Source organism: Lygodium microphyllum, chromosome 9 (genome assembly GCF_053477565.2).
Source record: "Lygodium microphyllum isolate KBCC chromosome 9, Lygodium_microphyllum_v1.1.10, whole genome shotgun sequence".
NCBI lineage: Eukaryota > Viridiplantae > Streptophyta > Polypodiopsida > Schizaeales > Lygodiaceae > Lygodium > Lygodium microphyllum.
In genome coordinates, this window is record NC_141143.1 from 18113699 (window position 1) to 18185787 (window position 72089).

Consider the following 72089-nt stretch of genomic DNA (forward strand, 5'->3'; position numbering starts at 1 on the left):
GCAATGTCTACATCTGGCAAAGTGACACTACTCAACTGCACTTGAATATTGAAATCCAGACCGTGCAAAAAAATTGTAGTTGGGCAAATACTAGGATAGAAATAGAGGCTTGCAATTTGCAAAATACCTCTTTTAACTTCTTGGTATATGCTTGGCTATCCTCATGTGGCTCTTGACGTGTCAGATTTAGCACATGTAGCCAATATTGACCACCCCTTTCACAGGAAAAATCCCTTCGAAAGGCCGCAAAGAATAAATCGATTGTGGTTATGGTTCCAACCTCTAGGCCATGATACCATATGGCATCTCTTCCTTTGAGAGTCATGTTAAAGAACATCATTAAATTTCCTTCATCCTAGATACGACAGTTAAATATCAACTTCTATAATTCGCTAATGTGCGGTTCCGCATCCTCTTCTGCTAACCCATTAAAGACGGGTAAAGGGAATCCCAATGCTAGAAAATCTACCGTTCCAACAAGTATAGCAATAGGTTGTGCTACCATGGTAACAATCGGATTTGCTACAGGGGTTTGAACAACCGGGACTATGGCTCCACTCAAAGTGGAGGGACTGATTGGAGGGGGGGAAGAACTAGAGCTTCCTTCCCCTAATGGACTGTGTGCCGAGCTAGGGTTATTAAAACCTTGCCCTTGCAAAGATATCAAGCCACTCCTTTGAGGAGAATATCTTCTGTTTATCTCGGCCCACCATCTAGCTCATTCATCCTTTTCTTGCTTTTGGAGCTCCACTTGACAGTCTTGTAATTCTAGCTCAATAATTTCTGGCATACACTAGAGAATAGGTCACAATCCACTAGGGCATGGAAACTACCACTTGTAGGCAACTCCCAACAAACGCACCACCTGTCGCGACCTAAAACGGACCTAACACTAGCTATAGGCACTAGCCGGGCCTCTATAACTCTCACAAGACAACCTCACATGGCCTCACAACCAGGAGCGTCCAAGGGACACAATGCTCTAATCGCTATTGTAGATATTGCATTTGTAGTAGAACATATTGCAATCGTTGGACTATGTTCTACTAGGAGGCAACCACGTAACACAAACATAGGAGGCAACCACCCCGACTGATTGTCGTGGCCCCACTGGAGCTCTTCTACACTGAGAGGATTAGCCCCTCAATGTGCTGCTCTAACATAAAGCACATATGAATAGTCTCTATTGTTATATATTTTGAACGATCTAGGAGATTTGATCTTTCCTTACCAAGCTCACCCTAAGAAATCATTCACCTACCCTACAGCTCAGGTTTCCTTTCGCACTCCACGTAGGTCAATGTTTAGAAAACAATTGCAATGCGTCCAGGTTTGATACCATGTTATGCTCAATGAAAATATAGATGACCATTGTGCTCAAGCATTTTATCATTAGAAGCCAGCTAGGTGAAGTGCAAAAACGACCCTTCAATGATTTTCCAACTAATCGTACTTGCGGCGTTAATAGAGACTAGCACTGAATTTCTTCATACTACTAGTCTCCTTAATTCAAATGATAATCCGTCCTATATGTTATGCATAGCCAAATAGATCAAAATTTGAATCATTTTCAGCAACTAACCACTTTCACAAACCCTCTTCCCTCCTACCATATTTAGGTTTTGCTTTCATTGGGTAGGTGTAGGGTTCATTTCTATGCAATTTTTCATATTAAAATCGATAAAAACATACTATAACATCGAAAAAAGTCTTGACTGAGACTTAATCTTTGTGCTTCCGCCTTGCTATACACTCACGAACATTAAAGGTAAAATTTTCTAATTTTTTAGGCGTAAAAACCAAAATTTCCCTATTTTTCCCATTTATTTCTTCATAAAATGTGATATTTCAGAATTATAAGTTCTTATTAATCAAGTTCACTCAGATCATTTCCATATTCATTTTCATCCCATATGACCACAAAACACTCAACAAAAACTCCAAATTCCATTATTTTTATCAAAACCGCAACTTGTGGGTTTTGCGTGTTTTGCAAGAAATTATTATATCATCATATTTTTTGGCTTTCTTTCATATTTCAAAGATAATGCAACATAGAAAATAAAGAACAAACAAAATTAATCGCTTTCTTCAACCATTTTCTATAAAACAAAAGAACTGCTCACTCACGTATAGAACCTGCGATTTCAAGGCTCGTACCTCATAGACGGGAGGCCGCTGATGCTTCTTCTTTGCCGCTGATGCTCTCGCTCAACCTGATCTATGTCCTCCATTGCTCCAGCATCATCATTTGCCCTGGATTCTTCATCACAACCCTCCCCCTTCTCTCTTGAATTGATGCATATGAACAGCCGCAAAGAGGAGAGAGGACAGAGAAAAGCTAGAAAATCAAATTTCTTAATCCAGCATGAAAACAGGCAAGATTATAGCCAACTCCTTACTCTCTTTGCCCTAATCAAGAATATATATATCTCTCTCTAGAATATTGAGGAATCAAGCGGCATCGGGCAGACAAAGAGGGTTGCGCCCCCCCCCCCCCCACCCTATTTGTCAAATTTTTCATTAGTTTGAGGCTTCTTATTAAGCCTAAGGTTATTAAACTTTAAAATAATTGGTTCATCTTTTTGTGTTCACAATATCCTGAAAGTGGATATTTCGGTTTTGGGTGGGCAAACGGACTCCGATTTGAGATCCGTCTGGACAAATGGATCCATGGCATCGAAATCTTTTAAGTTGGCATTTGTCATGCACTTTTTGGCTCCGGAATCTAGTAGCTATTTTATAACGTCAAACCTTGCAAGGATTAAATGGGAGGTCAAACGACCTTCGATAGACAAACCGAGACTTGTGATGGATTCCTGACGTCAAAATGCATCTAGGTAAACTCCACCTCAACCATTCGCCACCGTTTGATTTTCCATGAAAATTTGGTCTTTGGCACTTCTCGGGTACTTTCTACTCCAAAAATGGCCTCAAATGCTTCAAGCATGGCTCAAAAGCGGCTCCTAAAATCCAGCTCCCAAAAGTCTTCCTATGTTTGAAAATGCTACCCAATTTTCCTCATATATCTCAACCATTTGTATGCATAAGATCATATCATTTTCTTTTTAGTTTTTCTTTTTCCATTGGAGACATGAATACTTGAGTCATGGGGTTGATTTAAAGTCTTCCCATGTTTGAAAATTCAAGCCAATTTTCCTCATATATCTCCACCAAGTGTGTGTATAAACATCTAGGTACTGTAAGACTCCATAACATATATTTGCTTCATCTTATGTGGTTAGAGGGTAAAGTATATTTCCAGCTTATTGATCCATTCTTCTAATTCTATTGGTGAGGGGCTATCTCCTTTGGGATGAGGTATACTAGTTTTTTCCTTATATTCTTTGTCATAGTGATAATGTTGTCCATTATTGTTGGGTAAACCAATTGACTGTTGTTTATGAGAATAATTGCCAAATGTTTGTTGTTAAAATAATTTTGTCCATTTTTGTTGTTGCCAAAGGAATGATGACCAAGTGAAATAATCCCATGTGGCTGATGATTTTCGTTGGGCTATCCATGTGGCATCATGTCACCAAGGTCTTCATCATACTAAAATCTATAATATCTCTTCGGTTCCTAATGAAGGTGTTGATCTTGGCTATTCCTTACATTAAGGGATAAATTTTTTTGTAGGAGGCACATCCATGTATGCCATCATCTCTATGTACATGCAAAAAATTCTATTACCATCCATGATTCTTTAAAAAATTATAATTGGGTATTCATATATTTCATAAATTGAAAGGAAGCTAAATTGTTTCTTAAATTGACTCTTGAAGGACTACCATGCTCATAGGTCAAATGTACAAATTGATTGGCTATTGTAGTCTTTGCATTGTCATTTGGGAGTAGCACTCCATTGTCATTAGAAAGTGGATTACTTTGCCATTGACTACCCAAGTTGTTAAGTATAGCAATCATTTGATCAAACTTTGCACCCAACATATTATTGTCCTGTCTAAATTTTAAAATAGGTAATCATTTATTCAAACTTATCATATATCGTATGATTTAGTTGGATTGCCTTCATTCATGATATTAATCCTTTGTGAGAGTTGTTGATACTCATTTGAATCATGGGATACATTAGCTTCAGCCATAGGTTCTAAAACGTGAGGGTCTCTTGGCCAATGTGTCTCCTCATTCATATTGCTATTTTTCATAGCATTTTGCCTTGGTTGATTGCCCTCATGATTGAATTAATCTCAACATGTTACTTAGCCAATTCTTCATTCATCTTCTCAAGCACTTGCTCCTTCATCTTATTTCTTACTATTTGGATATGTGTAGTAGTAAATGACTACTTATCAGTAAATGGTTAATAATTTGAGTTGTAATCCTCCAATACCTTTGGTTATTGGCTCTAAAAGAAGCTTATAATAGGGGAGTAAGGAAAATTTACTAAAATACAAATTTGGCAAGAAGTAGGGGTAGATCCAAGTTAAAATAGTAAACCTTTCCTTTCTCTCTAGAGACTGTCTATTTTGATTAATTGTCAATGAAATGCCCTTAACTTGGGGCCCACATGTCCATTTGCCAAGCGTTTTGGCTAGGATCAAAGCTAACTTCATCCTCTTCAAATATAGTACAAGAAATCTTTGTTAAAACAATATGTCTATTTCTATAATTAATTGTTTTTAATTGTTTAGAATGATTTTATACACATATAATAGCACTATTTAAGCCGTATTTTACCAAATATGACCATAGGTCTTCATAATATACATATGGTTACTAAAAATCAACCTTTATACTATCAAGTACTATCCAATCACCTATGTATGACCTATAAACCTATAGATTCTTGTAATTCTTTATGCTCACTACCCTAGTTTGCCTTTTTTTAGTGCTAAATTGTAACATATCGAACATTACAAGTCACGCGTGAACCCCCCTTTTATAAGTAGTGGGGATAATAATATTGCATTTTGATAATTTAGTAGGATAATGGAAAAATTTTTTTCCTTATCCCCCCCAGCCGATTGTCGTGCTGGAGGGGGAGGGGAATAGAATGTACGTAAAAGCTCCTCAGTGGAGCTTGCTGGCGACAAGTCGCCATGGCGCGGCCACGCAGGGGAGGGGGGATTCCCTCCCCCTTACCTATATAAACTGGGGGGGTTGCAAGAAGGGGGAGGACGAAAGGCATTGCGCAGAGAGTGAAGCTCTGAGAGGAAAGAGAGGGCCGCCATGAAGCTGAATGCCATTCTGAATGCGTGAGGGAGAGGAGAGAGGTCCCGCTGCCGTGAAAGGGAGAGGTGGAGTGGAGGTGCTGATCACCGCCACCTGAAGGCCAGCGCCAGCGCCATTTCGACAACCGACGGGCGACTGTCTGCCCCCCACATGAAGAAGCCCACTGAAGCTTCTAGAAGCTTCTAAGGGGGCTTCATAAGCCCCCTTTCCCCCCAAAAGAAGTCTGACCTTAAAGGTCTTATTCTCCCCCCCGTGTCTTAAAACCCTCCTTAGGCCCCTTCCTGTGGCCTCTTGAAACCCCCCCCTTTAAGATTCCTCTCTAAGGCTCCCTTAGGGCCTTTCCCCCCCATAAAAGGTTACCCCAAAGGGCCTTTTCCTCCCCTGTGTTTTGAATCCCCCTTAGGCCCTTTCCTATAGCCTTAAGATTGCCCCCCCCTCTAAATTCCCTCCTAAGACCTCCCTAAGCCCTTTTTCTCCCACCCCCTCAAAATCCCTCCCTAAGGGTTCCCTTAGGCCTTTCATGTCTTTTTTTTCTTTTCCCTCCTAGCCGTGGTTCGTGAGGGATTGTCAAAACACCCCCTAGCCCCCCCCCCCCCCCCCCCCCCCCCCCCCCGGGGAATTTCAAAGCCTTCATGTGCCCTTGCATATAACACCCCATCCACGAAATTTCCTCCCCAAGGACCCTTATACTCCCTTTTGTTTTACAACCTTTTCGTGTGAGTCTTTATAAGGCCATTAAGCCTTTTCCATGGCTTTGGCCTTATTCGTGAAAGATTTTGAAACACCCCCTCTTTGAAATCCCTACTTCAAGGAGGAAGCCTTCTAAAACTGCTTTCGATGGATGGTACAAGTTATCGCAAAAGGGAGCCACTGTGGAATTTCAAAAAGGAGTTGTAAAGTTGCATCCACGCGACGGAAAGACTGCATTTGCGATGCCTCCTAAGAAAGCCCAAGGCGCAGCCCGCAGGAGGGTCGTCTCCTAGCATCCACGTGGACATCTCACCCCAAGTCCAGGTTTTCCTTCCTCATTTTTATTTGGTATTGTTATAACTCAATCGTGCAAAGGATAATTGTTGGAAATAGGATGCATTTTTTGTCTTAAATGCTTTAGAAAAATTAGCTCACGACGGAGGAATTTAGTCATTAGTATTTTCAAAAAAATAAGTAAAATAAAGGGAGCATAAATGCATTTCTAGTAAATAGCTTTATGCAGTGCAATGAATTAAAAATTAGATTAATGTCCATTGTTATAGAACAGAATTAAGATAGTATACCTCGTTTAAACATGAAAGTATAAACTGCATATCACATTATTAACCCATATCCTCTTTGCAATGAATCATCATGGAAAGTGCTAGGAATCCTTAGGAAAGTGCAAGGCATGAAATGATTCTTACAATGCATAACTCTAGGCAATTATCGTTTGTCAACTACATAAATTATCAAGTAAAAGGTTGCTTGTTTAGCATGAATTTTGTTCGCAAAGTTATAGGAAGATTAGTTGGAATTAACCTAACCTATGCCTGACCTTAAATCGATAAGTTAGGGTTGAAAAATCAATTTACACGTAGACAACGAGTCATGTCTTTATGAAATGATAACGTAACTATCTTCAAGAGTTAAACAAATTGGAATAAACCTAAACACCTCAACCCTGGAGTACTCGTTTAGAATGAGTTAAATTCCAAGAAATTCACTAGGAATTAATACGTGACCTAATCGTACGTATTGCTAAAACTGAAACTCCTATACCTTAAATACTTGTCCACATTCACCGAATGTCGGGACAGTAAAACATATTTGGAAAGTGAACTAGGGTTTTTGTCCCTAAGAATCTTACGAGATGGAACTTGGAACCTTAGGACTGACGATGTCAGCCTAATGTAATCAGGAACAGATTGTTTTGTGACTCCATTCGATGAGTAGAATAGTCTCATAGTTCGATGCGACACTTGCGTAACAAGTGCGGAGTCATGTGATCTTGTGATTGGATCACAAGGGAATGGCCAATTCTCGCAATGAGGTTGGTAGGTCCTTACGCAAGTTATCTTGCAAGAGGATGAATAATCATCCTAAAATAAGATCTTTCTTGAGTAAAGAAAAATTGCTTGGAAGCAAAAGACCAGCCGATAAATTGGAATAATTTATGAACTTAAGGTTTGACCAAGTCGGATTAATAGGGTATGCCCTAACCCAGGATATAGGGGATCTTGCCAAGTCACAAGTTATCCCGGATCGAGTGCTGGACACATTCGAAAGGAAGGACTCATTCCTTAGTAGTTTGCCAACAAAAACTACCAATGGAAATGTTTGTGCTTGTTACAGACTTAAGAGCACTGTTTGGTTTTGTTTGATCAATGAATATCTAATACTTCAGGTTGAAGGCATGAAGGGAAAGGCAGTTTCAGTTACCCCCGATTGCCTGCCTGACCCTAACCAAGGGGGTTGTTAACCGCGCCGGGAAAGTGGACCGAACCCACCGCGAGAGGTCTCTCCATTGAGCGCTACTTGGAGAAGGAGGACGCTTGGGTGCCAAGGGGAGCTCTGGCCGTAAATCGCCTTCGGGGCCCTGCACAAGAAGCTAACATGACTTGGGATTGAATCTCGAGGCCCGCATACTAGTCTACGGGCGAAAACTTGGATTAGTGATCCCTATGGATTACTGGATAGTCTTTAGGCGGATTGTGGATAAGCCTACAGGCTGGACCTTCTGTATTTCAAAGATAAATATGATAACCTGTTAATAAGGAACTTGTTTGACATTGTTTTTCTATGTCAAGTGATATGATTACGTGAAAGAACCAGTGCCTAATGGGCTAATTAAAGAAGTTGATTGATACATGTCCAACTAATGTGTTAGGTAATTAAATAACTAAAACAACCCGAGGAAAGTGCAAAGGATGGGCCATAGGTCCGTCCTAGGGATGGGTGGTCCCGGTTGGCCGGAAACTTTTCTCAAATCATGATGGGCAGCCAGAAGATTGTCAACAAACACAAACAACAAGAGCATTGACCTAGAATTATGATTGATCCGGATTTACGTTGTTTTAGGGGAACGGAATGGGACTATGCCTTATGGCAAATAGGTTGAGCTTTGCATCCCTCTCGTTTCCCATTCTCCTTAAACCAAGTGCAGAGTGAATCCGCTTCGGATCTAGCGTTTCTGCGTAAAGTAGTTCGCTTGGGTCCGACGCTAGTTGCCGTTAGAAAATGACCAATAAGAAAAACCCTAATTCAGGTCAATCCTAAGTGGGAACGGCTGGAATACTTCCGCTACGTGGTAGACACGAAAAGCCCTAGATCGCAAACCTTGTAACATTCCATGGGAGTGCTGTGTGGAGCTTGTTAGACATCCTTTTCGATGGACTGCTAAGACGTGTCCTGAAGATACAAGTGGACACGTTACAGTTGGTATTAGAGCCAATCAACAAGGAATTTTTAAAATGAGATCTTAATAAGATAAAGTAAAGCAAATGTTGCTGTTCCAAACATTTCCTTACTTTCAATGCTGTCTTGCAGAATTCTGAAGTATGGAACAAGCTCTTAGTGTTCCGAGTCATGTTTATGATTGTGATGCATTCCCCTAATTACCGACAAAGGGTTGAGATGATGAACATCCTAGAGCAAATCTATAATCCATCGCCTTTGTACATGGAACGAAGATGGACGGGTACCTCAGGAATCTACTATATAGCCACCCACTGGTTTGCTTACCTACAGACCAACCTAAAGAGGATCAAGTGGTTGGAAGACTTGAAAGTCGTGAAGCTGTTCATTTTTGTGGAAGCTCACGTAAACTCAACTTTACATATTCAAGGTCGAAGGGTTGAGATGAACTCATATGTATATGAGGAAGTAACCCGTGTGATCCCCACCGATAGGATTAAAGTATTGGGGCGCCATGAGAAGAATGGGTTCCAAAGGAAAGGATACCCTGAACTTCCAATGACTTACCGATTCCTGAAGATCCATGACCCGAAACCATACTATTATACAGTTCCTGTAGATAAATGTAATACAACGTTGTTCTCCCCAAACTAAATATAGTAGTTGGCTTATCATCTCAAGAAATGTTGTATTCCGAAAGGGTTATGCCCATATAAATACAAATAAGACTTCTTTTTATCAATGTCTGATTGTGCATGAGAATTGATAAAAAGTTAAGTGGTTAGATTGCTTGGGTGATAGCAGAATTGAAGATGTAATATAAATCAATAACAGTTATCGTATAATAACGTTAAGAAACCTTTATCTAGGCACAACCCCAGGTACAAGTTCCTAGTTCGCCTCCTACATCAAGTACTACTGTAATCCAGGAGAAGAAGTTTCTTCTCAAGCAGATTAAGCAGCCTAAGTTTGACAGGAGAGGTAGGTCCGTCCAATCAGATGCTGAAATTTGGATTGAATCCATGGAGGATTACTTCGAAGTAGCTGGTAGTGCACCCACCAATCAAGCTATGCTCGCCAAGCTGAAGCTCACCGGTGAAGCCAGGCTTTGGTGGAAACAATGGTGCAGGGATCAAGGGATCGTGGAAGGATCCGTTACCTGGGAAAAGCTGAAGAAAGCCGTGTAGGGAAGATACTTACCACTTGCGTATCGCATGCAGAAAATGAATGAGTTATACGAGCTAAAACAGTTGGGACTCACCCTTGACGCATACTATTCTAAATGCATCTCACTTCTAAAGTATGCACCGCAGATGGACAGCAGGTGTCCAAATTTTGTGCTAGTTTAAGCCCACCAGTAAATGCCCGTCTTGAATCTATGCGTCCATTAGATCTTCAGGATGCTCTCATTCAAGTTGCGCCTATAATTCAGGAGGTGCAGGCTAGACCAATGGGTAACAAAGCTTGGTCTTATAATGACCCGAACAGAGGAGCATTCAGGCCTCAGATGAAGAGAGTTCAAGGTCATAATCAGGGACAAAGAAAGAGAGCAAGGACTAATAACGTCAACAACTTTGTTCCTACTCAAAGCAATGGCCGAAACCTCCGTTGTTTCCACTGCAACGAGCCCGGTCACTTCAAGAGGCAATGTCCCAAATTTGGAGGAGGACATTGCCAAGAACCTTTCCAAGGAACATGCCGTGGTCAAGGAGCCGCTACTCAAGGCACAGGAAGAACCGCTTGTGTTGCCAATAGGCAAATGTGCAAAGAAGAAGAAGAAGAAGATCCGACCATGGAAGCAAAGTTTGAACGGGCGACAGTCCATGTCGCTCTACACAAGAAAGGCCCGAATTGCCAGTTCTCGGTGATTCAGACACCGTCGGACTATCAAGGTAAAAGTTTCAAGACCTTAATTGATTGTGGCAGTACACATTCCTTTATTTCACCAGCTTGTGCAAAAAGATTAGGAATAGCCACAGTAGAAGCACCTACCTTGCTTGTGGAATTGGCAAATGGTCGTGAGGTTACTTGTACCAGGCAAACTGCTAAGGTGAAATTCTTTCTGGGAAGTAAGACGACTTCGGCCAAATTCAGAATCATGAATTTAGGTATCCATGAGTGCCTACTCGGAATGGATTGGCTTAAGCCTAGTTGTTGAACATTAATAAGAATTTGTCAATACAAATTCTAAAGTCTAAACAAACTTGGAAAAGCATTTGAAATCCTGTTAAGCACGGGCTAAGACAAGGCAGCGCATGAATTGCTTACCATAGATATAGATGCCCATGTTATCTTTTAAGATGAAAATACTAAATTTTTTATAAGAATAAAATATACTTTAGATTCAAAAAATAAATTGCGGATCTCAAAAAAGAGTTGCAAAGTAGGAAGAAAAAGCCTAAGGATAAGATGGGACCTTAAAAGAGAAACCCTAGATTTGGGTAGGCTACTTCCTATGCTAAAAACACTTCCTCTACTATTTCTTTTTTATTTGTGCATGCATTGATGGTTGCACAGGAAAGATTGATTGTGCTTGCAGTAATTACATCTAATTGTAAATATATAATCATGATAATAAGAGGAAAGATTGCATTATGCGTCCCCAACGGCTAGACGCGGAACCCTACTCTAAGACGGATTGTTTTGTACCGCCATAAGGAGCTTTGGACCAACCCCGACGGTGAGAGGTCGCTCGGTGAGAAATCCATTAGGTAGGAGGAGACATGAGTGCCATGGGGGGATCTTGTCATAAATCTCTCGATCGATCCTAGAAACTGCCTGACCCTCACATGAATCAGGATAGGATACTTGAGTCCCCAATACTAGTAAAGGGATGGAAATCTTGGAGGGTTTCTTTTCTTCTACGTAGACAGAAGGGATTTTTCGGTGAACGGAGGTTTATCTTCTGCATAGGCAGAAGAAGGAAAAGATCATTGTAAATAACTTTGTGAAATAATAAATAAATGTATTTTTCCAAAAGGCTGTTTTCTTTGTCTTTGTGTTGTGCCATAAAATTATGCGAAGGAATCTGTGATAACACATTAATTAACAAAGCTACTTTCATATGCCATAACTTAATATGATAGGTAATTAGAAAACTAAAGAAAACCATTTGTGGGAAGCGGGAGGGCGAGATCCCTGACGGATCTGTCCTACCGATGGGTAGTCTGGGTAAGCTAGGAGCTTCTCTTAAGAGATTGAATGAAATGTTAATTAGGAAAAATTAGGTAGAGCCGAGCATTGACTTAGCTAGGGTCAGGTCTTAAAACCTTGATCAGTAATTATCTTAGGGGAAAGTTGTGGTGGCTGTGCGAGAACTCCGTTAAGGTTCCCTGAATCCTAACCAGTTGTTGCTGAAAAAAAGCGTTGCACTCCATGAACCAAGGATAACTACGGTCGATCCAGTCAGATGAGAAGCCCTTGTGGGACACCTCCGATGGAGCTAGCTGATGTATCGAGACCTCTGTTGTCAAATTAGGACCTCGATCTTGCAGGTTGATCCTCGTGGGGATGACCAGTACCTTCCATTATAGGGTGGGCTCTAGGAAATCTAGGCGATAGACCCTGTGCATTCTCGCGAGCGTTGGGCGAAGCCGTCTAGGATAGTTCCTCAATGGACCACTAAAACATGCTACTAGGGAATTGTTAGGGTGGCACGTGACAACGTACTTGAGCTTTTGGGCACTCGGATCTCTAGTGTCCTTTCTATATACAAAACAAACAATTTTTAGAGAATGGCTCAGCCTCTTCCTCCTCTACCGCACATATAACATATGTCGTCGGGTTGCTAGTACTTGACTTGTGTAAGTAACTACGAGTGTTTGAGCTTGATTGGCTAGAATGGTGGGTCCATTGGTCCGATGGGATGCTCTAGTACCTTGCCATCCTCCTGGATAGGCCATTTGGTACCAACCATTGTACTAACACTACTCGATGTTATGAGTGGTCATATTACAAATACTATACCATCTCGAATTTAGACTACATTCAACCTAAACGTGGTTGGGATTATTGCATTGTGTGTATCATAGGTATATCATCTCATTTTTTCTAGTGCTTTTTGAGGTTTTCTAGCTCTTGTTTCATACTCTTGTTGGGCTTTTTCTTTTCCTTCTCCCTAGAGTTATTTTTCTCACTACTAGATTGTGCCTCCATATTAGAATCAAAATCATGTTCAAGATGTAGAGGGAGAGAGAGACACATGAAGTAAGGAAATCTCACAAAGTAGACAACTCTGTATCTTGTTTATTATTCATTGTATCTCATGTAGCAACCTAAAATGAGCAAACTTATCTCTACCAAGTGATTTGGTAGAGATGTCCACTACTTGGTCTTCTATCTTCACATGGATAAGATCAATCTTGCCTCCAAGTACCATTTCCTTGATGAAATGGTAATGCACTTCTATGTGCTTTGATCTTGCATGATAAACATGATTACTTGCAAAAAGCACACTGTTCATGTTGTCATAGTATAGCTTGACTAGTTTATCCACACATATGCCCAAGTCATCCAACATTTTAACTAGCCAAAAATCTTTTCTACACCTTTGTATTCTACTTCAATACTCGAGAGAGCCACAGTGCATTGATTTTTATTACTACTCCAGCTAATCATGCTATTGCCAAGACAAAATGCATATCCACTTGTCAATCTTCTATCGTAGGCACATCCAGCCCAATCTGCATCACTATAACCTGTCAGCTCAAGAGTCTTACCATACTCATAGAATAGTCCATAGTGTAATGTAGCCTTCACATACCTCATAATCCTTCTCAGTATGCCTAAATGAGATTTCCTTGGTTGTTGCATGAATTCACTGATCCACCAAACCAAATAACCAAGATCCGATCTAGCTATGGCAAGATAAATCAATCTTCCAACCATCTATCTGTACATGGTCACATTCTCAATCTCATTTCTTGTATCAACTATCAACTTGACATTCTGTTCCAATAGAGTACCCATGGACTTGCACTCTAGTGTACCATAATTCTCTAGCATATTATGTGAAAGCTTCTATTGTAACATCCAGATTCCTTGTGGTGTGTGTATGACTTCAATTCCAGGAAATACTTTAGCTTTCCTAGATCTTTGATTTGAAAATGTTTCTACAACAAAGACTTGATCTCATCAATCCCCTATGAATCATCACCTACAATGACCAAGTCATCTACACACAATATCAAAATCACATAGCCTTTCTCTATCTTCTTGGTAAACAAGCTATGATCTACTTTGCCAACTTGAAATCCAAGACTCTTTAAGTACAAACTAATTTTTGCATTCCATGCCCATGATGCCTATTTCAATCCATATAATGCTTTCTTTAATCTACAAACATAAGGCAGATATTCATGATGTACATATCTGTCTAGCTAATCCATGTAGACTTCTTTCATCAAATCATCATTTAAAAAAGCATTCTTTATGTCCATTTGATATAAGTTCCAACCGTTGGATGCAGCTAATGCAATGACAGAATGTACAGTTGCTATCTTTGCAATAGGAAAAAAAGTCTCTTCATAGTCCAACCCATATTGTTGAGCATAACCCTTCACAACTAACTTGGCTTTGTATCTCTCAAGTGAGCCATCTTAATTGCATTTGACTTTATAAACCCACTTGCACCCAATAGACATCTTCTCTTTAGGCAGTTGTGAACCAAATATCAACTTCAATTTTCCATCAAAGCATACTCTTCATCCATGGCTTTACATTAATTCTCATCTTTGATTGCTTCTGCAAATGATGTGGGCTCTTTGTAGCTCATAAGTTTTGTCATGTATGCATAGTGCATAGCTAAGTATCTACTATAAGTAAATCAAATGGTTTTCTTTCTCTCTATGTTCTTTGTAGATATCGTGTGCTATGTGATTCTACTCTCTCATGAGGCAATACATACCTCTAGTTAACACGATGTGTAATAAATGCAAGTATGCCAAGCTCACTATCCAAGTTATCAGTGGAATCATATCTTGATGTCAACTAACCTGTAACATCATCCAATGCCTTCTCTTTTCCTCTATCCACATCCAATCTCCCCTCACTGATGTATCCATGTTAGTGGATTGAGATCCATCACTGTGTAGTCTACTTGTCCAAGGACTCAGACTAGCAAATACATCATGCATAGGTCCACTAGTAGCAGTAGTAGTATCCTACATTCCATTTTCAGCATATGTACTTTGTGAAGAGTCATCATGAACTATTACTTTCTTGGCACCATACTAGGATGCTAGCTCATCAAATACCACATCACAACTGATCAAAGTCTCATGAGTAGATGGAACATAGCACTTGTAAGCCTTTTGTTCCTATGAGCAACCAATAAAAATAGCCTTCATTGCTTTTGGATCAGACTTCTTCCATTGCTCATCAAGTACATGGACATATGCAATGCTACCAAATACTTTCAAGTGTCTAATGTCAAGCTTGTATCCATAAATATACTCATATGGTGTCTTCTCATGTGTACCAAATGTGGGTGTCTGATTCATGACATAAATAGTATTAAGAATTACTCCAGCAACCCAATAGGCAAGAGACAATTCTTTCTCAATGAGCATTGTTGTGGGTGCTCCCATAATGACCCTATTTTTCCATTCAGCCACTTTTTTTTATTGTGGAGTATAACTACATGCCAACTATCTCCTAATCCCATGCTTAGTCAACACACATATTCACCACCACCATTAGACCGTGAGCATGATACATAACAATTGAACTCTGTCTTGGCATGACATTTGAAATCCATTAAGCTATCCAATACTTCATCTTTATGCTTCAAAATGTATACCCAAGTGTACTTGCTGAAACCATCCAAAATGTCACATAATACAAAGACCCTCCAAGAGACACATTATGTGTGAGCCCCCATACATCCAAATGAATAAGCTGCAAGGGTCTACTACTATTCTATGTATGTCTAATAAATTTATTTGTCCCAATTCATCATATTTAAACTTTGGCAACCCTGAAGCTGCATATTTTTTAGCCTCTAAATATTTATGTGTCCAATTGTAATATCCCCATTACTTAGTTTATTTTAATAAACAATGTGCATATACATTCCAAAGAAAATTGATTTATGTTGCACATTTTTTTATGAAACTGACTCTCATTATGAAGATAATTGTTATTATTAATGAGATATTATATGCCAGTTCATGGAAGGAAGACTTGGGAGACCCTCCCAAGACTAGCTTATTAAAACTATGTTTGTAGTATAGAACAACAAAAGGAACTAGCCTAGTGGATAGTCACTTAGCAGTTAAGTGCACTTGGGTGATGACACTATCGGGATGGGTGACCTCTCGAGAGGATTTTTCTACAAGCTAGTGGGAGCTTCTTATGTGTAGCCAATGGCGCCAACGAAGCCTTCGTAGCCCACTGCCAAGTATGCCAAGGTCTATGCCTTAGTTTTCACCTTGGAGTGACGCACAGCCATGTGGCGCACAGTGCATCCTCGCCCATATATTCATCAATTTTTATCTTCGTACTGCAAAAATGGAGCCCTTACTTAACATCATCAATGATGTCATCAAAATCCTGAAAAAAAGTGTTCTCTCTTTGTCATCGATGATGTCATCAAAAGTGCTAAAAAGTAGGCACCCTCTCTTTATCCCCTCCCCCCTCATTACTATATAAACAGGGGTAGAGTGTGACGTCAAGGACACACAACGATCCATGAAGAAGTCTCTCTGCTGCTATTGACATGACGAAGCTCTGCTATAATTAGCTAAGCTTCTCTTTCTCTCTCTCTCTCTCTCTCCACTTTTACGCAAAAGCACTGACCAAACCCATCAAGCTTCTTCCATGGCTCCTAAGAGACATCGAGATGCTGAGCGAGGTCATGCTCAGAGAACTCCCCAATGTGAAGAAGTACTCGCTGTGCTGAAGCGCAAGCAGAAGCTAACCCTAAATTTGTTTAACCTAAAGGACCGATTATCTGACAACAAACCAAGGTTGCGGCTATAAACCATAATCATGATGGATGGCCAAATGGAGATAATCATGTTAGTACATAAGAAAAGGATCACGATTAGTTAGAACTTACTTAAACTTGTAAAGGTATGTTAGTATTATCAAATGATTTTTAGGAAGGAGCATAGAAATTGATGAAGGGGATAGATTCTATGCATTGTATACATTGACAACTGTGTTAAAAATGTTTTATGGTCCGCTTTTGGATTTGTGAATGATGAGTTATGGCTCTTATGATTTTGGGCTTGCACAACCGGCAGACAAGTTGTGGATTGTGGTGGTTCGGGACATTGAGGTCTCCAACCCAATGCTCCCTAAACACTCAGCGGAGTGTGGAAAAACTCACCTGAGGGTGGGGGTCCTACACTCCCGAGGGAGGTAGGTCTTTTTTGAAAAACTCACCTGCAGGTCCTATGCTCTTGAGGGAGATAGGTGTTTTTGATATTTGATCACTCGAGCACATGAGAGGGCAAAGGGTCGAGTGATAAGTATCTCTGTTATGTAGGATGGCTCAGGGAAGCTTAGAGGGGCTCTTAGCCAGTAAATTCTATGTTGAATGTAGATGGAATGTGATCACATAAAGCCCAATTTTGAGGGATTGGAAGGTCCTATCCTAGGTTGGACGTTGTGTTTCTGTGGAAATGCCATTTTGTACCACTTTGTGGAGTGATGGTAAAATAAAGTATCTGATTTCTGAATTGTTTGTATGTGCTAAAGATTGAGTTTAACGAACCCAGTTTAATGAAGTGATAAAAGAAAGCTGATTTTATATGTCCAAACAGTATAGTAGTACGCTTTGCTAATTAGAGAAAACCCCATCGAGGAAAGTGGGAGGCTTAGATCTCCTGATGATTGGATATCTATGGCTGGGTGGACCCGATAAGTCGTGTAACTTTCCAATACTAGATAGAGTTGATTAAATTGTGACCCTCCCAATATTGGTTAGATTAGTTACCAAGTTTAACACCGTTTTAGGGGGACAAAGCTGAGATTTTACCTTATGGGCAGGGGGATCGAGTTACACTCTCCCCCGTCTCTCACTCTCTTTGAGCCAAGTGCAGTGTTAACCTCACTCCTGCCTTTGATTGATTACAAAGTAGTCTTTCTTAGGTGGGCATTAGATTGCTGTTAGGGGTGACTTGTCCACGCTTCCCCTGTAAAGTAGAACTGAGATTCCCATGTTCAACTAAGTCCAAGGTTTCCCATGGGGAGATGGGATGGTGATGTGCATGGATATGAATTCCAATCAACTACTAGAGGGCTCCTCCAAGTCTGTTGGAGGAGGCACCTCTCACCAATGCATTTATGCTAGATATATATGTCTTTGTTGACAGGACACTTGCATCATCATGAGCCAACATTACATATTTCAACTCAGGGATATTTTCATCCAATGTAAACATTCTTCCATATCTTTTGCCCTTTGAAATCAACTTGCAACCTCTTTCATATTCCTTAATAAAATAGCTATATTTGTTAAATCATACGTATAGGTTTTGTTCAACCATTTAGCCAATTGATAAATGATTTTTTTAATGGATGGAACATGCAAAATATCATACAATTTCTTTTATTTCCATCAAGCATAGCCAATAGAACAACTCATGTATGAGTTATGCCATGCTAGGTGTCATCTCTAGTGCATACATAACCATTTTTTCTTACTTTCATTTCATCAAACCACTCACCATGTGGTGTCATATGATTTGATGCTCTTGAATCAATATAAACTATGCCATTTGATTTTTCTTGCACAATAGTAGCCTTGTTTTATACATATTTCATAGCAAATAACCTGGCACCATTCTCATGCCTTGCATGACTGGATAAGGCATAGTATATTTGCTACTTGCCTCTTTGATTCACTTGCTTCTTCCAACACTCTTTAGCAATGTGGCTATATTTCCCATAGTAGTGATAGTCATTGTCTTTGTTGGTATTATCATGCATAGTTTGCAATTTCTAAGATCCTTTTTCTCTGGAATTAGATCTTCTCCTCACTCAGGAGTATTTGCCAACAAGTCTCTAACATGATGTTTGCTGATTTTTCATATTTTAAGATGCATGTTGATGAGTCCATCTACCATGGAAGGACCCTCTACCATGGCTGCCACCGCCTCTCTAATTTGAGTAAAACACTACATCACTGCCTTTCATGCTACTAGAGCTAGTAGCTAAACCAAGTTTCACTTCTTCATGAATAAGCAATGGAATTAGCTCATTAAAGTCGAGCATTTCAGATCTCACTGATATAGATGTGTCAAATGACTTGTATTCAGGTCCAAGTCCATTCAAGGTCACTAACTGCAACCAAATCATCATCCTCTACTTTGGTTCTAATAGATTTCAACTAATCTATAAGGGTATTTATCTCCATTACATAATCTTGTGTATGGACCGATCCTTTCCTCTCCATGGTATTGAACTTCTACCTTAGTTGAATTTTGAGTGCACTAGTGGTAGTGCCATAGTACCTCATCAAGATTTTTCAAGTATCCTTAGGAGACTTGCAATTCATTATTTATATAACCATTGCAACCATAATGCATAATGAGAGCTAGTGCAAGACTCTACAAGCATGTTCAAGCTAGGCATGATGTTCCTATTTCTATTTAGGAGTTGGATATTTGTCTAGAAGCTTAGGTCCAGCTTCATCCCTTGTCACAAGATCCCAGTAGCCTTTTCTAATGAGATAGTTTATCCATACGGAATTTCTATATAGCATAATTGTTATTGTCCAGCTTTTCACCCACTATCTCAGTGATATTATCAGTCTTTTTAGCATTTTCCATGATTACAACTCTATGTATTACTACAGCCCTTAACTGTCAGTACCTGGCTCCTTGGAAGCCAAGTTGATCTCATATGATATCCAAGCAACATAGACATATTTCTAGCTATTTTAGCTCAATCCTAATCAATCCATATATGTAACAAACATTCGTTCTCAAATGAGAATCGCAAAACCTTTAGTTAAGTTGAGAGTTGACCTTTAGGAGCCAAATTTAAAGCACAAAAGTTGCCTGAGATCTGTAAAAGATGTATTTTTGGCAAAAAATGAAACGATCACAGATCAAGGAGCTGGAGCTTTCCTAGATGCATTTTGACGCCAGGAATGCAATAGAAGTGTCTGTGTTTGTCGATCAAAGTCCATTTTGACCTCCCATTCAATGGTTGTAAGGTTTGGTGTTATGAAGTAGCTACCTAATCCGAAATCCAAAAAACAAGTGATGAAGGCCAAGATAATAGATTTCAATGCTAGAAAGCTAGCTGTCTAGTCAGATTGTGAATCTGAGGTCATATGGGCTCAATTCGCTAAAACCACTTGTGAAACAGTGTAAACATGCAAGTTTGAACTAGTTAGTTTTTAATGGTTAAGTGTTTAAACATGATTAAAAGAGCTTAAAGCTCTCAAAAATTGCTATGAGAGAGGAGGGGGTGAAAAAAAATTTGCACCCTCTTATTTAATAAAAAAATGGAGTGTTGCACCTAATGGAATCATGCCTTCTTCGAGGGTTGTAATTCAAAATTTCCATGCTTTGAATCACTAGAAACACCAAGATATTTGATGCAATAAATGAAAAGATAGAAATTTAGTATTTCTCTCTCCTCTTTGTTCTTTGTTCACATGGTTGCATATGAGAGAGAGAATGGGGGTTGAGGTGAAGGGTTCGTGGACGTGTGATGGATTTGATGCATAGGGGGACGTAGATCGAAGGATGTGGAGATGTCAATAGCTTTCCATTTTTCAAAATACGATGTGTGCATATGCAAATTATAGCATAAACATATTTTATTAATTTTTTATGATGAATCTTTCATTCTTATGATGAAAAATGATTGAAAATATTGAATATGCTTGAATATGTTTAAAATTATAGAATAATTAGTAGTTTCCAGCAATTCATGTAACAAGAATCAAAACTTTAAAATCTGTAATATAGAATTTAATAGAAAACTGATACTTTCACAATCCACAAAAGCTTCATGGATCTAGAAATTAGAGAAATGAATAATTAATATTAAAATTCATAAATAAAAATTATAAAAATGATTTTCTTGATTGGAAAATTTAGTTTAAGAGTGGAAAAAAGTATTGAAATTAGGAGAAGGTTTGTGAGTGTATAATGGCTATAGACGTGAGGTTTCTCTCAATCAACATCCATTTGTGTGTTAAAGTGGTCGTTTAGAGGGTATTTTTATAGTAAAAATATCATAAAACATAAAAACAACCCTACATAATAAATGAACATAAAGAAGTGAAAATAGTAAGAGTTTTATATCAAAATATAAGTGTTTGTGCATTGAAATGAAGCATATGGGATTTGTTTAATATTTTTAAAGAAACAATAGCATGGATTAGTTTAATGTTGTTTCCAAGCAGCAAAGAAGCAATGCGTTAGAAAGAAAGTCATTGAAAGTTTATATTCACATGACGCATTGGTTGATTTGTGGTCAATTTGTTTGAGCACTATATGACATTATACATTGCCTCTACATTTTAACATGATATTAAGAGAAAATCTCCTAGATGCATGGCACTTGATTGCTAAAACTATTTACGAATGATGAGAGTGTGAGGAAACCTGAGCTATAGGATAAAACGATTGTCTTTAGGGACTCTTACGTGAGGAAATAAAAATTATCTCCTAGAATACTTTATCAAAAGTGTAGAAAATGTCATGATTGTGTTCTATGTTTAGACACGACGCATCCTGGGACCAATCCTTGGGGTGTAGGAGAGCCCTAAAAGCCACAACGATCAACTAGGATGTGCTCTATATATATGTGCAATGAGATATTGATCACATGTATGTATGGGATACCCTCTCTATTGGAGTTAGGATGGAAATTTTTATTGAACTACAAATCGATACAAATGTGCCATTTATTTAGAGTAGTGTGTAGCCTCTAGATGCTTCTAACCACAAGGCTATGAGGGTAGTCTAGTGAGCATATGAGGTCTAGTTAGATCCCTAGAGCCAGTATTGGGCCCATTTTGGGTCTCGACAAAAGCCCCGGAAGCAACTGACAAGTGGAAGTTTTTTAGTCTTGGTTAATAGGAACCAGTTGTTCAGCGTATGCTAAAGAGCATTGAAATAGATCAATTATTACTTGATAGACAATGTCAATCGAGGTCCAATGTCAAGAAAGAGACAAAAGGGCTATAGGGAAAGTTGAGATCCTTAGGAGATACTCTCCTAAGCATAGTAGTTCAATATCCTTGAGAAAGAGAGGACTTGTTGACCTTATTATCTTAGCCAATCCATTATGGGAAGGGGAAATCTCTAGCATACCTCTTATCTTGACAAGTTAGCCAACTTTGAGTGGGGGTGTAAACCCACTGACACAGACCACCCCTGTCATGAATATAGGGATCATTATGGCACAACCTATTATAATACCTATAGGAACGATGGATTTGACAGCCCTAGGTTTCCCTCTACCATCTTTAATGGGGTATCAATGTGTTTCAGAAATTAATGTTTAATTTTTGAATTTAGGATGAAGGATATCTTATGATGTACTTTAATATGACTTTGAAAGGAAGACCTACAATGTGGTATCATGGCTTGGAGGTTGAAACCATAACCACAATCGATTTATTCTTTGTAGCCTTTCTGAAGAGAGTTTGCCCCTAAGAGAGGTGGTCAGTATTGGCTGCACGTTGTTCTGAATGTGACACGTCAAGAGCCCCATGAGAATACTTGAGTGTATGCCAGGAAATTGAAAGAGGTGTTTTGCAAATTGCAAACTTCTATTCCTATCCCACATGCTGTTCAACTACAGCATTTTTTACATGGATTAGACTTCAATATCCAAGTGCAATTGAGTAGTGTTGCATTTTTTATATAGACAATCCTATTACAAGAGCAAAGGAGGTAAAGTCGTGCTTACAGGTGGCCTACACATCTAGGGGTAACCTAAAGTTGAGTCTAGGAGTCCTGGAAATAATTTGGTATTGCTTAATGGAAGTCAAGGTGTGTCTCTAGTACACCTATGACTAAATCAAATGGAAGAGAAAGCATAATGCAGAATGTGCCCATGTTGTCGACTCCTCCTAATATTGCTATGCCAATAGCTATCCAAATGGTTCTAGTAATGAAAAACCCTAATGTCATGCCAACTAATCAGTGGCTGATCCTCCCTAATCATGTGGTTATGATCCCTAATCAAATGGTTAGGCTAGCTAGATGGCAAGTGGATGATCATGTGCGTCAAATATTCTTGGCACACTTGACAGGAAGTCGACGTCCTAATAAGAGGGAAGTCCATCAAAATTTAGCTATAAGTGGTGTGGTGGTTAGCATTTTTTATGAGAAACTATCCTAATGTCAAATGTGACATAGATAGAAAGTCCAATCATCTAGCTAGTACTTACTAGAGTAAGATTGTCTCTCTTTAGCAAAGGGAGTAAGCAGGCAAGTTTGATTAATCATCGAGCACAAGGAAATAACTTTCAACAAGATGAGGGACCAAAGAAAATATTGCAAAGTGGAAAAGCTATCATAGAAGAGCTACCTAGTGGTAGTGGTATCAGTCTTATCAAAGCTATGTGGGTCAACACTACAAAGACTTCCAATTTACAAGCCATTACAAGAGGGCAAAAGGTTGAAGAAGATGATAGGGATAATGTAAAACCTATTGAGGCAAACCCTAAATAGGATGATAGTTAACCCGAATGTGGAATTTTAAAAGCTGATGATGGCAAAGCTGACTCCAATAAGGAGATGCCAAAGAAGAAGGAAAAAGCCATGAAAGAGCCACCTAAGCCGATTCAATGACCAAGCAAAAGAATGGTTTGGTGGGAGAAGAGAACCATTGCTAATTATCATGAATTTGACTAAGCCAATTGTCTTTGTGAGGTAGAGCTTGATTTGAATCTCCTGAAACTAATCAAGCTATCTCCAAGAGCACATAAAGAGTTTAAGAAGATCCTTTGCACTAGGTATATTATTGAGCCCTTGGGGATAGCCCATGTGGGAGATGACCAGTTTGAACATGTTGAAAAGCATTGTCCAAGGGTGGCATCATATGTTGATGGCATATTACTGGAGCATGATATTGTGGATACGAGATCCTCCATCACCATTATGAGTTTAGAATTAATGAAAAGGATGGGACTGGAAATCCAAAAGGATTCCTCCACAATTCTTCTGATGGATGATAATAGTTTAAGATCATTGGAAGGTTGCATTACCAGAGTCCACGTGAATATTGCTAATGTGGAATGAATTTTGAACTTTAGGGCTGTTAAGTTTACAAGGTGGCACTATCAAGTATTAATAGGAAGGTCATGGATCTTGTAATCCAACTATCAAGTTGACATACCCAATGGTTGTCAAATTTTTGGTAGAGGTGCTAGACGTGTAATAGTGGATGTATATCCTGAATCTCCTCAAACTGAGAGAGTACCCTTATTTTTGACAGAATTAGATGTATTAGAGGATGAGACTTCATCAAAGTGATGAATTAAAAGAGGAGTCCACTACAGAATATGTCTACCAGGTGATTTTGAATGAGCTGATAGAAGCTCAGGAAAAAATTAGGGATGCAGATGTGATTCAGCTAGATCTCAGTACGTTGGATAAGCCACGACTAAATAAATTAGGATCTATGCTCAGTTCTTATAAGAGAGGAAGGACTACGTATCCTTGATCCAAGAATTTTGTGATATTTTTTGCTAGAGCTATGATGAGCTAAGGGGTATTCCTCCTAGTTTGGTTGTGCATATTATTTCTTTTAAGGAGGATAGTCATCCTCTTTGACAAAAAGTGAGACACATGCCTTTGAGCTAAGGGACGAACTATTTGAGGAGGTACAAAAATTGCATAAGGCTAGCTTGATATTTTCTATACAACATACGGAGTGGTGTTCACTAGTAGTTATCAGGAAAAAGAAAAATAATCAAATCTAGTTTTGCGTAGATTTTAGGAAGCTCAATAAACAGATGGTCAAAGATTACTATCCGTTGTCATTCATTGATCAGATTCTAGATCAATTAGTGGATAGATATATCTATTCTTTTATGAACTACTTTTTCGATTATAACCAAATGTCTATTACAAAGAAAAGTAAGTTAAAAATGATATTTATCACTATATTTGACACCTTTGCATATCATATTATGGCTTTTGGATTTTGCAATGTGCTAGGGTCTTAGCAACGTACGGCTGATAAAAATTTCAGTGATATTCTTTCAGAGAAGCTAAAAGTCTTTATTGATGACGTGGGGGCATCCACCACAAGGAAGAGACAGCTGATTATTTTGAGAAAATATTTTGAGCATTGTAGGTAGTTTTGCATTGCTCTCAATCTAAGAAAATGCGGCTTTGGAGTACCCTATGGATTATTGTTGGGCCATGTGATTAGCTCGGTTGGTATTGTAACCAATCTTGAAAAGATAAAGGTTATTATCACTGTGAGTCTACCACGTACTCCTAAAGAAGTGCATAGCTTTCTGTCTCGTTAGTTCAATATTATTGATGATTTATTAATACCAATCGAGCTTTCTGTCTCATTGGCCACTACATCCAATATGAAGAGGTAGTATTTTATACAAAGATAGAGGGTTTGAGGCTGTTATTGAATAAGTTATAGCCGCCTCAATACCTCGTGAAGTGGTTGATCACTTATAGGAGTTTGATTATGAATTTAGGAGTAAGCCACTAAAGTTGCATGGCCTCATTGAATGTCTTGTAGATTTCGAGGAGCTAAAGGAAGTCTTGCATGAAGGTAGTGACCTGAAGGGTCTATTCAAATCGATACAGCCTCCATTCCATCCTCGTCTACTACCATAACACACTATTTATCCACAAGAGAGATTGGAGCTACTTTATCAAAGGCTGGAAAGAGAAAAATTGGGCAACAATCCCTAAAATTTGTCATGATTACAAGAACACTATATTGGCAATGGGTCAATGATATTTATCATTGATGTGTCATGCATGATGAGGTTCCATTTATCTTGGAAGAGTGACATGAATCCACTTGTGGAGGCCACTTTGCTGGATGGTTGATTGAACAGAAAGCTTTAAGAGTTGAATATTTTCTAGGATGCATTTGCGTATGTCAAGAGATATCATACATGTCAAAGACATGGCAATAGGGAGAATAGGAAGTGCCCACTGACCCCTATCATGGCTATACTACCATTTGAGAAGTGAGATGTTAATTTTGTTTGGCCTATACATCCTTTGTCAACTACACAAAAGTGTTATATCCTTGTGGCAACAGACTATTTCACGAAGTGGTCTGAAGCCTATGCTATGTTGAAGGATAATGCCAAAAGAATAGCATGTTTTATTTTGGAATATATTTTTTTCCATTTTGATCCACCTCAAGAGCTTGTATTTGGTCGTGGGACACATTTTTTGAATAAAGTGATTGAGGTTTTGACTGAAGCTTTGAAGATAACTCATAGTTAGTGATTAGCCAATTGAATGGGACCTAGAGTCTGAGGGATCCCATTCGAAGGATGTACCATCGTGCAACCTTGGACACACTTAAAGATTTTTGAGGCAGTGACATGCCAATTGATTTTCCAACATTGGAATCACTTTGCAGACTCCTTGGCTAATTATGCATTTGTTGAATATGTCTTTCTTAACTTGGTCCTGAGGGGCTTTTACATTGCCTCTTGATGTTAGTCCATGGTTACTATGGGGATTGCTTATTGCTGACATGACTTGTCTTGGCCGCTGATGGTTAGTATGGATTATGAGCCACGTAGCAATTGAACATCTTCTTATTCTATCCTCGACACATCGGACCCTTCAACAGCATATTTGTCGAAGACCCCTTGTGATTTAAGGAAGGGGGTTAGCTAATAATTTGATGCATTATATGTAGGGCCCGAGTGGCCATCCCCTTGGTCTAGTTTTTTGCTTCAGTAAGGTTTATGTGGGAACCAAGGGTTTGCTTTTAGTGGTAGGTTTCCAAATGGTGTGCTTTATAGTTATATTTTGTTAGGCAGCTAAGAGAGCCATTCGTGCTGGATTTAATATTTGATTTCATTAGGTCAAGAGGGTCATTAATTTTGTAGTGAAATGGTTTATCTCATTAGACCAAGGGGGCCATCTTCTTGTTTGGTGTGGGTGCAATTATTAGTTTTTGTTTTAGTGCTACACTAAATAAATTTGACGAAGCACTAGAAGGGAGCCTCTTGCTGCGAAGAAGCTTCTTGCGGCCAAGTCTAGATGATATCCCTCCTTTACGATTTCTTTCCCTTTATATTGTATGTGTATATGTATGTGGGATATTTTTCTTTAAGTTGGGGACCTGTATTCAAGACATGAAGTCTAAGGTTAGATTAGGTGTGTCTGGGAAGATTTGAACAGTTATCCACCTCCTATAAAGACATTGTTAGGCCTATTCTGCTAGCCTACTATACAACTATTTCTAGGAATCCCTTTTAGTTATGAGGTATGTTGAGAAGTAAGCATGTGAACTCTCCTTGTAGTGGAGAGGATAAGGGTAGCTAGATGTAAATGAACTGGAGGACAGGGGAGTAAGGGGAAACCCTAACCCTAACTTCTCTAGAGGCTATATAAACTGCCTAAAGGTCACTCTCACAGTTGAGGAGAGTGTACTAGTTGTACCTTTGAACAACTTACTAAGCAAGATCTTCCTCTTGTACTTGAGCTCTCTCTCTCCCTCTTGTGCACAATCTTGTGCTTCCAACTCTGATTTTCCACATGTTATCAAAGCCATCTCTGATCCTTCAGCTTCCCTCAGCCTCCTTACATCATAAGTGCACATGAGCTTTCAATTTCTACCTCTTGCCCCTTGACCACCATAGCCACAACTTGAGCCACCTCTATTAGAGGACCTGGGGAGAGCAAAGGAGAGAATTTCAACTCAAGGTTCCTTCTAGAGAATTCATCCCCATCACAAGGCACTTCAAAATGGGCACAAAAAATGCTGACATTGGGTGACATGGACAACGCCATTACAAAAATAGCAAAAATCAGTGTAGATTCCTCCTCTAGTGGCTACTATGAACAAAACCCTAACTGTGGGTTTCTAGCAGCCATAGCCAAGAAGCTTCAAGCTTCTTATTTTTCCATTTTTTTCAATCTCTAATAATTAATAGTGATTCTAATCATTGTAACATATGCTTTGAAGTGCGTTCTTGGTTTGTGACTAGCTCCAACACTCGGGGGACATCATAAGTTCATCGAGAAGCGTGATTTCAATACTAGTAATAAGTCAAGTATCTCACCAAGCTTAACAAGGTAATACCTAAACATCTCAATCTTGAGATGAGTGCTTCTAAGCACTGAAAAGGCATTTAGTGACATCAGTACTACTGCCCTATGAATATTGATGTGATTGAAATATCCTTGGACTCTTCACCAATTGTCGAGGTCATTAATCGACCTTAAGAAGCCAAATGCTTGTATACTAAATTGCAAGGAGGGTAGGAGCCTGAAGTCCAGTTAAAGCTCACCTCATTGAAACCTAGGAAAACAGTGAAACTTAAATCTAGGGTTGTTCAAAGAACAAGGCCACCAAAATCTTATCTTGAGATATTACATATGTATGATTTCTAACCTTTTTCATCTTTACAGCTTTAAAGTTGGTTATCATTTGTAGGGCTATGAATTCTATTATTTGGTTCGTATGTGGCCACTTGTAAAGGACTAGACATTGCTATTTCCTAAGGCAATAGGTTATACCTTCCTATAATGGCCATGGTCTATGAAAATGTAAGGCCTGAAACTCGCAAGTTCAATGGAAAAGATTTCCATCCCTGGCAAGTCTTGGTAAAATACAAAATGATGGAATGAGGCTACTGGCCCTTCATAAAGGGACCAAAGTTATTGACCCATCCAATCCCCTTGATGTAGAAGATGATGAAAGAGCTCAGGCCATCATCATGCTTCTTTTGGATGAATCTTTAATTCACCATATTGACCAATTCTCCACTGCCAAGGAGAAGTGGGATGAGCTTGAAAGGCTCTATGGTGCTACATAGAAGAACTCCAAGATTTTTCTAAAGATTGAGTTTTTTAGCTTGGAGTATAAATAGGGAGAATATATAAGCAATTTTATTTCACATATGAAGGGGCTCATGGCACAGCTCGCCTTTGTTTAAGCATCAATTCATGATGAAGATGCCATAGCCATCCTTCTGAAGTCTGTAAAGAAGTTCTTTTCAACCCTTGTTACTACCCTTACTAATATCCTGAACCCAACCTTGGCAAGTACCATCCAATCATGCCTGGATGAAGAGAAGAGGGACCATAACAAAGGTGCTTCAACATTTACTTCCCATGAGCAAGTGTTAGTCCATATAGCTTCTACAAAGTGCTCCTTCTATCATTAAAAATGGCATATTGTAAGTAATTGTTGTTGGAAGAAGTATACCGACAAAATGAAGTGCAATAAATGCAAAAAGACCGAGCATATCACTAGTAACTGTCCCAATGTTCCAGAAGTACCTAAGGAATTGGAGGCCAACTTTGCCTCCCAATCCATAGATGATCGACTCTTTTGAGTCATGTAACACTCTCTACCTATAACCATCTTTTGTAGCCTGATCTATAAAGGCATCTCATTGTGGATTAAGGGGGGACATCCTATCATACTTTATCCAATGCCACCTAGCATTGAGGGGGGGTGTCGAGAAGTAAGCATGTGAACTCTCCTTATACTGGAGAGGATAAGGGTAGCTAGGTGTAGATGAACTAGAGGACAGGGGAGTAAGGGGAAACCCTAACCCTAACTTCTCTAAAGACTATATAAACTGCCTAAAGGTCACTCTCACAATTGAGGAGAGTGTACTAGTTGTACCTTAGAACAACTTACTAAGCAAGATCTTCCTCTTGTACTTGAGCTCTCTCTCTCCCTCTTGTGCACACTCTTATGCTTCCAAATTTGATTTTCCACAAGGTACATAGAGAAGCCAATTTGATTTTCCACAAGGTACATAGAAAAGGGGAAAAAAACCAATGAATCTATTTGAAATATATAAGATACAGAAGTTCATTGCCTTGAAATTAGAAAATAAGGGAAGAAAATTTTCAAGAGCAGATGTTCATTGCCAAAACAAAAGTGAGCGGAAGAAAAAGGGAAATTGTATCACCTTATGAGAGCTTAGTAGGTTCTTAGGTATCGAGACAGGACCTGGGGCTGATGCCTTATTCTCCTTGGGTCACAATACACTCAACTCCCTCCTTTTTACACCTTTGAGTATAATATACTGAAGGAAAAAATATGTTCAAATCGAAAAATATTTGACTTTTTATGGACTAGGCTATAGGAGTCCTTGACTAGCAGGAGTTTCTGGTCGAGTTGTCCTAGGTCAGATAGGCAGGTTAAACCACCACTTAGGATGACTCCTTTGATAGTTCTTTTTAGCTAGTCTGTGTTGGAGCAGTTGGTTAGAAACTAACTCCTGCAGACTATGCTTGGCCTATCCCTCATGGACTTCATGCTTTGATTTTGTTAAGAGGTAAGGCGAGAGCTATGTTTGTACCCTTTTTTGTACTTTTATTTGAGCATCTCGATACTCTTTATGGTTTCTATTTTTTTAGATTAGTTTGTGGATTTGACGGGTTGAGTCACCCTATCCCTTGGTCGCCAATGAGAGCTGACTTTTAGGAGCCAAATTTAAAGCACAAAAGTGACTTGACAGTCATTAAAAATGCATTTTTTGTGAAAAATCAAATGATCATAGATCAAGGAATTGGAGTTTACCTATATGCATTTCGATGCCAGGAACCCAAAACAATTTTCCATTTATTAATCCGAGTCGATTTGACCCCCCATTTAATGGTCATAAGGTTTGGCATAATGAAGGAGCTACTTGATCTAAAAGCCGGAAAGAAAGTGATAGAGACCAAGTAATAGATTGTGGATGGATGATGGATTTGATGCATAGAGGGACATAGATTGAAGGATGTGGAGACATGAATGGCTGTAAAAGAGCATAAGAAACTTCTTATTTTTTAAATACGATACGTGCATATGTGGATTATGGAGTAAGCACCTTTAATTAAGTTTTTATTATGAATCTTTGGTTTTTGTAATGAAAAATGATTGAAAATAATTGAATATGTCTAAAATTATAGAATAATCATTAATTTCCAGCAATTCATGTAATAAGAATCAAAATCATAAAATCCCAAATGTGGAATCTAATAGAAGAATGATAATTTCATGGATTTTTATGGTTCAAATCGATTGTGTTATTATGGAGTTATATTGAATGTAATGTTGAATCACAATCCACATAAGCCTCATAGATTTAAAGTTTAGAAAAAATATAATTAATATTAAAAACTATTTTTTATAGAAATAATTTGTTTAAGGATGGGAAGAATTAGTGAAATCAGAGAAAGGTTCGTGAGTGTATAATGGTTTTAGAGCATGAGGTTTGCCTCAATCTACACCCATTTGTGTGTTAAAGTGATTGTTAAGAGAGTATTTTTATGAAAAAAATATCATGAAGCATAGGAAATACCCTACATAATAAATGAACACATAAAGAAGGAAAAATATTAAGATTCTCATATCAAAATATAAGTGTTTGTGCATTGAAATGAAGCATATAGAGTTTGTTTTATATTTTTAAAGAAATAATAGCACGGATTAGTTCGATGTTGTCTCTAAGCAACAAAGCAATACATTTGATTTGTGGTTAATTTTTTTAGCAATATATGGAATTGCACATTATATCTACATTTAAATATGATATTAAGAGAAAATCTCCGAATGCATGGCACTTGTTTGCCAAAACTGTTGACAAACAATGAGAGTGTGAGGAGACCTAAGCTATAGGATAGAATGATTGTCTTTGGGACCTCTTGTGTGAGGAAACAAAAATTGTCTCTTAGAACAATTTATCAAAAGAGTGGACAATGTTACGATTGTGTTTTATGTTTAGATAGCACATCCTGGGGCCAATCCCCGGGTGTAGGAGAGCCGTAGGAGCCGTAATGATCAGGTGAGGGGTGCTCTATATATGTGTGCAATGAGGTGTTGATCACCTATATGTGTGGGATACTTCCTCTGTTGGAATTGGGATGGGAAAATTTGTTGGACTATAAATAGATACAAATGTGTGATTTACTTAGAGTAATGTGTAGCCTCTAGAAGCTCCTAGCCGTGAGGCCGTGAGGGTGGTTTGGTGAGCATACGAGTCGATCGACTAAAGCCCTAGAGCTAGTGTTGGGCCATTTTTTGGTCCCGACCACAAGTTTCATAGACAAGTCACTACTCAGATAAGATATTTTCCATCCTAATATTTATGATAGTAAATTTTCTATAATAACTAGGGATTTCTCAACTCAAAAGCATGTCAAACATCTCCATACATATGTCATAACAATTTTCTATAGTATTATTCCAAGTAGAGTTCATTTACTACATATAGTTCATGTAGATGTCTTCCAAAAATTGATGGCGCATAATCATCTATGAACAACCAATAGTAAATTCCCTATGCAAACTGAAGAATTTTTAGCTCAAAACAGCCCCATATCTTTGACATGTACCATAATCCTTGGGGTTCAATGCAAGTACATATAAGCATCAACAATGGTTCATATGACCAATAACAATGCCAAACAAGTTTCCCACATTCTATTTACAACCAGCCCATAGTATAACTAGCATTGTAGTTACTTCAAACTTGAGCATTCAATACTCATTATAGCCCCAAATCTAACTGACATATATATACCAAGATCCAAATAACAATAGTCAACAACCGAGCTATGACAAGCTTCCCAAAGTGCATGTATTCATTGTCGACTTTTTCTTCAACAAAAACTATTCTAATCTCAAGGCTTTCTTGTAAAATGGGTCTATACTATTAGTAGAAAAGTCATTGGAAGAAAAAGGCTTATAGATTGGCTTATTGAAGCCTTGCACATACAAGGTATTCAATATCTCATCTTTGGGTTGTGCATTTGGGTCAATTCTACTATTGAGGATGGTGAACTTGGTTGTATACGCTTGGATAGATCTATCACCTTACTTACGATTGCAAAGCCTTTCTAGCTTCTATGCATCTGTTCGATCAAGTTGAAATCTAATATGGAATGTGGTGAGTGTATTATTTCAAGTTGGCTATACATGCTCTGCTACTAGCCAGATTATAGTCCTTTTTTGAATTGAAGATTCTAATACGACAACTTGTGGGGCTCATTTGCTTCAGCAAGGAAGTTGACCGTGTAAGCAATATCAAATTGGTAGATAAAGACATTTGAATCCTCATTGGAGGATCTAGAGAACTTCAAAAATAAAATATTGGGTAGGTGGGCCATTGGAATAGGAAGTTAAAATGTATGAAGAGATATTGGTATGATAGCAACCAATTCAATAGAAGCAAAGAGATGACCCACTAGGTTTAGCAGAGTAGTAGGAGGAATTGATAGAAGTGCAAATGTGCAACCAATTGGTGGAGTGGAACACAAATGATACATTTGCAATTGCAGAGGGGTTTGTTGTACTCGAGATCCATCATTGAAGAGGATAGACATAGTTTCAAGAGATGGTACCATTTGGTGCTAAAATCAGACGTGACCACCGTGCTTAGAAAATACATTAAGCAGACCTTTCAAACACGTATGCATTTAGCTTAGTGCATGCAAGGATGATGATCATGATTTCCATGTGTAATTGTGTCCAAGCCCTAGCATACTTAGAGTTGACACACTGGTGGACACCAATATCCTACTCTACAGTTGTGGCATCCAGTGTATAGAGTTCAACATAGTCAAACAATGAGAACAAATACCAAAAATACTCAACCAAGGAAATCCCTTAAATGTGTATTGCTAGATAAAACCAATACAATGGTTTCAACAAAGACTCAAATGATAATGACAAAATACTCGTGAACAATCAATGGAGGGACATAGAATCTCATAGACTCAAGACAATCGTTGCTACATAGACAATGGTAGTACTATTTCCAAAAGTCATGACTCGAGACAAAGGAGACAACTTTACTACTATTGTAGTACTTAGGATGCCAATGAAAGGACTGGCTAAAGGGACACACAAAAAATCTAACAATCGAGCTTTGATCCCTCAATCCTCTTCTGAACCTTCTACTTGGACAAGTCTCTCCCTTATATAGCCTACCGCTTCATGTGATATTTCCTCCATCCATGTGCCATGCCAATGGTCTTAATTGATTTTATAGCATGTCGACTCATAAATGCACCACTGGTAGCCCTTGCTTTAAATACCCCTACTACCATTGCCTTTAATAAAATCCTTCACCATGTTCATGTCCTTCTCAATAAATATTAAGATAAAAATGGTAATCATGTTGAGGCAAACACATCAATAGTCGGGATATTAAGCAAACTAATATTCTTTCAGAAGTTGCAACTCACTTTGGTGACAATATCTCACCTTATCTCTCAACATTCTACTCTAACTAATCAAGCATGCTTCTCTCCAAACCAAGAAAGCAAGAACACAAGACTAGCTTTGAGGGTGTAGTGAACTCACCAACTTACCTTCTTGTGTTGTAGTCCGAAATCTTGAAGGCTTAAAGATGGTTCCATGAACATGATCAACATGATCCAATGCCATTACTCTTTTGCATCAACCATGGAGCATAGCCAAGATTTGAGAAGCTAGTAGAGAAGAAGAGAAAAGCAAGAAGACAACGAAGAGCTTCACCTTACCTTAGTCCCTTACTTTACACACCTCTCACTCCCTCTCTCTCATTCACTCTCAATAATGGAAGCAAGATTATGTAATAGAATAAGAGAATAGAAAGCTTCAATAGATGCAGTGATAGAGCTTTTGCAGCATGGATGCACCAAAAGGGTCAATACAACCGAGATCTCCCACCCTTATGTAGAGACAAATTAGGGTTAGGGTTAGGTCACCTCTCTAGTACGGTGCACCATTTTAGAGTTAGGGTTTGCACACTCTTTTGGGTGTCCTACCCACTTTGTGGGATCTAGGTTGGTCAATCCTTATTGCATGCTTGAACCTTAGCCTAAATAGACCAAGTCTATGCTAATAGAATGACAAATACATGTGCACAACCCACACAACACTTGTGGGTGGGACAAATACAATTGTGGGTGATAAATACAAATGTGCATGGGAGTGAGCTTAGCTCTCACAGGATAATACATCCATGATAATCTGATGATGTCCATAAGTACAAAAATGATATACAAGTGCCGAAAATAATACAATGAAGCTTTACAAAATTATAATCCTTCCAAAAAATAGTAGTTAGCACTTGCACTTTGACTTTTCTTTGACCTTCTTTGATTTTAGCATTCACAAAGTACTATTAACATATCAAAATGTCGGTGTAGAGTTGTAGTCAATGATATTGAATATAATGACATGCATTGGAGTTAGAGTGATGGTGGCTAAAGTTCAATGATGTGCCCAAAGAAGACATATATTAGTCCTTTAAAAATGGCAAATATAAGGATCAAATTATATACTTGATTCCTAAGGTTTGTAACCATTTTACATTTATTTTTTATAATAACCCTTGGTCACACATAAAGCTTCTATTGGAGCATAACTATAAAAGAACTCACTATGTGTGAGACATTACAAAGATCATGCAAGAAAGGAGGCCTTGAGCTAATAATTCAACCTATAATTTTTGTTCATTTAAATAGTTACTTGTACATTCGTTGACTTGCAATTTTGTATGCCATTTCACGTTACTATAAATGTACTCTAGGAAGAAAAAAAACCAAGGAGACATTGGCTGCGCTGTAGACCTGTGGCTCCATCCATAGTTCTATAACTAGTAGTTTTTTTCCTACCCTTCATGTGTACTCATTGGACTAAGTGCAACTTTACAAATAGACTATGCATATTAAGAAAAGTGTATATACATTAACATAGTTTAAGATAACTAAATATATACAACAAAAATGACCAAGAGTAGCTAGTATTAGTTGAAATATATTAAAAATGTATACATGATTTTGAAGCCAACTATTATGGTTTCTAGTACCTAACATGATCATATGTACATCAAAGCTCATATGTATTGGAAATTTTTCACCACCATCCCCTCCCTCTACATCATCGCTCTCATCTTCCTCATCTCCACTCTTGATTGTGGTACTCTTTGCTCTGATTTGCATCACAACATAATGCTCCCTACTTAACTGCATCATTACGTTGTTGTGGTTGTAGATACCAAAAGTTTGGGCTTAGAATAACTTAGAACTTTCAATGTATTTAATAAATGAAATGCCTTATAAATTCTTTATATCATGATTTCATGTCGTTATTGCTCTGTTATGATACCCTATTGGCCACGTCTGCATCGATGTATTGAGTTTGTTATGATAACACTTTATAAGTGATCTTATGATGACTAATGGGTAGTTAGCTAACAATACTCAATTGAAAAATAAATATACCATGAGTGTTAGATAGTATTAATGATAAATATTCATATATAAAAACAAAACAAAAAAAACTTATAAAGTACGCTTCCCATATGTTGGTACCTCCTAATCCAAAATATGATGAATCAAATCACTCCATTTGGATTCATCGTACCTCCCTCTGTTGTAGGCTAGGAACCCCACTCTTCACACTACTTTGGGCTTCTATCCACTCTTGACTACGTGAAATTATCAACACTAGCTTAGAATCTAAGCCTTGCTCTAATCTCCTCTTATGTTTGACCAAGGCTCTCTTTATTAGAAAGTGCCTTTCTAATCCTCTCAAGCCCAATGATTTATAAGTCCCAGATATGGGGGATTATGGTACTTCTCACACATTGTAGCAATGGTAGGCTTGCATGCATTTGGCTTGTGGTTTTGAAAGGCTAAAAAGAAACCTCTATAGTTTGAGTGTTAAAAAATTTGTGTTTATGCTTCACAAAATAAACATGATATTTATGCAAGTCTCCTTATGCGCTTTTTTTCACAACTTTAGACACACTCGTAAGTTTTCTTTCTCAATTTCTAAAAATCCATCAACATGGCGATTTGCGCATCTAGTCCCATGTAGTATTATCCTTATGGTGTGTAATCTTGAGAAGCTCTCTTCTTATTCTTTCTTATGTGAGAGAAAAAGAGAGGAAGAGTGTGAGATAGAATAAGGGACTAGTATGGGTGAAGCTCTTGATTTCTTTTCTTTTTTTTCTTTTCCTTCTTCTTCTTCTTATTCTATAATAAGCTTATGTGATGATGAAGTCCATGAGGTGGAACTTTTCTTAAGGCACATTTCTTGAGTGATGGAGCCATTAGAATAGACCTTACGATGGTTGATGAGTGTTGAACAAAGACAGTCCTTAGTCACAACCCAAAGACATGATACAAAGGAGTGTCAAAAGGATGTATGATGTTGTCTATGCATGATACTCAAAAAAAACTTTAATAGCACACAAATATTAAATAACTAACCTCTACATAGTAGCCTAATACATCACAGATATATAAGAGAAATAGCATCCACAAATCAAATGAAAAGGCCTTAAGTTTGAATTAGATCCATGATATTGAAAAACAAACAAAAGGGCAATCAATGGACAATAAAGAGACTCAAAACCTACATGTTCATAGAAGTTGTTTTGAACTGTGCGCAAGTTTCACTTTGCGCAATCTCACATACAATAGTTTTTACTTCACAACACAAGCATGGAAAGAAGAGCATGTAACAACACAAGCACTTAAAACCCATATGCTCACACAGATTCTTTCAAATAAATCCTCCACCCACCTAGCATATAATTTCAAGTCTCTTATGTGTGCACACCCAAAGAAACCAAAAACAAAATGAGATTCTATAGAGAGAAACCTTAAAAACAATGACACAACCTTACAATAAGCACTAGATATAAGAGCAAGAGAATATCCAATAGCAAGAAACAAAATCAAAACCCACATGTCTATGGTTTCAAGCCTCTTATGCTTGTATCCTCAAGTTACATAAGCACAATCACAACATTCAAGGCAAACAACATTGCAGAAGGCACACAACAAATGTTTCAAAGTGAAGCACCTACAAATTTTCTATTGCAAGAAAAATATTTTTGTTGTTTTCAAATAGGTACCATTGCTTTGCGTAAGACTAGCAGAGTAGACAAGCTTAGTGTATTCCACAGGTCATTCCAACACTGCTAGGGCCATGGATAGCAATCGCCATCATTTCAACAAGTTTTCAAACTATCTCAAAGTCAAACAACCCATCATTCCAATAGGGCTATCTCTTCAATCCCACTAGATGCTTGGTGAACCACTTTGATATTGAAGTGGGTCCAAGTTTTTCTATTCACAAACATTGGATTCAAACACATTGGCTCCAAGTCTCAACTTAGTCAAAACCGCAAGCAATCTCTACCTAACTAAGCTTTCATATCATGGCACAAACCTTGCTAGTTAGGCTCCCATCTACACAATCTATCATCACAAACATGCCCACTATCCTTTTTTGATGCCACCCTTTTCAACCTCAAACACACGAGAACTCCATGAACTCTAGTCACTACCTTTGAACATCATAGTTGATGACCCCAACCTCTCCTAGATAGACATTTCCTCAATCTCATTCCTTCATGGATCATGCAATGACATCCCTATAAGTTAGTGTTGCTATCTCCACGATAGTTGCCTCTCCAATTAGGCTCCTCCACATGTAAATAGAACTGTAGTCTCTCTTGACTTCAACATGTTGAGTACTAAAACAGTCTTCCAAATTCCATGCAAACTAGTATTACATGTAGCCTACTCCCACCTTTTACGATAGTCTCTTGAACATCGTGGGCTTCCAAAGTCAGATGATGATAGCCTTCATGATGACTCTAGTTCCTCAATATGCACTATCATGTCTCTCTCATCAAACACAATGACCAGCTCTCAACCACAGAATATGTAGACCAGCTCCTCTCATTAGGGGGGCCTTCAACACATCGATCTTGCCTCCATATATGTACAAAGGCCCATCCTTCTCCCTATTACATTCTACCTACTACAATGCTAGCACTAGCTTGATGCCATGTTTGCAACCATGTTGAGATCCTTCAATCAACTCTCCAATCACAAGCCAGGGACCTTCTTCAAATTCCTTTCATAGTACTCCAGTGATTCTTTCTTGCTTAGTTTTGCTTCTTGTAGTTCTAACAATCTCTATTTCATGTAATCCTTATCCTCATCTGTAACATTTTCCATGCCTCTCCCATAAGAACCCCCCCTTTTCAAAATTTTAAAATTACTTCAAAATTTTTTACCTCTCTCTCTCTCTCCCTAGGTGGGGACAGCATGTTGGGGAGGGAGAGAGAGAGAGGGAGTAAGAGTGGGACAGCGGGCATGCACCCCCCAGGTGTGGGGTGGCGGCCCCGCCGTCTCCCCCACCCATGAACCACCCCCCTATATAAGGGGAGCCCCCCTCCCCCTCGGGAAGGTTGCCCTCAATGCCACACACACCCTGCTCCACCTAACACGCGGCCAAGCTGTCGGACACTGCCCATACCTTCATCACCATCATTTTTTTCATCATCACCATTCTCAGCGCGATTGAGGAGGAGATGTTGCCAGGCCCGACTAACAGAAAGTAAGAACTAAAGAAGCTTCTTAAGAAGCTTCCTAGAAGCCCCAGTAAAATCTTCTTAGGGGTGCTTCACCTGCAAATCGCCTGAAGGACACAATTCATTTGTGAAGGGAGTTCCCTTGCGGGAAGGACTACCAACTTGCAGAAAATTTCAGCATACCCTCCACCTGCCCGCCGACTTATTCCCAAATCCCAATTGCGATGTCCCCAAAGCGCCACACAAGAGGAGCACGCACGGGAGTAAGAGGAGCACATGTAGGAGTCCCCACCCGAAGCACGGGAATCGATAATACCCCTCTTGCGGATGTTCAGGTTCCATCAAATTTACCTTTTTCATTTCTGCATGATATGGGGGCATTAAGTACAAATTTGCATAGGGAAAACTTAATTGCATTGGAAATTTACTACATTAGAGCCCTCTGTTTTAAAAAGATCATAGGAATGTTCGAAAAAGTTTTAAATTGCATGCCAAGGTACTTATATTTCTCGCACCATCATGATGAAAGGTTGTTGCACTTTGAATATATGCTTCATGTGTTGAAAGATGCACTTATGCAATAATGTTCTAGTTGTATCTCGCATGTAGGTTAAACTCTAGGTTGGATTATCGATCAAGGCCTGTGCCTTGGATATTTGGAGAGGATAATTCCAGCAATCATCGGATTGTTTGATTAGACAACCTTACTAGGGACAAGTGGTCCATAAGGGAAAAGGACATGATCTTAGGGTTCTCATCTTCAAGATCAAAGGACCAAGCATTAAGATCTCACAAGAAATCCTAGAGCCAAATCAATCTTCATCCTAGCGGAACTAGGGTTTTGGATTGGGGTCCATAGAACTCCCAAATCCTATACCTTGATCAAAGGTATTCTTAATCAAAGAATGCCATATGATAGGAGATGTAATTCCTCAAGATAGGTACTGCTACCTATCTCATGCAACAAGTTTGCAAGGACATATGCTATTTTTGCAACTAAATCATAGGATGCTACTACTACATCTTAGGTCAAGGAAGGCTAGTTCTAATTACAAGTTAGATTCGTTAAGGGTCGAGTAGTCTCCCTACTACAACTCTCTCTCTTGGGGACTGATTTGTCAAACTTAGGGAAATCGTGAATGGCCAAGAAGAAAATTGACCAACCAAGGACGACGGGGTCGTCCAAGATCTATTTGACTATAGTACAAGGAGACCTAAGGTAATGATAATTTGGGTCAGTAGGGTATAAACCCTAACCCAAGAAAAAAGGGTAAACAAGCAACCTAGCTTGCCAAGCCCTTGAAATCTCACCAAGTCGGGAACGATCTAGGATCGAATGGTGGGAGTATTCGGGAAGAAGGAATCACACCTTAGTAGTTGGTCGTACGAACGACCACAGAAATGATAGTGATTGTACACTTAGGTATGCTGTTTGAACTTATTTGCTCAAGGAACTAATTCAAGGCCAAACACTTAATGCTTCATGTTAATAGCCTGGAGGGAGAGGCATGTTTAGTTACCTCGGACTGGCTGCCTGCCCCTATCCAAGGGGGTTGTTAGCTGCGCCGGGTACATGGACCGAACCTGCCGTGAGAGGTCTCTTCGTGGGTGTTGCTTGGAGCGGGAGGACGCTTGGGTGCCAGGGGAGGCTCTGGCTGTAAATTCCTTGCCTTCGGATCTGGCACAAGAGGCTGAAGTGACTCGAGATGGGATCTCAAGGCTCGTGTACTAGTCTACAGGCGAAACTTGGAGTAGCAATCCTGATGATTGCTGGGATAGCCTTCGGACAAGATACTTGATGTATTCCAAGACTATGATAAATAAAGATCAAATATTTGAAAAAATAACTTGCTTGATATTGTTTTTTTCATGTCAGTGCCTAAGTTACATGAAGGAACCTGTGTTTAAATTGGTTAATTAAGGAAGCTGCTTTTGCATGTCAAACATAATGTGGTAGGTAATTAGATAACTAAGCAACCCGAGGAAAATGCGATGGATGTGACTTGGGTCCATCCTACGAAAGGGTGGTCCTGATTAGCTGGGAACGTTTCTCAAAAGACATGATATTGAAAATGTGAAGACCTAGAGTCAATAGAGTTAGAAGCCCGATTTATGTTGTTTTAGGGAAGCGGAATGGGACTATGCATTATGGACAGAAAGGTTGAGCTTCGCATCCCTCTCGTTTCCCATTCTCCATGAACCAAGTGCAGCATAAATCCGCTTCGATCCCATTGTTCCTATGCAAAGTGGTTCATCTGGAGCTCGATGCTAGCTACTTCCTAGAGACTTGGCTGGTAGGAAAAAAAAACCCTGACTTCAAGTCGGCCCTAAGTGGGAACGGCCAGATGCTTCCACTTCGAGGAAAACTCAAGAAGATCTAGATCGCAAACCCTGTGACATTCCTTGCGAGTGCCAGGTGGCACTTTCTAGACTCTCTTCCCGATGGGCTGCTAAGGCGTGTCCCACAAGTGGACAAGCAGACACATTACAGTTGGTATCAGAGTGAACCAATGAGATCTAAAGATTATAAGGAAACTTAATGGAGGAAAATAAAGGAAATAAGAAGATAAATAGGGGGGGTGAGTAGAATAGAACTATGTTTTCTATTGAAAACATTTCTTTACTCACTTATGGATGCTGGGTTGCAGAGTCATGAAGCATGGAGCAAGTTCTTGGTGTTCCAGGTCATGTTCATGACTGCAATGCATGCTTCGAATTATCGTTAGAGGCTTGGCATGATGAATATTCTGGACCGCATCTATAATCCTTCGCCCCCATATGAGGAGCGGAGATGGATGGGAGACTCATGAATATACTACATAGTAGCCCGTCGACTCGCATACCTTCAGACCAACTTAAAGAGAATCAAGTGGATGGAGGATTTAAAGATCGTGAAGCTGTTAATCTTTGTCAAAGCTCGCGTAAACGCAACTTTGCATATTAGCGGTCGGCAAGTCAAGCAGAACAAGTATGTCTATGAAGAAGTGACCTAGGTGATCTCTGCTGATAGAATCAAAGTGTTAGGGCGCTATGAGAAGAACGGGTATCAAAGGAAGGGATACCCTAAGCTTCCTATGACTTACCGTTTCCTGAAAATCCATGACCCACTCTATATTATTATTCCATCCCTGTAGCCGATTGTAACACAATCCTATTTTCCCCAAACTGATGTATCAATCAGCCTGTCCTACTTATCCAAAATAAATATACTCAAAGGGTTATGCCTTCATGAATAAATAAAATTTTTTACAATTGTCTATCTTGATCATAAATGTTAACTAAGGTGTTAAGTGATTAAATCACTTATCTAAAAAGTTGTGCTAGTTATATTAACGTAATATGAGAACGTATGATAAGATGTTAATATAAAGAATCTTATTGTTCAGACGCAATCCCAAGCACAGGTTCCAAATCCGACTCTTGCACTAAGTCCAGCTGCGGCTCAAGAGAAGAAATTCCTTCTCAAACAAATTAAGCCACCCGAGTTTGATGGCAAGGGAAGGACTGTTCAAGCTGACGCCGAGATCTGGATTGAGTCCATGGAGAACTATTTTGAGGCAACAGGAACTGCACTTGCTAACCAAGTCATGCTTGCCAAACTTAAGCTAACATGTGAAGCAAGACTTTGGTGGAAACAGTGGTGCAGAGACCAAGCAATCTCGGAGGGGACAGTCACTTGGGATAAGCTTAAGGAAACTGTGCGAGAGAGGTATCTGCCACCTGCCTACCGCACACAAAAGATGAATGAATTCTATGACTTGAATCAGCTAGGCTCATCCCTTGAAGCATATTATTCGAAGTTTGTCTCCTCCTAAGGTATGCACCTCCAATGGATATGACACAGCAGCCAGGTGTCAAAAATTTGTATTGGATTGAGTCCACGCATAAGCACTCAATTGGAATCAATGCCCCCAACAGATCTACAAGATGCACTCATTCAAGCTGCTCCAATAATACAGGAGGTGTAGACCAAACCAAGGAACAACAGGATTTGGCCTTACAAGGATCAAAATAAGGGCATGTATAAGGCTCAGTCTAAGAGAGCACAAGGCCAGAATCAGGGCCAAAGAAAGAAAGCTAGAGTCAATGTTGTCAACAACTTTGTTTCAACACAAAGCAATGATCGCAACCCACATTGCTTCCATTGCAATGAGCCCGGACACTTCAAGAGGGAGTGTCCCAAGCTTGGCAGAGGGCATCATCAGGGGCAATTCCAAGATCAAATTAGAGCTGCTCATGGCCAAGGAACCACCATTGTGGCCAGAGGGAGAACCTCCAATGTTTCCACCAAGGAGCTGGACAATGAAGAAGATCCATCTATGGATGCTGACATTGAGAGGGCAACGGTTCACACCACTCTTCATAAGAAGGATCCGAATCGCCAATTCTCGGTGATTTAAACTCCATTAGAATATCAAGATAAAAGCTTCAAAACCTTGATTCACTGTGGCAGTACACATTCCTTCGTTTCACCAATCTCTGCAAAAAGATTAGGGATAGCCACAATAGATGCACCTACCTTACTTGTGGAACTAGCAAATGGTCATGAGGTCACTTGTACTAGGCAAACTACTAAGGTGAAATTCATACTCGGTGGGAAGCCAACTTCTGTGAGATTTAGGGTAATGAACCTAGGTGTCCATGAATGTTTACTCGGAATGGATTGGCTAATACCCAATGATGCCCATATCCACCGTGGAAAGGGCCAAGTCTCCTTTCACAATTCTGAAGGGGAACTAGCTACGACTCAAGGTGAGGCTGGTAAGCCAAAAATACAGTTGGAAAAAGCAACACGGATAATAAAAGGTGTTCAAAAGGGTCTACCTATCTATCTGATTAAACTGAATAAGCTAGATTAGAATCAGGAATCTGCAGAAGAACCTTCATGGTTAAAGAAATACACAAGTGTATTCCGTGAAGATCTGATGGAACTTCCTCCCCAAAGGGAAGTGGACCACGAAATCAAAATTGTGCCAGGAGCTGCACCGGTCGCAAAGAGGCCATATAAGATGTCCATCCCGGAAGCTATCAAACTGAAAGAGCAACTCAAGCAACTGTTAGATCAAGGCTGCATCCGTCCTAACATTTCACCATGGGGAGCTCCAATGTTATTCCAAAAGAAGAAAGATGGAACACTTCGCCTATGCATTGACTACAGAGGGTTGAATCAAGCAACCATAAAAAATAAATAGCCCATTCCAAGAATAGATGAATTACTTGACTGTCTTCAAGGGGAGAAGATCTTCTCAAAGATAGATCTTAGATCTAGATATTATCAGATAAGGATCAAAGAAGAAGACATCCCGAAGACTTCATTCAGTACAAGGTATGGACACTTCGAATTCCTAGTGATGTCATTCGAGCTGACGAATGCTCCTGCTACCTTCAACAAGTTAATGCAGGATATCTTTAGGCCCTATCTTGATGACTTCATTCTCATCTTTTTTTATGATACCCTAGTCTACTCAAAACAGGGAAAGGATCATGAACCCCAGCTTTGCATTGTTTTTGAAACAATGAGAGCACACAAGCTTTATTCCAAGAACAAGAAGTGCACATTTTTCAAGCGACAAATTGAATATCTGGGATTCATTGTATCAGCAGAAGGAATTTCAGTAGATCTAGCTAAGGTCAGAGACGTTTTGGAATGGCCAACACCAACTTCTGTCAAAGAAATACGTTGTTTTCTTGGGTTGACAGGGTAGTATAGAATTTTCATCAAATATTATGCTTTGATTGCAGCACCTCTAAGTGATCTACTAAAGAAGCTAGTAGCAATTGTATGGTCACCTGCTGAATAGACCAGCTTTGACAAACTAAAGAAAAGCTTGGTATGAGTACCCATCCTAAAACTTCTTGATCTTAGTAAGGAGTTTGAAGTGGTAACTGATGCCAGCGCACTTGCTTTAGGATATGTACTTATGCAAGAAGGTCATCCCGTAGCATATTCTTCAAGAAAATTGAAGACCCATGAAAGGAATTATTCTACTCATGACCTGGAGTTGTTGGCTGTCATCCATGCTCTCAAAATTTGGAGACATTACTTGCTAGGTAACAAATTTTCCTTAGTAACGAACCACAAGAGTCTTAAATAGATTTTCACCCAGAATGAGCTCAATATGAGGCAATGTCAATGGATCGAAGTGCTGGAAGAAAATGATTTTGAAATCAAATATAGGCCTGGAAAAGAGAATGTAGTTGCTGATGCACTCAATTGCAAGGAATTTTTAAATTCTCTCATTTTGCAAGATCCGTCAACAGCAAGGTCTCTAGCCACAAAGGTATCAATGCCAAACAACCCGATTCTTGAGATAGAAAAAGAAGGGGCATATCATGACCCAGTCTATCAAAAAATACTAAGGGAGATCCACATCAAGGATTAAGACCCGAAGCTAAAGACGAAGTATCAAGAATTCTCCATCAGTAATGGAGTTGTCTACTTTAGGACAAGATTATGTATCCCTGTGAACCAAACTCTCAAGCAGAAGATACTTTGGGAAGCCCATGACTCCCCTTTCTCAGGGTATCCTGGTTATGCCAAGATCCTTAATACAGTCAAAAAGAGCTATTATTGGGAAAGGCTCAAGGAAGACATACTCAAATATTTCACAAAATGTTTGTCTTGTCAACGCATTAAGGCAGAACATGTTAAAATTCCTTGGAAATTGCAACCACTTAACATTCCACAAATGAAATGGGTGTTCATTAATATGGACTTTATTGTTGGCTTACCCCAATTTCAAGGAGGATATAACTCTATTTTGGTTGTAGTAGATATGCTCACCAAGGTCGTACATCTCATCCCTATCAAGACGAACTATAAAGCTTCAGATATTGCAAGATTATTCATCAAGAAAATATTCAAACTTCATGGGCTACCCAGAAGAATCATTAGTGATCATGACTCTCTTTTCACATCACACTTCTGGAGGGCTATCTTTGAGGCTATTGGAACTCAACTCTGTTTCAGCACATCTTACCATCCTCAAACTGATGGTCAAACAAAACGAGTCAATCAAGTCATTAAAGATATTAGGGCATACTGCTATCGCGAACCCAAAAAGTGGATTCAATACTTACCACATTGGTTGAGTTTTCTTACAATGCTTCTTACCAACAGAGTATTCAGATGATCCCCCTCGAAGCATTGTATGGGCATGATTGTCGTACCCCTTTGAACATCTCGGATCCAACTTTGAGGGTAGAAGCTTCAAGACAGATGTTAGAAAACATGGATGATCAAATCAAATCAATAAGACAAGACATTCAAGACACAAAGATTACCCTTAAGACTAAGGAAGCTACAATCTTAGTGGTAGGAAATGGGGTCATTGATGCCGAGGCAGAGACCTCAGCTCCTAATACAGTAGAACTAGAGAGTGCCAAGGTAGGGGAATACCCCCATCCCAGACGGCAACTCGAGGCTATAGCCAAAGTTAAGGAGTGGGTCAAGGATGCCCAGGAACACCTTAAAGATGTAGAACCCATACTGGAAGACCGAATGGAAGACCTCTCTAGTGCGAGCACACCCGTTTTGCCATCGCGACCTCAATCAGGGAACGCACCCACACCATGAGAGATGCCACAGAGGCAAGACTAAGGAGAAGCTTGTCAACAAGCTAACCAGGACATATGGCCAAAGAATGGTGACCAAGGAGGAAGCCAACCACCCAGCAACCTCCTCACCACTTTAGTAACCACCCCAGTAACCGTGAGCCTAGGAGATTTGCTTAGGCAGCACCCTCCCTTATGGCAAGAATTAAGGCATTGTGTGGAGGGAAAGGGGGAGCATACTACCGTTGACTTGCAAGAGCAGGACATAGTCACACAAATGGTCTCTATGAAAAGACACCAAAAGATAGCACTAGCCTAAGCATGAAGCAACAAGGACAATACTTGACGTAGGATGGGTGGGCTTGCAATAAAGGAGCTAAAAGAATGAGGATTTGGAGAGCCATAACAACAAGCTCAACTATCCACTACAATCCCAATAGAACTGTGAAGAGAAGAAGGGATAGACTTTGAGCAAGGTCAAGACAAAGAAGAGTAGCCACATGAGCTAAGCCCACCATAGTAGATGCACACACAAACAAAAGAGCAAGGTGAGGAAGCTGCCCTTGAGAGAGTTGTGGAAAGGATGCTGCCCACTAGTCTCTCCCATATACCTGACAGTAGGAGAGGCCACACCACCACATGAACAACTGCATAGATAGAGTGAGGATGCCATGAATAGGCAAATGGCTCAAGAGTAATGGCAGAGAGCCCATGAAGCTGAGGAGGGAAAGTTAGATAGAAAATTACTAATCACTCCAGTGACATTGTCATTGGGAGAGTTGCCTAGGCAACACCCTGCACTATGACAAGAATTGAAGTGATGGGTAGAAAAAAGTACTAAACATGAGCTACAAGACTTGTCGGATCATGATACCATGGCACACATACTAAGACTAATGTTGAATCTGATGTCTAAGTTTCCACAAGTTAATGCCTTTTGGGAAGGCAAGCACCGAGATACACACAGTCTTACCTATCGTGGCCCTAAGAGACACTATGCAAAAGGGGATAGTAGACACATGATTAGGGGTTAGTGTACTTAGCCACATAGTCTTGCGAGCTTGGGGAAACCCACCAATGGAAATCGCATGGTTCAATGTCACTCTAGCGAATGGGATGAAGGTTAGACCTTTTGGAGTCCTGAAGGATTGGCCTCTAAAGATAGTGTGAATCCAATTCTTTGTGAACTTTATAGTCATGAAGGAAATGGATTACGATATCTTGCTAGGCAGATGTTGGATGAGGAATGCTAGAGTGATAGAGGACTGGGATAATAGCTTGATATTATTAGGAAATAGATCAAAAGTAGGTTGAGTAGAGATGGACACTTGGAAAACCTCACTAGTGGGCCTAGATGCGATCTCTACCATGCTAAAGGGTGACTCAAGAACTAGAAGCGATTATGAACCTATAACAAGGTACATTTCTTATCCTAAGGATGAGAGTGACTAAATGCATGTGTTGGCAACTATTGATTTCCCATTCTTAGATAATGAAGATGAATATAGGAAAGCCGTACATTTAGCTGGTAAGGCCAACAAAGCCATAGCCTCTAACCTATCCATAGCACCCTTGTGCATGATGGCTAGGAGTTCCATGAGCCAACCAACACCAGTCACCTATCCTACCCTAACTAACAAATTTGAACTGCACAAAATCTTCAAGTACCTATCAAGTGAGCTAGCAGCCAATTTGAAGCCCCTCAAGGATCTTATGGAAAGAAAAGAGTGGCAATGGACTAAGGTGCATGACTTAAACCTACCATATAACTAGACTCTCATGACAAGTGAGACAAAGCTTGAGAATAGGAACCCTATAAACAATGCACAATCCAAGTATAAGGATTCTGACGATGATGAGTACAAAGACTGCTATTCCCTCAGAGAGGAAAGTGAAGAGGAAGTAGAGACCATAGGATATGACACGTATGGAAGAGTGATTGATTAGATTAGAGTAGATACTAGACCCCAAGAGGTAAATGCATTTGAAGCAAGCAAAGGAGTTACCTAGGTAGATTGCGATCAAGCTTGGCTAGAAAGCCTAGAGGTGATAGATTATGAGCAAGCGGGGTTAGTTCTGTTGAGATATCGAGCTCCACTCGTGATATGCCAGGGTGACCATTGTGCATTTATGTCACCGACTTGTTAGCTGCAGATGCGGTTGGTACACCGCCCATGAATAATAGCTAAATGATAGCTATCCTTATCTACTCTAGTTCGTGGCTCAGTTAGTATGCCACCTTAGTTAGTTGAGTTTGGTTTTGAGACTCACATATAGGGTTCTTCTATTTCTTTTGTACTTGAGTTCTTTTGGCTTACACAACTAAGAAGAGGAAAACTGTTTTCAGCCTCCACATGTGTGTGTATTCTCCCATTGTGCAAGCAAGAAAGCTACAAGTGAGACTCCTTCCTTCTCTCTCACAATCTTGACATGGTATCAGAGCCTGGTTCATGGTAAGGAGCTCAAGAAAGCAAACCAAGTTCGCGGTGTTCTGGTAAGAGGACCAGTGTTGCTTTCATTTTTTAAGTTTGGAAGCAAGTCTCTGCAGGTAGCACAGCCGGAAAGTGCAAGAGTGCACTGTCTCAGATTGAGAGACCCTTCGCGGTGTAGCAAGAGGGCAGTATATACTGTCGGAAAGGGCTTTATCCCTTGGTTGCCCTGTTTTTTTTATTCGACGCTATTTCGGTGCCTGTTTTGGAGGCGGAAGTTTTCTGCACGCACTCGGGAAAAGGCCCTGTTTTTTGCTGTGCGACCACTGTTCTACAGGTCGATGAAAAGTTACTGTAGAATTGCATCGTATGCCTGTGCGCAGAGACATTGGGAGTTACAGAATCATCCTTGTTGGCTGTTGATGCAAAATCGTCACTAGGAAGTGACTGTGTGGTCAAATACCACTTTCGTCAGTTTTGCAGATTTACCCTTGTGAGGCTGAAGCTATGTTTTTTGCAGTAACAGAATTTTTTGCAGTGTTCTGTAATGGCGTCTGATTCTCTTTCACAGATTGTCATTGAAAAGCTTGACAAGAACAACTTCCAAGCATGGAATTTTAGAATGACAAATTTCCTTATGGGAAAAGGATACTGGGAATTCGTTGCAGGAAATGAAGAAGAACCAGTTCTTCCTGATGTTCCCAATCAACAGCAAATGCAGGCATTTAAAGGATGGCATGAGAGAGCCAAGAAAGTTGTGTACTGGCTGTCTATCAGCATTTCAGACTCTATGATTGTGCATATTCAGGATGCAAGTACGGCAAAGGAGGTATGGGATACTTTGTCAAAAATGTGTAGCACAAATACACAAGCTAGGAAAATGCAGCTCAAGCAAAGTTGCACAATGTGCAAAGAGAAAGTATGAGCATCAACGACTACCACATGAAGGTGAAGAAGATTGCAGATGCACTTGCTTCCATTGGGTCACCAGTGGAAGATGATGATTTAGTTTCTGTGACCTTGAATGGTCTAGGAAAGGATTATGCACAGTTCCGAACATCGATTTCCGTCAGTGAAAGATTTCTTGATTTTGAGGAGTTGATTGCTCTTCTAATTTCTGAGGAGCAAAGAAATGGTGGTGCATCTTCTTCAGGAGGAACTTCAAAAGAAGCTGTCTTCTACTCAAATGCTGGAAGAGGTAGAGGCAGAGGTAGAGGAGGCCAATTTGGAGGCCGTGGTAGAAATCAGAATATGCAGCAAACTCAAGAAAACCAGTCCTATGGAGGAGGACGTGATAACTCTAGAGGCAGGGGGAGCCAAAGAGGTCGTGGTGGATGGCAAAGAGGCCAAAATGGAAACAGCAATGTTGAAAGCTATTACTGTGGTAAAATGGATCATATGGCTAAAGACTGCTATAAAAAGCAGAATGACATCATGAATGGAAAATTGCAACAAGGGAATTATACATCTTCTAGTAGATAGGGTGATGACAGAAATGAGCATTTGTTTATGGTGCAGCACATGACCAATTCTGTGACAAGTGTAGAAGAAAGCAATGATGTGTGGTATGTTGACTCAGGTGCATCAAACCACATGATAGGTCATGCAGAATGGATGCAGGATGCAAGGAAAATGGAAAAACCAGGATTTGTGGAGATTGGTGATGATACTGCACATCCTATTGTGTAGATTGGAAAAATTTCTTTGTCTATGCAGGATGGGAAAAAGAAATACCTGTCAGATGTATTTCATGTCCCGAATATCACCAAGAACCTGGTTTCTGTTGGTCAAATGGTTGAGCAGGGCTTGCAGGTCAGATTTAATTCTCATGGATGCTTTGTTGAGGATATGAAAAATAAAGGTCGCTTGATAGCAAAAGGAAAGAAGAAAGGCAGAATGTTTACGTTGGAAGCAGACATGCCTGAATTGAGTGCAGCAATGTTTACACATGGGACCTGTGTAGTTGCAGACATCGATATCTGGCATCAACGCATTGGTCATGTTAATATACAGTGACTTAAATCAATGCAAGCCCAAAATATTGTTGTAGGATTGCCTAAATTCAAGGTTGTAGAAATGCATAAGATATGTGAAGCCTGTCAATTTGGAAAACAGGCAAGGAAACCATTTTCTAAACATGTTCAAGAGAGTAAGAAGCCATTGGAATTAATCCACTCTAATGTGTGGACTACTAAAGCTGCATCTATTGGAGGTTGTCATTATTTTGTCACTTTTATTGATGACTATAGCAGAAAAGTTTGGGTGTATTTTATGAAAAAGAAAAGTGAAGTTTTTGGGCATTTCAAAACTCTTAAAGCTATGGTTGAGAAAGAAACAAGCCTACAAATAAAATACCTAAGGTCAGATGGAGGGGGAGAGTACCTCTCAAATGAGTTTGTAAGGTTCTTGCAGGAGCATGGCATAAAGCAGCAAAATTCATGTAGCCATATCCCACAGCAAAATGGAATTACAGAAAGAAAAAACAAGCATATTGGAGAGGTATCTCGTGCCATGCTCAATGAAAAAAACATGCCAGATTTTTACTGGGCTGAGGCAGTTGCTACAGCAGTCTACATAATGAACAAGACTCCCACTGCAACAATACATGGTATGACTCCAGAGGAGAGGTATACTGGTAGAAAACTAGACATTTCTCATTTGAAAGTTTTTGGTTGCATTGCCTACGTTCATGTGCCAGATGAGTTGAGATCCAAGTTGGATCCAAGAGCTGAGAAGTGCATTTTTATTGGTTACTCTCTGCAGCAAAAAGGGTATAGATACTATAACCCTTCTACTCGTAAGTTTACAGTGAGCAAAGATGTTTTTGATGAGATGAGTAGCTAGTATAAACCAGTAAATGTGATTGATAATATAGATGTGCAAAATGGTAATGCTGCACAGAATTCACAGCAGCAGTCACAAGATATTAGTGGACCTGGAGCGTCCTCTAGCAGTGGTTCACATTCTTCGCCATGGATAGGCAGATTTAGATCAGGAGAATCTTCTCAAAGCAATGCAGATAGTGGTATGCAGGTATCACAAAAAGGAAAAGAGAAGGTAGATCAGCCCATGTTTGATGTGAATGCAGGTCACTCTTATGTGGATGGTGAATCCAGTGGCTCAGAACAGAGCATTGATGATGAGTTGGGTATTCCTTCTATTGTTACACTTGGAGTAAGAAAGACCAGGGATGTTTTAAGAGCACCTGGGAATGAACCTACTTTGCGCAGGTGTACCAGAGCTAGGTATCCTGTGGATAGGCTGAAATATGATGGATTTACAGCCATTCACTATGCATATATGGTCAAAGTGATACAGGAACCAGAACCCACTTCTTTTGAGCAAACCATGGGAAAAGAAAAATGGGAGAAAGCCATGGATGAAGAAATGGATGCCTTGGAAGCAAATGCTACATGGGAATTGGTACCTTTGCCTAAAGATAAGAATGCAATTGGTTGTAAGTGGGTTTATAAGGTGAAACACCACGCAGATGGTTCTGTGAATAGATACAAGGCAAGATTAGTAGTCAAGAGGTATGCATAAACATATGGCATTGATTATGAAGAAACATTCAGTCCGGTTGCAAGGATGGCAACCGTAAGAGCAGTCATTGCTATGGCTACATCAAAGGGATGGTCTTTACATCAGATGGATTTAAAGAATGCCTTCTTGCATGGTGATTTGCAAGAAGAGGTCTATATGGAGCAGCCACCAGGTTATGTGCATGCTGTTCATTCTGAGTTTGTTTGCAGGTTGAAGAAAGCCTTGTATGGCTTGAAGCAAGCACCTAGAGCATGGTCTGACAAGATAGGATAATATCTTGTCACTATTGGCTTTCAGATCTCCAAGGTAGATTTCTCACTTTATGTGAGAAAAACATAGAAAGGTATTATGCTGCTTGTCATTTATGTTGATGATTTGATTATCACAGGTGATAGTGATGAAGATATCCTTCATGTGAAAATGCTATTGAAGCAGAAGTTTGAGATGAAGGATTTGGGAGAGCTGCGTTATTTCTTGGGCATTGAGGTGATTAGATCACCAAGTGGGATATGGCTCTTGCAGAGGCAGTATGGATTGGACATGCTGTCCAAATATGGGATGACAGGCTGTAAGCCTATTTTAGTTCCTTTCGAGCAGAATGTGAAGCTGAGTGTAGATGCAGGTAAGCTTCTGGAAGACCCTACTATGTACAGACGCATAGTAGGAAGTTTGATTTATATGACTATTACCATGCCAGATTTGAGCTATGCTGTTGGATTGGTAAGTCAGTTTATGCAGGCTCCAAGGAAACCACATTTGGATGCGGCTAGACGCATACTCAGGTATGTGAATTCCACATTGCAGTATGGACTATTTTATGAGACTGGGGTTCAGATACAGTTGCATGGATACACTGATGTTGATTGGGCTGGTAGTATTTCTGATAGACGATCTACTAGTGGATATGTGTTCTCTTTTGGGAGTGCTGCAGTCACTTGGAGCAGCAAGAAACAGCCTACAGCTGCCTTGTCGAGCACAGAGGCTGAGTACAGGGGTGCAACAATGGCTACATGTGAGGTAGCTTGGTTGCATAAGCTACTTTATGATATGCATCAGCCTACAGATGGGCCAGTTGTCATTTATTGTGACAACATGAGCAGTATACACTTGGCAAATAACCCAGTCTATCATGCTAGAACAAAGCACATTGAGGTGCATTATCACTATGTGTAGGAGAAGGTTTTACTAGGTCTTATTGATCTAGTTTATGTCAGCACAAAGGATCAGGTAGCTGACATATTCACGAAGGCATTGGGCGTAGAGAAGCTGCACAAGTTCAGAGACCTACTTGGTGTGCAGGAATTGGGATTGAGCTCGAGGGGGAGTGTTGAGATATCGAGCTCCATTCGTGATATGCCAGGGTGACCGTTGTGCATTTATGTCACCGACTTGTTAGCTGCAGATGCGGTTGGTACACCGCCCATGAATAATAGCTAGATGACAGCTATCCTTATCTACTCTAGTTCGTGGCTTAGTTAGTATGACACCTTAGTTAGTTGAGTTTGGTTTTGAGACCCACATATAGGGTTCTTCTATTTCTTTTGTACTTGAGTTCTTTTGGCTTACACAACTAAGAAGAGGAAAACTGTTTTCAGCCTCCACCTGTGTGTGTATTCTCCCATTGTGCAAGCAAGAAAGCTACAAGTGAGACTCCTTCCTTCTCTCCCACAATCTTGACAAGTTCAACCTTGTACCACACCATTATTTGGAGTGGAGTCAGCTTCACAGTTGTGATAACTAGGGGATGCAGCCTCTTCCAATGTGGATGGTGAGTACAACTCCCAGTCAAAGGTGAGCTCTGGTAATGACCCTGAGATACCTCAATTTCCTATAGGAATCAACACACCAAGGGGAACCTTCTAGTCTACCTAAGGCGCATGAGGCTAAGCAGGAGAGAAAAAAATAGTCAAGGTTTTCGGAAGAGCTAAATGATGAAAGAAACCATAGGACTTGTCCCAATGCTTCATGGAGTTCCAGAAGGGTGATCGAATAGTGGTGTTAGTAGGAGCCAAACAGAAAGGGTAAGTAAGTGAACCCATCGAAGGACAAAACAAAGTTAAGGAGGTTGACTTGGCAAGAGAGGAGGACAAGCCTTGGCCCATGTACATAGCGGAAAACCTAACGGAAGAGGAGAACAGTCTCATAAATTTCTTACGAGAATTTATTGATGTGTTTGCTCAGGAGCTGAAGGGAATAGATCCGAGTATAGTGACTCATAATATTCTCATGACCCTCGAAGGAGTGCCAATAAAGCAATGACCATATGCAATGAATCCTAAGCATGCATACACAGTAAAGAAAGATATTGATAAGTTATTGAAGGTAGGATTCATTTACGAGATAGAGCATATAGACTGGGTATCACCCATAATCATCCTCATGAAGAAGAATGGGAAGATTTGAGTATGTCAAAACTATAAGAAGGTCAACCTAGCTATAAAAAGAGAGACAATTACCCGTTACCATATACTAAGCACATGCTAGAGAGAGTGGTAGAAAAGGAAGCCTATGGTTTCGTGGATGGCTTCTCATGCTATAATGAATGGGGGGTGTTTGCCTACATAGTCATGCCATTTTGACTGACCAATGCTCTTGCTACCTTCTAGCGGCTCATGTGTACCATCTTTAAGGATATGCTCAGAAAATGGTTGGAAGTATTAATTAATGACCTACATATCCACACCAACTAGAAAAAGCACTTGGAAAAGCTATGAATAGTCTTTGAATGGTGTCGACAATAGAGTCTCTCATTGAACCCCTTGAAGTGCTAGTTTTGGGTGAAGCAACATGGTCATATTTTAGGGCACATTGTGTCAAGGAATGGAATAGCCACAGACTCCTCAAAAGTCAAGGTGATTATAGACCTTTCCCCTCTAACCAACTTCAACATCCCCACAATGTACTTGATGTCAAGTTAAGAAAGGCAGTATTGTAAGTAGGCATGCCCTTATGCATAATATTCTACAAGAGTTGGTCATGAAAGACTAATGTTAAATCCTTCATTGAAGTTAAAATATGTTTTATAGATGTATGTAGATAACTATAAGTTGGTCTATTTTTGTGATTCTTTTATCTTATTGCATTGGATGTTCTGCTTGGGTTTGTTGTTGTGGTGGGTGTGATGACCTAGGGTACTATGTTTGTTATGTTTTCTTTAGCCTCACACAAGCAATAAAGATAAAATGTAAAATTTACTTTATGTATCCACATTTTTATTCATAATTATATCCAATGCTCCTCTAACTCTATCTTTGTCCCACATAAATAGTAGATCAATCATGTGGCATGATGCGGTCATATCTCTTTGTCTTTTCTCATAGTTGATGTAATAAAGTCCAGAGTTGACCAATGGTGGGTTGAAGGATATGTGAGATTTGTGTGTCCATGTGCATGATATGCATGTGAAGAATCTATCTTGGGAGAGGTGCAAGAGGTGTGTTTGGTAGAGTGCCATCTTTGTGCCCAAGTATTGTGCAAGGCTCTTATAAGTCTTAGAGAGAAAGAGAGAGAGAGAGAGAGAGAGAGAGAGAGAGAGAGAGAGAGAGAGAGAGAGAGAGAGAGAGAGAGAGAGAGAGAGAGAGAGAGAGAGAGTATGTGTGTATAGTCAAGATAGTATCCCTCTTGAGTGCTCTAATTGAGAATGAAAGTGGTTATAATGGCAATGATCATTAGTTTGGAAATGGATGCTTGAAAGCTTTCTTAAAAGACACTGGATGTTACTCTCATTTCAAATGTGAGATCCATTTACTATCAATAATATATAAGAAAAACCAATGAATCCCTTGGTAGGCTAATAATCAAGCTAGTCAACTTTGTGAAAATGATGGGTTAGACACTTCTCTAGATTAAGCAACCATATTGAAACTCCATGACATTAGCACCTTTGCCCACTGGCTTGCAAACCAACGTGGCTAGAAGAGATCATGCCATAAACAGCACACCAATATATCTATTTGGCAATGTGCCATCCAAGACAAGATGATATGTGTTTTTCAAACATCTCAAAACCTATCCCATCATATAACTTCTATTTCCAATTAAACTAGATTTGTACCTTTTTAATTATTAGGAGAAAACTAGGAATCAGATTCTTTTGATACACGAAATAACAATGAGAGGTAGAAAGAAAAAGATTATCTACATTATCTCACATTTACTCAAAATGCTTACATATGCAAGGAAGACAAGCAAGAGATGATAGTAGAGGCTTATAATAAAGAGAGGGATAAGCATAGGGAGACTTCAAGGAGTCCAAGGGTTATTGGAAAAAGAGGGGGCGAAATGGAAAGGTGTTGCTAAAGCCATATGCTCAATGGAGGAGCCTTTCTTTGTGTCAGAGAGAGAACTAGGGAGAGAGAAAGAGGAGAGAGAAGACTGTAGAAGAGAGAGAAGAAGAGTGACGAGGAGAGAGAAAGACTAGATTTATAGAGAGAAAGACAGGAAAGAGGGAGAATCCATAGAAGTTGTGAGCAAGATGGGAGAGAAAGACTGTAATTGTATTAATGTGTCAAAAAGATGTAAAAAATTATATGTCCTCTCCTTTTATACCAATGTCAGTGTGACATGGCATAATATCAATGTTATTTCCACTAAATCATTATTCCAGCTTCTTATAATCCATCCCTTCCTAAAAGTTTTTTCCCTAAAAAACAAACCTAGAAATAACTAGAAAAAGATGGATAGAACAGAGTACTACTCTATTTTTGCAGCTTTACAAATGGGGAATGAATGAAGAATGACCAACTACATGAGCTGAAATTGAAGAACGGAAGTAAGACCCCAGCTATATACATGATTTGGAGTACTTCAAAAGCATATAGAGCCATAAAGTCTTCAACAAATAATCTCAAAACAAAGTAGACAGCTTGCCGTATAGACAGACCCTACTAGACCAAATCTGCCACCATAACTTCTAGTAGAAGTGTCCAAATGGGACGTACCATATATCAAAAGGAAGCTCTTGAAGAATACTTTAAGCCCATGTAGATAGCTTAATTCTGAAAATTAGGCACGATAAAAACTATTCTAAAATAGCGTGCTATCCTGAACATGTCTGCCAAGAAGCTTATTCAGGTGGTAAACCTCTCCATTTGATCAAATATTCCACAATAGAAAGTGATCGAAGCTTCTTCTCACACTGACTTATAATAGCCTCTGGGATGTACTCAATAAGACCATCTTCATCAATAGGTGGCAACTCATCAACTATATCCACTGGATCACCATAAAAGGGCTTGAGCTGACTAACATGGAAGACATTATGAATCTTTGTAGAAGAGGGAAGCTCTAGTCTGTATGCCAAATCTCCAATTCGCTTAAGGATCCGATAAGGGCCATAAAACCTGTGGGCAAGCTTATTACTAGATCTATCTTTTAATGTAGAGTACTTGGACTTAGGCGCCTTCAATAAAACCAAATCTCCTTCTTGGAACTCTAAAGGCCTCCTCTTCTCATCAGTATACATCTTCATTTGATCTTGAGCCTTCCTTAGATTCACCTTACATTGCTGAAGAAGGGTCTGCATTCTTTTCAACTCTTCCTTCCCATGAGGATTGAGCTTTTCATTAAAGATGACTGTGGGTAAGGGCACCTTGTAACCATACAAAGCCTCAAAGGGTGAAACTCCAATACTAGCATGAGTAGAATTGTTATAAGCAAACTCAGCCAAGTGTAACCAAGAATCCCATGAGGTTTGAACATCATAGCAAAAATGGCGAAGATAAGTCTCCAACCATTTATTAACTCTTTATGTCTGTCCATCCGTTTGAGGATGATAAGCCGTAGATGGAGCCAATTTAGTGCCCATAGATGTAAATACCGCCTGCCAAAAGTTACTCATAAACTTTGAGTCCCTATCATGGACAATCACCTGCGTAGTCTAAAAATCTGCTCCATAAACTGACTTGCCACTTGAGAAGCAGTAAACTGAACCTTGGTTGGAATAAAATGGGCTACCTTGGTGAGTCTGTCTACCACCACATAAATTCTATTCCATCCCTTCTTGGTAGTAGGTAAGCCAGTAATGAAATCCATAGTAATATGAGTCAATTTACCAGTAGGAATAGGTAATGGCTGTAACAAACCTCCTGGCTTATGGGTGCTGTCCTTATTCTGCTGACAAGGTGGGTATACACTTCATAACAAAGTCCTTGACATCTTTCCATAGTCCTTTCCAATAAAAGCTTTTACTGATCCTGTCATAGGTCTTGAAAACTCCTAAATGTCCAGCTAGAGGCGAAGAATGTAGCTCCTCCATAATTTTCCACTTAAAAGAAGAAGTAGAAGGAATTACAATCTTGCATTTCAACCAAATAAGGCCATTTTTAAGCTGGTAATGCGAGTTTTCTTCCATAAGAACCTTGCTGTAATTTCTAGAAAATTTGGCTGAATTCCTCATCTAGAAGATAAGCCTCCTGTAATTCTTCAATCCAGTCACTATGCAATTCTATCATAGCTAAAACTTTGCAGGCCCACATACGAGAAAGAGAATCAGCCACTATGTTATCTTTGCCCCTTGTATAAGTGATGTCAAAATCATAATTCTGTAATGTAGCTACCCAACGACGTTGCTTTGGAGTAAGATTGGACTGAGTAAGGAAATACTTAAGTACCCTGTGATCACTATGTACTCTGAATCGGCTGCCATATAAGTAATGGTGCCACTTCTTGATTGCATGCAAGATAGCCAACATCTCTTGGTCATAAACATTCATGGCCATTTCTTTATCTGTAAGCTTACAGCTCTCAAATGCAATTATTCCATGCTCCTAAAGAAAAACAACCCCAATGCCACAACCACTAGCATCACACTATATAGTAAATTCTTTGGAGAAGTCCGGGCATACTAAGATAGGAGCAAAGGTAAGGAGTTCCTTTAACTGGTTGAAGCTGCTATCTGCAAGAGCATCCCAAAAGAAAGCCTCCTTCTTCAACCTATCAGTCAAAGGAGCTGCAATTGCTGCATAATGCTTAATAAATCGACGATAGAATGAATATAAACCAAGGAATCCTCTAAGAGAGGTAGTAGTAGTAGGCGTTGGCCAATCTTTTATACATTGCACCTTCTTAGGATCGGCCTATATTCCTTTTTCATTGACAATATGTCCCCAGTATTCCACTTCAGCCTGCATGAAAGAACACTTTTTCTCCTTGGCAAAAAGCCTATGATGTCTCAATACATCAAAAACCCTCCTCATATGTGCCAAGTGATCCTGTAAAGTCTTTTTGTAGATCAAAATATCATCAAAGAACACCAAGACAAACTGAAAGAGGAAAGGTTGTAAAATCTTATTCATCAAGCTTTGGAAGGTAGCTGGAGCGTTTGTAAGCCCAAATGGCATCACTAAGAAATGATAGAGCCCACGATCAGTCCTGAAAGTAGTTTTGACTTCATCACCCTCTCGCGTGTGAATCTGATGATACCCTGACCTCAAGTCAATCTTCGTAAAAAATCAAGCCCCCTTAAGCTCATCAAGAAAATCATCAATCCTGGGTATAGGATACCTGTTCTTCACTGTGATCTTATTAAGATCCCTATAGTCAATGCACATTCTGAAAGATCCATCTTTCTTTTTGACTAACAGGACTGGGGATGCATAAGGTGAAGAACTTGGTTCAATGAATCCCATTTCAAGAAGTTCCTTGATTTGCTTGGCTACTTCCTCTCGTTCACACTTTGATAATCTGTAAGGTGGCTTATTGATTGTCTTTGAGTTGGGCTCCAAGTCAATGGGATGATCTACTGCTCTCTTAGGAGGCAATGAAGTAGATACCTCAAATAGATCTCTATACTCCTCAAGAAGAGCTATCAAGACTAGATGGTTTACTGAATTATTGGGCTAATCCTATGTTTCTTTATTCAGATGCAAAACAAATATTTATGAGCGCTTCTTGTACTCTCTTTTGAGTTATTGAATGGTAATAAGCTGAAAATCTGATCTACTAGGAATTCCCTGTAAATGGATAAGCTGTCCATTGGAGATAAACTCCATATACAACTGTAAGAAATCCATAGTGATCCTGCCTAGTGTCATTAACCAATCACAACCGAGTACAATATCTATAGGCCCCATTTCCAGAGTGATCAGGTTTACCTTAGCTTCAAAATTTTCAGCCAATTGTAAAGAAACCTGTGGGCATATCTGTGTACTGATTTCCTCTTCACCATTAGCCACTTGAACTCTAATGGGCTGCTGTAAATCTGTGGGAACATAATTTAGCTTGTCCATAATGGACTTATTCACAAAACTATGAGTACCGCCACTATCTATCAGGATGAACACTGGCTTTCCACATATGTTTCCCTTCATACGGAGTGTATTAGGGCTCTTAGATCCTGTCCAAGCATCCATAGAGATAGAACAATTAGTGGCAGCAAGCGGCTCATCACAAGTCCCACATAGATCAAACGGAACACTTCCACCTAGATCAAAAGGAAAAGAGTTGATTGGATCATAAAAATACTCCTGCCCAACTTTCTCCTCAAGATCTTCATTTTCAGCATTAAGTGCCATTGCATTAGCTTCATCCATGTCATCCTCAAAATCTTCAAAAACCAACATACTTTGAAGCTTGGGTTTGACATTTTTGTATACACACTTTGAGGCATGATCAGGTGTATACTTTTTCCCACACTTAAAACATAAGCCTTTCTCCTTTCTTTCTTTATAAAGATCCAAAGGAATAGATTTAGGAGTTGTATTAGCTGAAATGGATTTAGGCTTGCTGTCCCCCTGTTTGAAATCAACTTTTGGACTGTTTGATGTCCTGAAATTACTTTGAGGTCTAGAAGCATTAAATCGAGGATAAGTTGGTATCCGTAAGGTCCCATTTGGCACATGATTGCTACCATAAGTGTTACCAACTTGCCCCTGCTTTAAAACAGTCCTTGGCTGTCCAAAACCAGGCTGAAATAAAGATTCTCTTCTATACTTTCTTCCATAGCGCTTCGCAAGCTCAATAGCCTTAAAGAGGAAAGTAGGATTTTGTGCCATAACATCAACTGATAAAGATGGCTATAAACCATACATAAACTTATGAAGCTTAGCCTCATCACTGATGCTTTCCACATACATCGTCAGGTTGAGGAATTGGTTAGTGTACTCTCTTACACTTAGGCACCTTTGTTCCAAACCATACTATCTCCGTGCTAATTTCTCTTTCTCAAGAGGAGAAACAAATACTTTAGCCATAAGTGCCTTGAAAGCTTCCCAATTCTCTACAAGTATGTTTTCTTTTTTAATATACCTCCACCAGGTATGGGAAAATCCCTCCAAATACAAGGAAGCAAAATGAATCTTCATGTCATCAGTTTTAGGGAATATGTCAAAGTAGGACTCCATCTTAGAGGTCCACTCCTCTAAATCAGATGGTGAAGATGACTGACCATTAAATTTGGCTAGAACAATTTTGTCCTTTAGCTCTCTTTCATGAAAGGGTTGCTGTCCCAAAATAGGCTAATCATGATTACCATGTATGGAACCTCCAAATTGAGGCGAAAATCTTCCAACAGGTGGCTAAGAATTACTATGTAATCTTCCTGTTGGTAGAGCACCCCTAGAAATTTGAGTATTCAGTCCAAAAGCTTGAGAATTGGCTCCATTCAAACTGCCCAAATAGTCATCATGCCTCTGTGAAGCCTATCCTACTTCATACTAGCTATTTGGAATGCCTTTTCTTCCAATAATCCCATATCCATGACCATTTTGGTTAGATGGCTGAAGTGGGACTGAAGGGTCACTGTTTGAACAAGCTTTCTCCTTAGCTTCTTTTGGTCCCATTTGCATTTGCATCCATTGAGAAAATTGTGCCATAAGTTGAGCATTAGATTCCACTAACTTATCAATAGAAGCCTTTGTTTGAGTCATTGAATCCGCCAACTTCTCAATGGAAGACTTTGTTTGATCAGTAGATAAAACCATTTGCTCCATTCTTGATAAGATGGCCTCATGTCGTTCCCTATGTCTTTGTTCATGGACGCACAAAGTATTATTAAGTATACTGACTTCTCCTTGTTGTAATGGTTACCAAACCCTGTAAAAGGGTGAATAGGATTGTGGGTACCCTGTAGTACCTACACCTGTACTTCAGTAATGAAGGGTGTACCTGTAACCACCTGTAAATACCCTGTAAGTGCCCTGTAAATTTCCTGTTTTACCCTGTTTTAGACCTATTAGGTACTTGAGCCTTTGGAAAGTCTTAAATCTTCAATTATCCACTTGCTGTATCTGTGTGAGGGATAAAAACGGCATGACAGGCTCCCTACACGGGCTCCGAATCACTGGGAGATGGGCAAAGTTTCCCCCGGGTCGGTTGGTTGCACCCCTTCGGGATCTTTGATAGTAAGGGAGGGTCACCTCTCTTTTGTCCCACTATCTCCCCCGACATCCACCTTTTTCCTCGATGGGTATATCAACATGGCAGAGGCTAGTATTCTAATCAATCAGCACATGAGATGCATTTTTGAAATATTCATTCAGCCTTTAATGAGATGCAATTGAATGGAATCTTGAAAGCTTGGATAAGGAAAGGGTCTTACCAATCCAATTTAGTGACTCACTGATTGCTAGTACTTACCCTTTTACAATATTTCAGCTTGGGTTAAAAAAAATTCAGTCAAAAGAAATCAAGGTTATGCATCAAGCTTATCAAATGATATCTATGATGAAGTAATGATTGAATCAAGATGAAATTCAATGGAATAGACTGAAATCAATGAGAGTTAACACTAATATCTAATCTATTGATCAATTCAGTGAATTAATTGATCAATAATCTCCCATCAACAAGTGGAAAAGCAATAGCAAATGGATTATTGAGAGATTTCAAATATTAGTAAAAGAAATACTCAATTAAGCTTGAAGAATATAGTGGATGTCAGCTTCAATCCCATTGATGGAAAAGTTCCTCATAATCCATCATAAATCCATCATAAAGCTTGAAATCTCCATAGTATCAGTCCTTACAAGCTCCAATATGATTAAATCCATAAAGAATCAGTGCCACGGCCTTGCTTGAACACTTGAATATCAAAGATTTAAGCCTCTTGAAGAAAAGCCCCAAATAATCCTTCCATTTGAGCTCCAATGTCATCCACGGGCTGAAATCTCCTCAATGTCTTCAATCTTGGAGTCTATGCAGCTTGTACATAGCATTAGAGAAGCCTTGGAGTGTAATATTCCCACCCGTGAATATTGACTTCCCGCACACGACGTAAACCTTGTGCAAAGGTTATCTCTCGTATTGAAATTATTGGCGGTGTAATGTGTGACCCGCACGCGAGAAATGGGGTTCTCCGCATTGGTAAATTAAACCCGGAAGTTCGAAACCGCAAGTCTTACATAAACACCCTCTTGGGAGGGGTAATTTGAATATTCAAGGCAAATTTTTTTATTTTTATCCCTTTTTCCCCAGCCGATGCACGACTGGAGAAAAGGGAGTGTGGGGGGGATGGGACATGGGAGAGTCGTGGCCTGCATGGGAGGGGGAACCCATGCAAGGGGGCCATGTCGTGGAGGCCTTCTCTCCCCCCCCATGCCTATAAAAACATACGTTACGTGCTGAGGAAAAGGGCTGGGGGGGATACACGTCGCCGTGCTGAGAGGGGGATGCTAGTCGTGTAGAAGGGGAGGCTGCGTGTTGGAGAATCGAAGGAGGAGGAGGCTGCCGTGACCACGGACTGCTGCGCCACCAGAAACGCCGCCAAGGCTGCCGCCATACTTCCCTACCATCATCCTAATCATCTCCTCCTTCCTTCCACATTCCCTCCTTCCATCATTGGTCACCCTCTCTTCCACGTGGTTTCCAGAAAGTCAAAAGCCTATTAGAAGCTTCTTAAGAAGATTCTAAAGGGATAAGGTCCATAGGCCTTGTTCCTATGTGCCCTTCCCCGATTTAAAATCGCCGATTAAAGAACCGGGTGCATTAAGCTCCTATTCTTACGCGAGGAGAAGGTATCGACTCCTGACCGTCTCGAAGAGCAAGAGTAAAGGCTAGAGGGAATCTGCGGGGTCCGTAATCACGTCTACAATGGCTCCCAAGAAGACGCAAGGCGCGGCCGCGGAAGGTTCTTCCCCGGACTTACACGTGGATATCACCGCGGATCCACAAATCCAGGTTCCGTTAATATATTTCCACATGAAGAGATGTTTTAAATACGCTTAACTCCATAGGGAAATTCATACTACGTTATCATTAATTCATGGGTAGTGTTAATAGTACATTCGATAAAATATAGATAAAGGGTCCGTGCATATCATGCATCTATAAAGTTATGAAATGAAAGCACCTATGCATGTTCAAATTTACCAAGCCGAATTAAAAGGCAATTGAGGAAAATTTGTCTATTTGATCGATTACTAATGGAGTTATTAACATTTTCAATATGATGAACGTGAGTTGTCTATCCATCTTACGACCCTAGTATTATGCTGCCTTATCATGCATTTCAGAGTGACGAGCCTAGAACACCTACCGCCTATCATTATAAGGCTGAAGTTATTAAGTGTATTTTTGACTAGACATGGAAAGAATAAGCTCATGTCGCAATTTAGGAAAAATCTTTATTGTAATGGTTCATGGGGAAAAGCTGTTAACACCGTAGGAGGTTATCCGAAAAGTAATGGTGGTGTATCAAAAATGAATCTAGGGATTGGCATGTGGCATGTGCTTGCAAGAAAGAATATACCAACACTAACTCTACAATAATCTCATTTAACTACGTTGTAGTTATGAAAGGGTTGCATGTTGCACTTTCATCGTGCATAAAATTCATTCATCAAGTGTTGCATTTGGGAAAGGTTGCAGAATTTAAACAAAGCATGAGATTCTAAAGTGTAGATAACAAGGTAGTAGTCATGATTATTTGAAGTAAGTCCTAGTAGGTCCTAAGAAAGTTGGTATCCATCTTATCATGTATTTTTACTTTACCAATGAAAGATAGAGTGAGTCGCATGTTTACATGTATTGTGGTAGTCGAAACTATTTTTCTTCTTTAGATCTGGTTTATTATCTCTAGGGAAGGATTCATCCTTGTCGCGAGACAAGCATAGTGAATTACCCAAATCACCTAGCCGCAAGGGATTCGTATGGCATGGTTCAGTCAATACGATAGATACCCCAAACACTAACTAGGTATTAGCACGTTAAGGATTCGGCTAAGTTTTCCAATTGTCGCTAAGTCGAAACCTTCATGCCCAATAGCCCTAACCATATTCCCGAAATGTTGAGTCAATTGGGTGCTCATGCAAACAATAATCTAGGGTTCCTACCCTAAGGGCCAATCGTTTAAAATGATGAAACTCGAATTGAGTTGGAACCCTAGGACTGAACGTTGTCGATCTAGTGAAATTAGGGATGGGTTGGGTAAAAAGACACCCTAAACCCTGCATCTCGTCTGAAGATAATTCCGTGACCAGAAAACGCCATTCAATAGGTGAAATGGTCTCTTGGAATGGAGGCGACACTTGTGCAACAAGTTGCAACGTCGCATAGCCTTGTGGTTTGATCGCAAGAAAGTTTTGCCATTCCTTGGAATGGGGTTGGCAGGTTCTTGCGCAAGTTTAACTTGCAAGGGGATGGTTACTCATCCTGTTACATCGCCCTCATTAGGGAAAATTTGCCAAGTTAAGGGAAGTTAAGTAATTGCTCGGACGCAAATGATTAATCAATAAATTAAAGCGACATGGCCGCCGGGATTTACTATTAATAAAACCTAAAGCATTGGATAAGTTGGGTTAACAGGGTATGACCCTAGCCCAAGGACGATAGGAATCTTGCCTAGTTGCAATTGATTCCGGATCGAATGCGGGATGCATTCGGAGAGAAGGATTCACTCCTTAACAGTTTACCAACTAAACGACCACTGGAATTGATTGTGCTTGTAACAGTTTAGAAAGCACTGTTTGCATTGTTTGTTCAAGGAACTAAAGGATGAAAGATATATAAATGCTTCAGGTTGAAGGCCTGAAGGGAGTGGCAGCTCAGTTACCCCCGACTGCCTGCCTGACCCTAACCAAGGGTGTTGTTGACCGCGCCGGGAACGTGGACCGAACCCGCCGTGAGAGGTCTTTCCGTTGAGCTCTACTTGGAGCAGGAGGACGCTTGGGTGCCAGGGGGGCTCTGGCCGTAAATCCCTCGCCTTCCGGGTCCTGCACAAGAGGCTAACGTGACTCGGGATTGGATCCCGAGGCCCGCATACTAGTCTACGGGCAGAAGCTTGGAATAGTGATCCCTGGTGGATTACTGGATAGCCTTCGGGCGGATTATGAACAAGCCTACGGGCGGAATCCTCTGTATTTCAAAGATAAAATGATGATATGATAATAAAGAAGTTGTTTGATATTGTTTTTCTATGTCACGTGATAAGATTACGTGAAGGAACCAGTGCTTAACAGGGCTAATCAAAGAAGCTGTTTGTTATATGTCAAATTAACGTGTTAGGTAATTACATAACTAAAACAAACCGAGGAAAGTGCGGAGGATGGACCATGGGTCCGTCCTATGGATGGGTGGTCCCGGTCAGCCGGGAACTTTTCTCAAAGTCCTCGACGAACAGAGGGATGATCCGCATTACCAAAACAAATAACGAGAACGATGACTTAGAATTACCTATTACCCGATTCACGCTGTTTTAGGGGAACGGAATGGGACTATGCCTTATGGCAGAGAGGTCGAGCCTTGCATCCCTCTCGTTTCCCATTCTCCTTGAACCAAGTGCGGCATGAATCCGCTTCAGACCGGGCGTTTCTGCGTAAAGTAGTTCGATCGGGTTTGACGCTAGCTGCTGTTAGTTAATGACGAAACAGGAAAACCTTAATTCCGGTCGATCCTAAGTGGGAAACGGCCAGGACACTTCCGCTACGTGGCAGTCGCGGGGAGACCTAGATTGCAAAACCCGTAACATTCCACGGGAGTGCCGGGTGGAGTTCTCTAGACAGCCTTTCCGATGGACTGCCAAGACGTGTCCTAGAGGATTCTAGTGGACACGTTACAGTTGGTATCAGAGCCGACCAACAACGGAATTATTTTCGTGAGATCTCATTAAAATGAAGTAAAGAAATTGTTGCTGTCCAAACATTTCCTCATCTTCAATACTGTCTTGCAGAACTATGAAGCGTGGAACAAGTTTTTGGTGTTCCGGATCATGTTTATGACTGCAATGCATTCTCCGCATTATAGGCAGAGAATTGAAATGATGAACATCCTGGAGCAGATTTATAATCCATCACCTTTATATATAGAACGAAGATGGATTGGGTCTTCAGGAATCTACTACATAGCTGCCCACCGGTTCGCTTATTTACAAACCAACCTAAAGAGGATCAAGTGGTTGGAGGATTTGAAGATCGTGAAGCTGTTCGTCTTTGTTGAGGCTCACGCAAACGCGTCCCTACAGGTCGGGGGTCGAAGGGTTAACCAGAATAAGTATGTGTACGGAGAAGTGATTCAAAGAATCCCTGCCGATCGAATCAAGGTTTTGGACGTCATGAGAAGAATGGATATCAAAGGAAAAGATACCCTAATCTTCCAATGAACTATCGATTCCTGAAAATCGATGACCCCAATCCGTACTACTACTCAGTTCCTGTAACTGAATGCAACAACATCTTATTCTCCTCAAATTAATGTATCAGTTTGTTCCATCGCCCCAAGAAATAATTGTACCTCGAAAAGGCTATGCTGATATGAATGGAATAAAACTTTTTTTTAAATCAATGATTGTCTTGACTATGAATATTGATAAAGAAGTAAAGTGAATTGGTCACTTGGCTAAAGAAATACGCGGACGTAGTTTCTGAAGAGTTAACAAAACTCCCGCTTCAAAGAGAAGTAGATCATGAGATCAAGCTAGTAATAGGAGCTACGCCAATTGCGAAGAGACCCTATAGAATGTCTATACCGGAAGCAATTGAGCTGAAAGGAACAACTCAAGCAACTGCTAGATCAGGGCTATATCCGTCCTAGCAGTTCACCTTGGGAAGCACCAGTACTATTCCAGAAAAAGAAAGATGGGACACTTCGACTATGTATTGATTACCGTGGGTTGAATCAATCAACAGTCAAGAACAAGTATCCTATTCCTAGAATAGATGAGCTTCTCGATCGCCTTCAAGGTGCAAAGATCTTCTCCAAAATTGATCTCAGGTCGGGTTACTATCAAATCAGGATCAAGGATGAAGATATTCCAAAAACGGCCTTCAATACAAGATATGGGCACTTTGAGTTCTTGGTTATGTCATTCGGGCTTACAAATGCACCTGCCACCTTCAATAGATTAATGCAGGATATTTTTAGACCATATCTTGATGATTTCGTGCTTGTCTTCTTCGATGACACTCTAGTCTATTCTAAACAGGAAGAAGATCATGAACCTCAACTTCGGATTGTCCTTGAGACAATGAGGTCTCATAAGCTATATGCAAAAAGGAAGAAGTGTGCATTTTTCAAACGTCAGATTGAATATCTAGGATTCATAGTATCATCAGAAGGAATATCAGTAGATCCAGCCAAAGTCAGAGATGTGCTTGAATGGCCAATACCAGTATCCGTCAAGGAAATACGCAGTTTTCTTGGCTTGACAGGATGGTATAGGGTCTTTATCAAAAATTATGCTTTGATTGCAGCACCTCTTACCGACTTACTAAAGAAGCAGACTTCTATTACATGGTCAACTCCCGAGCAAAATAGCTTCGATCAATTGAAGCAATGTTTGATATCAGCACCTATTCTAAAACTTCCTGACCTCAATAGGGAGTTTGAGGTAGTAACTGATGCCAGCATTCTTGCCTTGGGGTGTGTACTTATGCAGGAAGGTCATCCAGTAGCATATTCTTCAAGGAAATTGAAGAGTCATGAAAAGAATTATGCCACGCATGATCTGGAGTTATTAGCTGTCATCCATGCTCTAAAGCTTTGGAGACATTACCTCTTGGGTAACAGGTTTACTCTAGTAACCGATCATAAGAGCCTCAAATGGATTTTTACCCAGAACGAGCTCAACATGAGGCAACGTCGATGGATTGAAGTATTGGAGGAGTATGATTTTGAAATCAAGTATCGACCAGGGAAAGAGAATGTAGTTGCCGATGCACTCAGTCGCAAGGCATTCCTAAATTCCCTAATCTTGCAGAATCCATCAACGGCCAGATCTCTGGCTACAAAGGTATCTATGCCAAGCAACCCTATACTCGAACTAGCTAGAGAGGAAGCATGCCATGATTTGGCCTACCAAACCATGATAAAAGAAATATCTACCAAGGAGCAGAATCTGAAGTCACAAGCTAAGTATCGGGAATTTTCCATTGATAATGGACTTGTCTATTACAGAACAAGGCTATGTATACCAACAAGCCAGTCACTTAAGCAGAAGATATTATGGGAAGCTCATGATTCCCCTTTCGCAGGACATCCTGGCTATGCAAAAACTCTTAATGCAGTTAGGAAGAGCTACCATTGGGAGAGGCTCAAAGGTGACGTTCTCAAATATGTCACTGAATGTTTGTCTTGCCAACGTATCAAGGCTGAACATGTCATGATGCCAGGAAAATTGCAACCACTTGACATTTCCCAAATGAAATGGGAATTCATCAGTATGGATTTTGTGGTGGGCTTACCCCAAGTCCAAGGAGGATACAACTCCATTATGGTTGTAGTTGACATGCTTACTAAGGTTGCACACCTGATTCCAGTAAAGACAAACTATAAAGCCTCCGACATTGCAAGAGTGTTTATCAAGGAGATATTCAAGTTACATGGGTTACCTAGAAGGATCATTAGCGATCGAGATTCTCTCTTCACTTCACACTTCTGGAGAGCTATCTTTGAAGCTATTGGAACTCAACTCTGTTTTAGCACCGCCTACCATCCCCAAACGGATGGACAAACAGAGCGAGTAAATCAAATCATTGAGGATATGCTTAGGGCTTACTGCTGTCGAGAGCCGAAGAGGTGGATTCAGTACTTGCCGTTAGTGGAATTTGCCTATAATGCTTCTTACCAGCAGAGCATTCAAATGACCCCTTTCCAGGCATTGTATGGTCATGATTGTCGAAGTCCCCTGAACTTTTCTGATCCAACCCTAAGAGTTGAAGCTTCAAGACAAATGTTGGAAGACATGGATGACCAAATAAGGTCAATAAGACAAGACATACAAGCAGCCAAAGATAGGCAAAAGGCATATGCGGATTTGAAACGCCAAGAGAGGGTCTTCGGAGAAGGAGACATGGTTTTCATTCGTGTACGCCCTAAAAGGAGTTCTCTATCTCTAGGACAATGCAAGAAGCTAAGTCCAAGGTATTGTGGGCCGTATAAAGTCCTCAAATGCCTAGGACTCAATGCTTATAAATTGCAACTTCCTGCTAACCTAAAAGTTCACAACGTATTCCATATTAGTCTCTTAAAAAAATATGTGCCCAACCCTAATCATGTACTCGATGACCAACAAATTGTAATGCCTAGTCAAGGAGTCCTTGAACTAAGACCGGATAAGATTTTAGATGTTAGAGAGAGACAGTTAAGATCTAGAACCTTGAAAGAATACCTCGTCCAGTGGAAGGATTATCCCGAAGAGGATGCTACCTGGATGGATGAAAGCTCTCTCAACCTTCAATATCCCCAATTTATCTCGAGATGAGGACATCTCCATTCTTCTAAGGGGGAGAGAATGTAATATTCCCACGCGTGAATATTGACTTCCCGCACACGACCTAAACCTTGTGCAAAGGTTATCTCTCGTATTGAAATTATTGGCGGTGTAATGTGTGACCCGCACGCGAGAAATGGGGTTCTCCGCATTGGTAAATTAAACCCGGAAGTTCGAAACCGCAAGTCTTACATAAACACCCTCTTGGGAGGGGTAATTTGAATATTCAAGGCAAATTTTTTTATTTTTATCCCTTTTTCCCCAGCCGATGCACGACTGGAGAAAAGGGAGTGTGGGGGGGATGGGACATGGGAGAGTCGTGGCCTGCATGGGAGGGGGGAACCCATGCAAGGGGGCCACATGGTGGAGGCCTTCTCTCCCCCCCCATGCCTATAAAAACATCCGTTACGTGCTGAGGAAAAGGACTGGGGGGGATACACGTCGCCGTGCTGAGAGGGGGATGCTAGCCGTGCAGAAGGGGAGGCTGCGTGTTGGAGAATCGAAGGAGGAGGAGGCTGCCGTGACCACGGACTGCTGCGCCACCAGAAATGCTGCCAAGGCTGCCGCCATACTTCCCTACCATCATCCTAATCATCTCCTCCTTCCTTCCGCATTCCCTCCTTCCATCATTGGTCACCCTCTCTTCCACGTGGTTTCCAGAAAGTCAAAAGCCTATTAGAAGCTTCTTAAGAAGATTCTAAAGGGATAAGGTCCATAGGCCTTGTTCCTATGTGCCCTTCCCCGATTTAAAACCGCCGATTAAAGAACCGGGTGCATTAAGCTCCTATTCTTACGCGAGGAGAAGGTATCGACTCCTGACCGTCTCGAAGAGCAAGAGTAAAGGCTAGAGGGAATCTGC